Raw genomic sequence first — 69,590 nt, 5'->3', positions numbered from 1 at the left:
AGTTTGCAATCTGGTCCGTTGTTCTTGTCTGTGCCTGTGTGTGATAAGGTGGGGTGGTGGGAGATGAATGGAACTCTTTTCCAGGTTATAAGCTATTTTTGGATCCTCATCCTATTATAACAAAATTTGTGCCATGAGACAGAAAGAAGGTTTGGGATAGTATTTAAATTCAGCTATGAACAAATATGACAGGGAATTAGAGGCAGACTTCGCCCAAAGTCCTGACTCTTCACTTCAGCCTGTAGAGGCCCAATGAAAATACAATAGCAACTTGGCATCTTTGCCTTCATTTTGTATCTGTCCCCTTTTCCTTAAAATTTGGGTCAGATTCCTGCTCAGGTCAGCACATAACCATGTTAATCAATTAAGGAGTGATCATGTAAACTGATAATCGGCCCTTGTCAAGGGTGAAGACATCAAGATAAAAGTAACTAAGGTACTTTCAAGATCCACAGGGACATTTAACCTCCAGCTTTTACAAAGTCCTTCTCCAGTGCCCTGGAGTGATGTCTAGAAGTCTCCAGTTTTTAAAAATTTTATAAAAAATTATTTATTTTAATTAGCTATATATGACAGCAGAATGCATTTTGATTCATTGTACACACAATTAATTGTAGCACAACTTTACATTTCTATGGTTGTACACGATGTAGTGATACACCATATGTGCAGTCATACATGTACTTAGGGTAATGATGTTCATCTCATTCCACCATCTTTCCTGCCTCCATGCCTCCTCCCTATCTTCCTTCCCCTTTGCCCAAAGTTCCTCCATTTTTCCCATATCTCCCCCCTCCCCATTATGGATCAGCATCCACTTCTCAGAGAGGACATTCAGCCTTTGTTTTCTTGGGATTGGCTAACTTTGCTTAGCATGATATTCTTCAGCTCCATCCATTTCCCTGCAAATGCCATAATTTTATTCTCTTTTAATGCTGCGTAATATTCCATTGTGTATATATAACACAGTTTCTTTATCCATTCATCTATTGAAGAGCATCTAGGTTGCTTCCACAGTTTAGCTATTGTGAATTGAGCTGCTATGAACATTGATGTGGCTGCGTCACTATAGTATGCTGATTTTAAGTCCTTTGGGTATTGACTGAGGAGTGGGATGACTGGGTCAAATGGTGGTTCCATTCCAAATTTTTTAAGGAATCTCTATACTGCTTTCCAGATTGCTTGCACCAATTTGCAGTCCTACCAGCAGTGTATGAGTGTACCTTACCCCCCCACGTCCTCGCCAACATTTATTGTTGTCTATATTCTTAATAGCTGCCATTCTGACTGGCATGAGATAAAATATTAGTATAGTTTTGATTTGCATTTCTCTAATTGCTAGAGATGTTGAACATTTTTTCATATATTTGTTGATTGAGTGTATATCTTCTGAGAAGTGTCTGCTCAGCTCCTTAGCTCATTTACTGATTTTTTTTTTTTGGTGTTAAGTTTTTTGAGTTCTTCATATATCCTAGAGATAAGTGCTCTATCTGATGTATGTGTGGCAAAAATTTGCTCCCAAAATGTAGGCTCTCACTTCATGTCATTGATTATTATTTTTTTTTTTCTGAGAAGAAGCTTTTTAGTTTGAGTCCATCCCATTTATTAATTCTTGATTTTATTTCTTGTGCTTTAGGAGTCTTGTTAAGGAAGATGGGGCCTAATCTGACATGATGAGGATTTGGGCCCACTTTTTCTTCAATTAGGCACAGGGTCTCTGGACTAATTCCTAGGTCCTTGATCCACTTCGAGTTGAGTTTTGTGCATGGTGAGAGATAGGAGTTTATTTTCATTTTGCTACATATAGATTTCCAGTTCTCCTAGCACCATTCGTTGAAGAGCTATGTTTTCTCTACTTTATGTTTTTGGCACCTTTTTCTAGTATGAGATAACTGTATTTATGTGGGTTTGTCTCTGTGTCTTCTATTCTGTCTGTATGTCTATTTTGGTGCCAATAACCATGTCGTTTTTGTTACTATAGCTTTGTAGTTTAGTTTAAGGTCTGGTATTGTGATGCCTCCTGCTTCACTCTTCTTGCTAAGGATTGCTTTGGCTATTCTGGGTCTCTTATTTTTCCAAATGAATTTCATGATTGCTTTTTCTATTTCTATCAGGAATGATGTTGGGATTTTAGTTGGAATCACATTGAATCTGTATAGCCCTTTGGGTAGTATGGCCATTTTACAATATTAATTTTGCCTATCCAAGAGCATGGGAGATCTTTCCATCTAGAAGGTTCCAGTTTTTGCCCTACACTTTCCAGGTACAGTGAGGCCTGGCAGGAGGATCACCACAGGATGCGACTGCCCTCCATCAAGTAGAAGTGATCATCTTACGGGAACTAAATTATCCCCTTCCAGGATCATGGGTCTGATAGATAAAAATGCTTTGAAGCAAATGCAGATTGGTCCCCCTGAGCAGCAGCAATTTTCTTGACACTGAAAGGACTATGACCAGAACTGAGATAATGACCCGCCACACCATAGTTTGACCAAGATTGTTTAATGGTGCCTACTTCTTGCCCCCTGCTATGTTAGTACTCCAGAAGAAAGGGCTGACTCACTTGATCTCACTTTTCTTCCCAATGCAAACATATTGATTAAATTTCCTTTCCTGCTCTTTGTGATGACTTTTTTTCTATTTGGATTTGGGTGAGTGGCCAGACCTGATGTGTTGGGATCCTTAGAGTTGGGCTCTGGCCTAGGACTCCAGTAACAAAAAAAAGTGACATTTTCAAAACTTGAGCTGCGACCACAGCAGTAAGGATTGCAGAGATATTTAGGGGTTTGGATGGGCATGATTTGTACCTTACTAGGTGTGGCAGGAGAGGGAAAGGGTAAGGCCGGGTCCTGAAACTTACCTCGAGGCACAAGGAGGGACAGGTCTGCTGGTGGCTCAGATAGGGCTGTGTATATTCCAAACTATTGGATCTATCTACCTACCTCAACTCACTCACTCAGTCATTGTCATATAGTAAAATATTCCTGAGAATAAGAAATATGGGCTAGGGGAAACTGAAACACAAATAGAAAGTTAAGATATTGAGAAAAAGGTAAACAGAAGTAAGGCAGGATTTAAGGACTTACAGAGTTGTTAAGGTTTAGTCTTTCCTTTCACTCTGAGATTCCTGGAAGCTACAGAGAAAAGTGAATTATGGAATGCTTGTAAGAGGAAAGAAATGTTCTGGTTTTATTCAGGGTTCTTGCAGAATGCAGGGTGTAAATGTTCTGAGAGAGCTGGTAGAGCTCAGAGCACAGGAGACTTCTAATATTGATTATTTAGATTCATGTGCAAATGAATAAATGTATTGGGCTACATTTGCTTCAGAAATTAAAGACTAATTATAGATGAACCCATGGCAACAGGAGACAAAGGCCTTATAGTTGGGGCAATGTTTTTTCTTAGGTAATTGTTTCTCTATCATTTCCTACTTATTTTCTATTATTCTTATATGTGTTTCAGATGAGCCAGCTTTAGCTTACATGATTTTATTTTTTCTTATATTTTCATCTTTTTTTTTTTTTTTTTGGCAGTGCTGGGGTTTAGAGCCAGGGCCTTGCACATGCCAGACAAATGCTCCCCCACTGAGCTAGACCTCCACTCCTTTATATTTCCATCCTTTCTATGATATTTTCATTGTTTCACATGAATTTATCTGTAATTGAGATGTCTTACAACTGCTTCTGTCCAGGTGCTGGTTGTGACATGGATGTTGCTACCTTGCACACTTGAACTTGCTTACTATTCCTGAAGGCTGCGACCAACCGCCACAATTCCTTCATATTTCAGACAACCAGCCGGATCACTTATGCAAAGAATGTGAGTCCTGAAAACCTTGTCTGAAAACCTTCCATTGACATCTCTTGGCAAGGTAAAGGAAGCATGCAGAATGGATATCAGTTGCTTGAAGAAAATCCCAGAGACAATATGGAGCATTCTCAAAACTCACTGTCCCAGTGCACTCCTGATGGCAGAGGGGACATCTTTGGGCAGAAACACGGCTGTTGATGGTTCGGTCTAAAGTGGTTCAGAAGATTTGAACTCTGAAAAAAACAAGTTTTAGGAATATTTTAACCAGTTTCCCTTACTTACATTTATTTTACATTATTATTAAACTATTTTTATTTAAATTTACATGTGGGAATATTTTAACTAATTTATGTATGTGCATAAGTGATGTAAAATAAATTATGTGTAAGTCAAACGATTTTTTTTTAGTATGCAGTAGAAATTCAAAGACCTAAGAAATATAATTTTTGTCATTGTATATCCTTAGTGGCACAAAAACACTTTATATTTTATAATTGATAGAATCTTAAATTTGTTGAAATATAGTAATTTACTTTTCTTTATCCATCTTCCCCCACAGGCTTTTGGTTCGATAAATATTCATAGCATTAAATCTGCCATTTGTCTGCTCTGCAGCCCAGATGTGCCAGGGCAGAGGCCAAAAAAAGTGACTGATTGCCGGGTTTCAATTAGAGACTAAAAGGCTCAGGGGTCACTCCAGTTGAACTGGGCTAACTGGGCTGCGCAAAATAACCACAAAAGAGACACAAATACTTTCTTCTTTGGGGTCACTGTGACGGCTCCTCTGACCTTAAGGGTCCACAGAAAGAGAGAGAGAGAGCACACGCTGACCCCTTTTATTGAGGAGAAGCTATTCAAATGAGGCAAGGGGTCAAGTTTCAGGGGACTGAGTCTATCTTCATGATGTCCACTGTCAGCAGGTTGACTGACACCTGGGTACGCCACACCCAAGGGCCCAGTAAGAGAAGGGGACACACACAAGGCACTTCTATGGAAGATTCTATCCTAAACAGGGTAAGGGGTAATATTACAAAGGAACAGGGGAGCATAGCTTCACCCATGGGGCTGTAGCAAGACACACTCATGCACGAGACACCGACCCTCGAACCCAAGAAGGGTGGGGAAAGCTCTGCCACATTTCTGCGAATGAGCGCCTCAGCACCCAGCTGGGGAGTGTAATTCAGTCACGTGTTAGGTTGGTCTCCCACAACTGGTGACAACATGGGAGACGTAGGATTAATTGGGGAAAGCTTACCAGAGATCAGTGGCTGTTCCAAGTAGAGTTCAGTGGTGACATGCTGATAGCACCTCTGTCCCTCCTGTGCTATGGCAAGCAGCGCCTCCTCTCCCTCACAGCATTTTCTCCAGTGGTGACTGGCTGGATGAGTGACTCATATCCTTCCTGCAGTGCCCTCAGTTCCATGAAGGTCCCAACTCAGGGATGAATTTTACATTTTAGGTTGCAAAAGCATCATTAGCTTGCTTAGTTTACTAGTAGGACCAGCCTACCCAGGAGCAACTGTCGCAATGTGCTTGTGAGAAAGTAGCTTACTGCTGATAGCACTGGTCTGCCCTAATTCTCAGCATGCATAAGAGAAAGTCAGCATCCTTCAATAATAATATGTGCTTGGACTTTCCAGTTTAGGCTTGCTCTCCTTGTTCCTTTAACTTGGTGAGGCTTCTTGGAACAGAAAGAAGGTATTTAGTGACTTAGTTTTTTTTCCTACCACCCCACTTTCCTTTAGGAATGGTTCACCATTTACACCATGTTCAAGTGTATAGTTTGGTGGTTTCAGTATATTCACACCATTGTGTAGCCATCCATCACCATCCATCTCCAGAACTTTTTCATGTGGCAAAATTGAAACTCTCTACCCATTTGTGTTAGCTTTTTATCCCTATGACTAAAACACCTGAAGATAGCAACTTAGAGGAATAAGTTTATTTGGTTTCAGAAATTCAGTCCATGGTCAACCAACTCCCTTGCTCTGGGTCTGAGATAAGGCAGAACATCATGGCAGAAGGGCAGGGCTGAGGAAAGCTGCTCAACTCCTGGGAGTGTGGACAAGATACATAATCCCCAAGAGCACACCCCCAGTGACCTACTTCCTACAGTCATGCCCTACCTGCTCTCAGTTACCACCCAGTAATCCATTCAAATCATTAATCCATTAAATAGATGGATCCACTGATTAGGTTACCTCTCTTATAATCTGATCATTTCACCTCTGATTATTCCTTCATTGTCTCACACATGAGTTTCTGGGGGATACCTCATATCCAAACCATAACACCATTCAACAACAACTCCATTCTTCCCTCTGTCTTTCCCCTGGCAACTACCGTCCTTTCTGTCTCTGTGAATTTGACTACTCCAAGTGCCCCCATGTAAGTGGAATTGTACAGTGTTTGTCTTTCTGTGACTGGCTTGTTTTACTCAGCATAATGTTTCCATGGTTCATTCATGTAACAGCATGTCATTTCTTTTTATGATTAAATAATATATCATTGTATGGCTAATATCATATTGCTTATCCATTTACCAGGGGTTGGTTGGATACATGTGTTGCTTCCATCTTTTGACTATTGTGAAGAGAACTGCTCTGAACATAAGTATATGAATCTCTTTTCTTTAGCTGAGTTCTGGAAAAATTTATCATTTTTGTCCTGTAAGTCACAGATGCAATTTCCTGTTATTACCAACTGGCTCTTCACACCTCCATTGTGTTTCAAAATTGTCCTTCACTAGCTGGACATGGCAGTGCCTACCTATAATCCCAGCTCTTTGGGATGATGAGGCAGGAAGTTTGCAAGACGAAGGCCAGCCTTAGCAACTCAACAAGACTCTGTCTCAAGATAAAAATAAATAAATATATAGGGCTAGGGATGTAGCTTAGTGGTAAAGCATCCCTGGGTTCAATCCCTAGTGCTCCCCTCCCCCAGAAAATGTCAATCACCTTGCTAGTCCTCTGAACTTATTTTTCTCTTGTCAATTGTTCTTTTTTTGAGACTTCCTGCTCTTGTTTTATAGAAGTAAGATTAATTCATTTACCATATAAACTATAGATTTAAAAAACTCTTTCCTGTTAACTACCATTGAGTCTATCTTGTTTATTTTTTTTTAATTGATACATAGCAATTGCACTTATTTATGGGTACAGTGTAACGAACGTCTCAGTACATGTATCCAATGTGTAATGATTAGATCAGGGTAATTAGCATTTCCATTGTTTCAAACATTTATCATTTCTTTGTGTTGGGAAGTATAAAAAATCAACTTTTACAGTTATTTTGAAATATACTGTAAATTGTTCTACACCTTACAGGGCTGTAGAACAGTAGAATTTATTCTTCCAATCTAACTGTATTTTGGTATCTCTTATCTGTCCCCTCTCTATGCCACCTCCTCCTGTTAGGTCTATGTTAAGAAGATCATTTCTTGCAAGTAAATGGATGGAACTAGAGAATATCATGCTAAGTGAAATAAGCCAATCCACCAAAACCAAAGGCCGAGTGTTTTCTCTGATAAGCGGATGCCCATCCATAGTGGGACAGGGAGGCAGGGAAGATAGAGAAAGATGAAGGAATTTTGGATTATGTAAAGGGGAGTGAGTGGAGGGGTGGGGCATTGGAGATAGCCTTTATTACCCTATATACATGTATGGTTACAAGACTGGTGTGACTCTGCACCATATACAGCCAGGGGGAAGGAGACCTTGTGCTCCATTTGTGTACAATGTGTCAAAATGCATCCCACCGCCATGTATAACTAATTAGAACATATTGAACAAAGTAGGAAGGAGACAAGTAGAATAGAAGAGCAACAGTGGGAAGGAGGAGAGGGAAATAGGAGGAACTGGGGAATGAAACTGATCAAATTATAGTGTTTTATTGTGTGAATGTATGAATTTATTATAACAAATAAAAAAGTCTTGGGGCTGGGGTTGTGGCTCAGTGGTAGAGCACTTGTCTCGCATGTGAGAGACCCTGGGTTCGATCCTCAGCACCACATAAAAATAAATAAACAAAATAAAGATATTGTGTCCATGTATAACTAAAAAAAAAAAAAATTAAAAGAAAATTAAAAAAAGTCTTCACCTGCCAAAAAAAAGAGAGATCATTTCTGCTATTTTCTTTTTTTAACTGATGAATCCTTTCCCCCTCTTCTTCCTTCTTCCTCCCTCCTTCCCCCTGCCTCCCCTACTCCCTCCGTTCCTTTTTACTTTCCTTCCTTCCTTCCTTCCTTTTGTACTGGAAATTGAATCCAGAGTGCTCTACCACTGAGCTGTATCCATCGCCCTTTTTATTTTTTACTTTGAGACCGGGCCTTGCTGAGTTGCTGAGATTGGTCTTCAACTTGTGCTTGTCCTGCCTCAACCTCTCAAATTGCTGGGATTATAGGCCTGGCCATGGTGCCAGGCGTATGTCCACTTGCATTTTTTGTCCATTATTTAGACTGTTTGGGCCGCCATAAGAGAACACCACAGACTGGGTGACTTAAACCAAGAGAAATTTATTTATTTTGACTGTTCTGGAAGATAGATTTCCAAGATCAAGTTGTTGGCAGCTGGCTGTCTGGTGAGGGCTCTCTTCCTGACTTGGAGACTGTCCCCTTCTGTTAGTGTCCTCACACATGGCTTTTTTTCTCTGTGTTTTTTTTGTGGTATTTCTTCTTCTTCTTATAAGGTCACCACTTCTATTGGACTAGTGTCCCATCATAATGACCTTATTTAACTGAAATTATCTCTCCAAAGGCTCCATCTTCCAATACAGTCATTAAGCCTAGCACATAAGCCATTGGAAATGTTCCAGATCTAAACTAAAAAACCTCCCACCTGAAGCAAGGCACTTAACCTCTCTGAGGCTCCATTAACCTCCCCTGTGAATTGGGAATAATAACAAATGTGTCAGTCTCATGGGGGCGATGTGCAGGGTGGATGAGTTAACACCTATAGATAACTTAGAGCAGTGGTTGTGCGTGGAGACAAATGTTTGTGTTCCTGGGCTTGATACAGTGCTGGGCCACCGAAGGTACTTACTGAGGTTGAATTCCTCCTGCCCCAAAGAGAGTGCTTTCTGTCATGCTCCTTCCTCCGACTTCTGTGGTTTCCACATCTTTAACTTCACTAATCCTGGAGAGTGAGTGGGTCAGGACAGGGCTGGTGAGCCTGGGGCCTGGGGCTTGAATGCCAGGGTCACTGGCTGGATTGGGCAAGAGCAGGGAAGGGTGCTTGACCTGGTCAGAGATATTTGGAGACACCAACAGTTCTGGGAAATTCAGAAGTAGGAAGTGAAAAGAGGAGGGACAAAGGGGGAACTGCCATTGTGCCCCTGTTTCTACAGGTCTGGTTCCCCCTCCCAAATGGTGTAATGGGGTGACTGGAATGTGAAGGTGGGAGGTTGGACCAGGAGACCCTCTTCTCTGGGTAGGAGAACAGAGATGGTTGTGTCCCTCTGCCCCCCACCACTCGTTGTCTGAGTTCCAACTGTTTCCTCTTCTATTTACTGTCCAAAGTCCCAGGGGAGGAGATGCCAGGTTAGAATCTTTTGGACACTCAGACACACACAGGGCTCAAGGCCCTTGCCTGGGCCAGGCCCCTCCTTCCCTTTCATCTAGAACCGCTTGTTCTAGTTCTCCTTGCTTTAACCCCTCTTTCTCCCTGGGGCCTGGGCTGCCTGCAGGAGCCAGTTAGTTCTCCCTTCTTTCAACAGGTAACCAAGGTGGGGGAGGCAGGTGGGGCTGGGCTTTTTGGGATTAAGGAGACTCTAGTGCAGGAACAGTGGGGGTTGATGAGAAGATGTAGGGTGCCTTGGTCCTTGAGAATATGAAGGAAAGGTTCATGGCCATGTCAAGGGCCAAGCGGTCCCCTGAGAATGGGGACAGGATCCTTCAGTATTTCAAACCTTTGCCCCTGACTTGTCTCTAACCTCTGACCCAACCCAAGCTATCAGCTTGACCTATTCAGGCCCTATTTCAATTACCACCATCAGCCTCTACACAAATTGGTATCTTAGCCCCAGCCTGGCCCCAGCTCTAACCCATAATAGCAACCTCAACTCCAGGTCCAGCTCCAGCACCAGCCCTAGGTACATCATGGAGAAGGAATTTCAAGACATCCAGCAGCTGGACTCTGAAGAAAATGACCATGAGCTCAGTGGCGGTGAGGGGCCAGGCACTCAAGGGCAGAATCCCAGGAGAGAAAATCCATTTTGGAAAGGCAAGTGTTCAGTTTCTGGGGCTTCACCTGCATCCCATTTCAGCTGCCAATTGTTCTCTGTCTCCATGAGGTCTCTGTCGCATTTGCTCCAGGGACTGAGTGATCCTTCTAGGTGTGAGCTGCTGGTACCTCTGTTTGCAGAAAGCCATAGGCAAGGGTATGTGCCCAGAGGTGTGGGGATCCCTGGAGATGGCTCCCTCCCTCCCCTCTCACCCAAGCGCATGTGTGTGAGTGTGTGTGTGTGTGTGTGTGTGTGTGTGTGTATACAAGTAATGCAGAGCCTGCCAGAACTGTGGGGGTGGGGGTGGGGGTGGGGGTGAGTTGGGGTGGATTGAGAAACCAGTATGAAGAGATCCTGGGAGATTCCTGCTATCTGCAGGCCTCCTGCCTGGATCCTCCTCTAGCAAAAAAAAAAAAAAAAAAAAAAAAAAAAAAAAAAATTAAATTAAATATATTTTTAGTTGTCAATGGACCTTTATTTTACTTATTTGTATGCAGTGCTTAGAATTGAACCCAGTGCCTCACACATGCTAGGCAAGCACTCTACTACTGAGCTACAATCCCCATCCTCCTCTAGCAAATTTTGAACACAGTCACCAAGTGATTGAGAAGATGTTTTAAAGCAAGACAGATTTCAGGGGTTCTACGCAAAAAGGCAGGATCCAGGGACAGAGGAAAATGTCCTGGGTGAATGCTGGTGATGAAGCTGGGTTCTGTGGAGACAAGAGGGGGTTGGAACTCAAAGCTCAGGGAGAGGATTGGCCAGCCTGTACTGGGAGGAGACCCTACATTGTTGAAGCTGGGAGGGAAGGATTGGTGCTGGGCAGGGCAGAAGTGGGCAGAAGGGGTAGGTGTCCCACCCATGCCTTCTCTTTCCCCTGGACCTGTGTTGGCCGGCCTTTCCACTGGGTAATAGACTCCATGAGGACAGAGTTCCAGGGCCCACACAATGCCTGGAGTGAGAGGACATGCAACAACAACTTTGGGTATTGTTGAATCTTCTGAGGGGGAGAGGATTCAGAGTTTGAGCAGGAGGCTTGGAGAAAGTCCAGAGAGGGAGCTCGTCCAAATAGACCAAGGGACAATGAGGAGGGGGAAGTGAAGGTGGCGAGCCCCTGCTGCCTGGGAGAGGGTTCCTCACCAGAGGTCGTGTTTTACTGTTGACAGCTTCCCACTCTTCCTGGCAGTTTTCATGTGTACAGTTTTCAACAAATTTGAAAATTTACAATTTCTTTTTTATTATACTGGGGATTGAACCTTGTCTCAAAATAAAAATATAGGGCTAGGGTTATAGCTCAGTGGTAGAGAACTTGCCTGGCAGGTGTGAGGCACTGGGTTTAGTCCTTAGTATCACATAAAAATAAATTAATTAAATAAAGGTATTGGGTCCATCTACAACTAAAAATATTAAAAATATATATATATATATATAAAAGGGTTGGAATGTGGTTCAGTGATTAAGTGCCCTGGGTTCAATCTCTGGTACAACTCCCACCCTAACAAAACAAAATAAAACCAAATTAGAGGTGCATGCCTGTAATCCCAGTGTCTTGGGAGGCTGAGGCAGGAGGATCAAGAGTTCAAAACCAGCCTCAGCAATGGCGAGATGCTAAGCAACTCAGTGAAACCCTGTCTCTAAGTAAAATACAGAATAGAGCTGGGGATGTGGCTCAGTGTTTGAGTGCCCCTGAATTCAATCCCTTTTACCCCCCTTCAAACAAACAAAACAAAACAAAACAAAACAAATATAAACTGAGTAATTTAAAGTGAAGAGATTTATTGGCTTATGGTTCTGGAGGCTAGAAAGTCCAAGATTGAGGGGCTGCACCTGATGAGGGGCCTTCTTATTGCCTTATCTCATGGTGTAAGGGCAAAGGGAGGGTGAGAAAGAGAGAGAGCAGGAGAGAAGCTTTAATAAAGAATCTGGTTCTACAATAATGGCATTAATCTATTTCCCATTAGGCTCCATCTCACAACACTCCTGCATTGAGGATCAAGTTTCCATCACTTGGGGGGGCATATTCTTTTTTGTATTAATGAAAATAACTTTTTATTGATTAATTCAATTAAACATCTCACAATTGGCAACATTTTTGCTGGTATCTGCATCTCCAATAACATCACTCCCATGACCATCCCACTTATAACTATTTCACCCTACTTAAAATGAACAGTTCTAGTAGTTAATACTATAGGTTTTAACATTTCAATAGAACTCCACCTGCTGACCTTTAAGTTTTTTTTAAAATTTGTTCTACTTAGTTGTACATGACAGCAGAATTCATTTCAATTCATTGTACACAAACGGAGTGCAACATTTCAATTCTACATGGTGTAGAGACGCACCATTGGAGCAGTCATACATGTACCTGGGGCTAATGATGTCCATCTCATTCCACTGTCTTTCGTACTCCTAACCCCTCTCCACCCTCCCCTTTGCCCAATCTAAAGTTCCTCTATTCTTCCCATGCTTCCCTTGCATAGATTATCATCCACTGATCAGAGAAAACATTCGGCTTTTAGTTTTTTGGGATTGGCTTACTTTGCTTAGCATAATATTCTCCAATGCCATCCATTTACCTGCAAATAACTTAATATCTCTCTCCCCCGCCCCCATATCAGAGATTGAACTCAGGGGCACTTGACTGCTGAGCCACATCCCCAGCCCTGTTTTTGTATTTTATTTAGAAACAGGTCTCACTGAGTTACTTAATGCCTCGCTTTTTGCTGAGGCTTTGAACTCATGATCCTCCTGTTTCCGCCTCCTGAGCCGTTGGGATTACAGGTGTGTGCCACTGTGCCCAACTTTTTATTTTCTTTTAATGCTGAGTAATATTCCGTTGTGTACATATACCATAGTTTCTTTATCCATTCATCTATTGATGGGCATCTAGATTGCTTCCACAGTTTACTATTGTGAATTCAGCTGCTATAAACATTGGTGTAGCTATGTCACTATAGTATGCTGATTTTAAGTCTTTTGGGTATAGACCAAGGAGTGGGATAGCTGGGTCATATGGTGGTTCCATTCCAAGTTGTCGAGGAATCTCTACAATACTTTCCAAAGTGGTTGCACCAATTTTTTTTTTTTTTTTAAGAAAGAGTGAGAGAGAGTGAGAAAGAGGGAGAGAGAGAGAGAGAATTTTAATATTTATTTTTTAGTATTTGGCGGACACAACATCTTTGTCTGTATGTGGTGCTGAGGATCGAACCCGGGCTGCACGCATGCCAGGCGAGCGCGCTACCACTTGAGCCACATCTCCAGCCCCATGGTTGCACCAATTTTCAGTCTCATCAGCAATGTATGAGTGTATCTTTTTCTTGGGGGGACACATTCTAACCATAGCAGAAGAGAAAGCAAAAGCATCAGGGAGGATGTGGGGGCGGGGAGGTAAGAGGCAGGAGAGGTTGTGCTGAGGGGATGTGGGCAGTGGAGGCCTCAAAGGCACAGCTTCTCCTGGCCAAGATGGCTCTGAGTGTGCTGCAGTGGAGGAAGGTGACATTCATTAGTGTGAGAAGGTCTTGAGTACTGGATGGTCCCTCACAGGATCAGTGTCCAACTCAGGATGGTGATAAGAGATGACCTGAAAAGGAAGATTCTGGGCTTCTGACTGAGCCTCCCCAGCATGTGGGGGTGCTAAGGAGAGAAGGAGGTCCAAGGAGAGGCAGGGTCCAAGGCAGAAAAGAGGAAGTGTGTGAGTGCAGGTGGATGGTGCAAAAGCAGGAGCTCAGGGCTGGGAGGACCATCATCCTCTGGACCTGGAGAGACAGCAGTGGTGCAGGCCAGTTTGTGCACATGAAGATGTAGGGGTGTGAATACATGCGTGTCAGTGTCCATATGTGTGTGAGGAGGTGTAAGAATGTGTGTATCAATAGGTGAGTATGTAAAAGTATGTGAGAATGTGTGTTAATGAGTGTGTGTGTGTGCGCATGTGAGAGTGTAATGAAAAATGTGTGTGTGTGTGTGTGTGTGCACGCGTGTGTGTGAGTGAGTGTGCGGTCAGGTGCAGACTGATCAAGGGGTGGGAGAGGTTACTGTGGGATGATGGGGGCTCAGGAGAGAGTGTTTACAATAGAACTTGGGTTTCAGCGGGAACAAAGGCAGTGGGAATTGGGGGAAGAGGATCTGAGTCTGAGAAGATGAGGAATGGCCCTTGGGGAGTGGAATGATCTGGACTGAAGGATCCTAGTGGAATTTTGGGAAGGAAGGGATTATTCCAGGTTTGGACTCGTATGAGGGATGCAGTCATTGAATTTAAGGAGAACACAGGCCCCAGCCTCTAGGGAAACAGTCTGAAGGGACAGGGGCTATGGAAGGGCAGAGACTAAGGCCAGAGGTGATCTGCAGGTCATTCCAGCAGGTGGGCAGGAGGGGAAACCATTCGTAGACCTACTTTCTTAGAGTGTGTGTCTAATAAAGGCCAGATCTTTCCCCCGGATGCCTGTGTGTCTCCCTATTCCAAGTCCAAGATCTCAGCTTTGCACACAGCTGATGTGTGTACTGTGTCATGTGCATGAGTGTTGTGTGCACCTGTGTAGGGGCATGTGTATGCCACACACTTTCACAGGGGTGCAAGTGTGTGTGCAATGCCCCAATGCTAGTGTCGAAACCTGCTGAATGTCCCACAGTCCCCCACCTGGTTTCTTCCCCAACCAGGTTGTGTCTCCTCAGACTTCTGTGCCCTTGGATGCCTGGCTCATGACACTCTCTCTCTCACACAGGGTCACGTCTTCCCCAGCCCCTTCCACAGCGCCTCGGTTCCAGGCTCTATCTCAATCTGCTTGCCCTGGGTTTCAATATCCTGCTGCTGGTGGCTGTTTGTGTAATTGGGTCCCAAAGTGAGAGTCACAGGGCTGGCAGGGATAAGGCAGGGGTGGGGAAAAGTGATGGGCAGTGTCGGGGGCAGTGATGGGGTCAATGAGAGGGGAAGAGGTGGAGGCAGCATGGGGACTGTACAGGGTGCGAATGGGGGCTGATGATGGGGGAACAATGGGACCAATCATGGTGCAGTGACAGGTGAAGAAGAGGGCAATCATGCGGATAATGATGGCAGACATAGCCCACACTCTATCTTGTTCCCACTGTCTCCTGACAAGACACACAGCTGCAAGCAGAGTTGCGGACCCTGAAAGAATCTTTCAGCAATTTCTCCTCCAGCACCCTGATGGAGATCCAGGCTCTGGGCTCCCATGGTGAGTGGGCTGGCTGGTTGATGATAATTTATCCAGAGAAGTTTGCCAGGCTCTGTGCTGAGTCTGCAATAAGGACATGGTTAGGGACTGTGCAGATTCAGACTGAGGTAGGTAACCCAGCCCAAGAAGTTGGCAAGGCTTCCAAGGATGTTGGCCCCTGACCTGAAGGGGCCCTGAGGATGAATCAGATCATGTAGGTGAAGAAGAGAGAGGTTAGTGATGGAGAGAAGAATCTGGGACAGCACGGAGATGAGGAAGAACAATGCACATTTTGGGACTTATGGACAATTCTAGCATGAGGTGAGCTAATTGGTGGGGCAGGGGCTATCAGGCAGAGAATGGTATGGGGCCAGTCTTTGCAGCAAGATGTGCTTGCTGAGTGGGGCTTGGTTGCAAGAACATGGGGATCCAGTGAAAGAACTTATACAGTGCAGTGTCCTGAGTCTCTCTGGTGGTGTGGGGAGCCTGGGTGGCCTGAGGGGTTCAGGTGGTAGACCACATAACATCCTGGACAAGGTGATGATCCCCAACTGATTCCCAGGCATGTGAGGCTGGAGGCGTGGTCAGCAGGCGGAACAGAGGAGAAACCACTTAGCTTCTCCCTTTTCAGGGGACATTGCAGGTGACAAGGTGACATCCCTGGGAGCCACACTGGAGAAACACCAGCAGGACCTAAAAGCAGGTCAGAGGCCCTCCCTGAGTATGTGGATGGTGTGGTGTGTACGCACTGGGTGTGATGTGTGTGTGGATTGTGGTATGTGTTTGTATGTATGTGTGCTATGTGTGAGCTTTATGTGTATGTGTGGTAGGCTGTGTGTGTGTTAGGTGTGTATGTGGTGTGGTGTGTCTGGTGTGTGTGTTTGTGGTGTGGTGTGCTTCTATGTGTGGTGTGTGTATAGTGTGGTGGGTTGTGTGGTATGTGTGTTTGTTTGTGTGTGTGTGTGTGTGTATGTGTGTGTGTGTATGCATCCCTAGCCAACAGCTGGATTCTTGTGCCTGGTGCTGGCAGGTGGGGACCCATATGTTTACAGCATTGCTGTCTGTCCATCTGTCCCCCTAGATCATGCCTCCTTGCTCCTTCACCTGAAGCACTTCCCACTAGATCTGCGTATCCTGACATGTCAGATGGCATTTTTCCAGAGCAACGGTAAGGACAGGGCATGCCCGGTCTCACTGTGTTTGTCCCCTCTGGCTAGATCTCATCTCCCTCTGCCCCTGTCCTCTCAGGCACGGAATGCTGTCCTGTTAACTGGGTGGAACATGAAGGCAGCTGCTACTGGTTCTCTCGTGCTGGGAAGACCTGGTCTGAGGCCGACGAGTACTGCCAGCTAGAGAATGCCCACCTGGTGGTCATCAACTCCAGAGAGGAGCAGGTGAGGCCAAGCTTCCCAAAGGCAGGAGGAAACCTTGAACTCAGGCTCAGTCAGGAGCTTCCATCATCAGGTTTCTTTTTGTCTTTTTAACCTAAGGAAGAGTCTAGAAGTGTGGTAGAGCCCTGGGGTGTTCATCAAGCAGCCATTGATGCTAAGAGGTGGGAGATTGCAGGCAGAAACAAGTAAGGGCATTTAAACCTGAGAGGCAAGTGAAATCAAGATCCTTAATGGGTTTGGGGGTCTTGGCGGAGAGCAGGAATAGGAATTCCATGAGTATGAGGCTGAGGGAAGAAGACAGGGAGCAAACCAGAGTCAGAATAGCAGATATAATGGGAATGGAGTGGGACCCAGAGGACAGTGGTCACAAACTAGATCCTGGATTGGCTCTCTGGGCTCTAACAACTTACTTTGCAATGTGTGAGTTGTCATGGCACCCAACTTAGAGAGCTTCTGAAGATTAAATGAGATAGTCCCTGGAAAGCACTTAGCACAAAGTTTAGCCCAGTGAGTGTTCACTGACGATAGCTCCGATGACAGAGGGGAAACCAAGGGAACGGTTGTGTCGGGAACTGATGCTTCAGTGGGGACAGATCGGCTGGAGAAGGCTGAGGGAGGCACACGGATGCCTGCAGGGATGAAGGAAAAAGGTCCAAGGAACAAGGAACTAGCAGCCTCACCCCCCTGTTTTTCCAGAAATTCATTTTACAACACACAGGCGCCTTTCATATCTGGATAGGCCTCACTGACAGCGATGGCTCCTGGAAATGGGTGGATGGAACTGACTACAGGCACAGCTATAGGTTAAGTGGCCTCTATCTATCCTCTTGTTAGTTTGCCTTGGGGACAGCCACAGGGCTTTTGGCCCTAACAGACTCCCTGAGGTCCTTTTGGGGACCGAATTCCTCAACCCTCTCCTTTCCCACTGGCTGCCTCTAAGGCTGCATCTTCTTGCCCTGAACCTGCCCCAAGGCTGTGTTTTTCTGGAGTTGGGGGTGGGGGCAGGGTTGCTGGGATGTGGCCTGGTCAGATCTTGGGCTTTGTCTTGTCTTCTTAGGAACTGGGCTATCACTCAGCCAGACAACTGGCACGGCCATGAGCCGGGCAGAAGTGAAGACTGTGTTGAGCTCTTGACAGATGGACGCTGGAACGACAACTTCTGCCTAGAGGTGAACCGCTGGGCGTGTGAGATGAAGCGGAATATCACTGACTGAGCCCGGCCCCAGCACATCTCTAACGTGCACCCCATCCCCGCACCAACCCTGGCTTCTCTACTGGGAATTCTACAGAAAGGAGGAAAAAGCGAGTCTGGGTTATGGGGAGAGGTTGAAGAAAAGTAGAAAAGGGGGTGGTTTGTTTCAGATCCTGGGAAGGCTGAGGGCCTGCCTCTTTCGACAGTTCTTTGTTGTAGTTATTACAATTTTTAGTGGCCTCAATGGAGTAGAAATAAATACCTGAAACTCTTTGCGGCCTGGTTATTTGGGGATTGGGGCATGCAGAGTGCAAGGAAACAGGACAGAGGAGATTCTGGAGGAGTAGAGTGTAAGTTCCCCCAGCTTCTTAGAGTTCCTGAAGGAGAAACTTTTTCTGCATTTGGGATCTCCCCAAATTGGGTTTTGCAGAGAACACCCCTGCTCCAACCTCAGCTTCCAGGGGAAATGTTTGCCAGGGGGAGAAGGCTCAGTAAGACTCCTGCCCACCCCTTTCAGCATGGCTACTTCTTTGGGGCCTCAAACAGATTTAGACATGTATCCAACACAAGGTGTCTCCAACCATTTCCACAGTTGATACATGTCCCTTTCCAAGATCATTTGGAACCTGACCTTAAACATATCTTTAAGGACTGCATTTTACTTGTATTCATGGTGCTATGGATGGAACCCAGGACCTTGAGCATACAAGGCAAGTACTGTACCCCTGTGCTACATCCCCATCAGCATCCCCCTATTTTAAAATGACAAAGTAATATATACTGTTACACACACACACACACACACACACACACACACACACACACACTGTCCTCTCTCCCTCCTGCTTCTCCCCAGAGTTAACTAGTTCTGAGTGCTCTGTCAGAACATTTTCTGTGTACACCCATGTATGCTACACCAAATAATAACATAGCTTAATTTTTCACTCTGCAACGTCCTATGAACATTGTTTATTACCTTTAAGGTTTTATCTCATTGAATTTAGCGACTGAAGAGAATGCCAAGGTATGGATATGCCAGATATTATTTAACTATTCTCTGTGTAAGTAGTTGCCGTATTTGTTTATTTTCACGTATAATGTTTGTGATTGCATCCACCCTCACTTCTACCCTCTCTTGCCACCCCTCCCCCTTGTCCTCCTTTCCCTTCCCTAAAAATTCCCTTTCTATTTTCACATCTCTCTCTATTTTAGATTCCACATATGAGCGAAAACATGCTATACTTGTCTTTCTGAATTTGGCTTATTTCATTTAACATGATGATCTCAGTTCCATCCATCTTCTTGCAAATGACATGATTTTTGCTTTTATGGCTGAATAGTACTCCACGGTGTGTGTGTATACCACATTTCCTTTATTCATCGGTCTATTCATGGGTATCTAGGCTGATTCTATAACGTAGCTATTGTGAATAGTGCTTTGATAAACGTGAGTGTGCAAGTATCTCTTTTGTAGGTTGAGTTTCATTTCTTTGGTTTATACCCAGGAATGGTACAATTGGATCATATGGTAACTCTATCTTTAGTTTTGTGGGGAACCTCCATACTGTTTTCTGTAACAGCTGTTTTAATATACATTCCCCACCAACAGTGGATTAAGGTTCCTTTTCTCCCACACCCTCACCAGCATGTAATATACTTTCTCTTTTCTTGATAGTAGCTGTTCTGACTAGGGAAGATGAAATCTTATTGTAGTTTTGATTTGCATTTCTCTGATGGCTAAAGATATTGAACATTTTCCATACATTTTTCCATATATCATTGGTCATTTGTACTTTTTTTGAGAAGATTCTGTTCAGCTCATATGCCCATTTATTGGTTGGATTACTTGTTCTTTGGTTAAAATCCATTTTAAACAGTAAACTTTAGATAATTTAGTAAAATTTTAGATAATTGGAGACTCATATGCAGGTCTAAGAAATAATACAGAGAGATCCTATGTGACCTTTACCTAATTTCCCCCAATGGCCTTGAAATATATATTGTACATCTTAAAAATATATTTCACAATACCACAACCATAATATAAACATTGATATAAGATACAGATCATTTCCATCACCATAGGATCCTTTATCTTGACTTTTATATCCACACCTATAGCCACCCCCTGCTCCATACCCTACCTAGTTCCTAAACCCTAGTGGCCACAAACCTGTTCTCGCTTTCTATAATTTTGTAGTTTTAAGAATTTTATATATATGGAGTCATATAGTATGTCACCCTTTCGAATTGGCTTATTTTCATTCAACGTTAATTCCCTGGAGATTTGCCTAAGTTGGTGCACATGTCTGTAGTTCACTCCTTTTTATCACTGGGTAGTATTCCAAGGCATGGAGTATTTGTGTCTTTTAATGTTTGCCTATTGAAGGACCTCTGAGGGGATTTCTAATTTTTGGCTAATTTTGCAAATAAATCAGTTATGAAAACTTATGTACAAGGTTTTGTGTGAACATAAAATTTCATTTATCTGGGATAAATGCTCAAGAGTTCAATTGCTGGGTCAGATAGTCATTGCATGTTTAGTTGTAGAAGAAATTGCCAAACTGTTTTCCAGAGTTGTGGTACCATTTTATACTACTTCTCCCCTGCCTTTGGTTGTTGTCAATATTGCTTAAAATCTTATTTGTTTTGATAGGCATGTAGTGATGTATGATTGCGGTTTTGATATGAGCTTCCCTGATGGCTAATGATCTCCTCCTCCTCCTCCTCCTTTTGTATTTGGGATTGAATCTAGGGTCTCCTACATGGTAGGCAAATGCTCTACCAGTGAGGTACATCCTCAGCTCATTTAATTTTTTTTTTTTTAAATTTTGGGACAGGGTCTCACTAAGTGGCCCATGCTGGTCTCGAACTTGCAATCCTCCTGCCTCAGTCTCTGGTATAGCTGAGATTACAGGCACGAGCTGCTATATCTCTTTTTTTGTGCATCTTTCCTGTGATTATTGTCCATCTCTGTATCCTCTTCAGTAGAATGTCTCTTCATGCCTTTTGCCCATTTTCTATTTTTAATAACTTTATTTATTTATTTATTTATTTTTATATGGTGCTGAGGATTGAACTCTGGGCCTTGCACGTGCAAGACGAGTGCTCTATAGCTGAGCCATAACCCCAGCCCCTCTAATTTTTTTTTTTAACTGTTGAGTTTTCATAATTCTTTGTGTATACTAGATACTGTTCCTTTGTTGGATTTGTGTTCTGCAAATATTTTCTCCAAGTCCATAACTCATCTTTTCATCCTCTAAACAGAAACACATTTCCAAAACATATTAGTCTGATTAAAATCTTGGCAGGACCAATTAGGAACTGAGAAAAATGATGGATGAAATAGAAGGTTAAATGATACTATTCCTGTTTTTATAAAAATTTGGCTGAATTCCCCAAACTGAGAAAGACTGTTGGTAGTGGCCATGTGTTTAAAAATCAAGAGTTACTGTTTTACAAATAAAAGTTATTTTAAAAACCTTAAAACGTGAAACAAAACAGAACAAAAAATAGAGTTGCTGGGTTCTGGATTCATCTAGGCAGGCCTAAAAGGGGGCAAAACAATCACCAATGGAGAGTTTTTAAACTCTCTAAACTAATTTTATTGGTACATACATTATAATTATACATAACATCGGGATTCATTGTGATATTTTCATATAAGTGCATAACAATTTGGTCAGTTTCATTCCCCAGAACCTCTCCTTCCCTCTTTTCCCATCTTCCTTGATCCCCATTCTCGAATTTTCTCCTCTGTTGGTCTCTGATGGAGATGACTTTAAGAGAGTTCTTAGATGCAATGAGGGATTCAACTTGTTTTCTCTCCAAATGAGAAAGGGGATACTTCTTCATATCCTCACGAGCCAGGTGACAGAGTCCCAAGGGAACCATTTGCAGAGACTAGTTGTATCCGAGAGGCTGAGACAGGCATCTCCCTACCAGGCAGGATGGTAAAGCTGAGCTGTTGCTGGGATCCCCGTGGACTGGCACGTGAGAGGATCAGGAAGGGTTTTAGGGAAGTCTGTGGCTCTGTGTTCAGGAGGATTGTAGTAATCATGAAGAAAGAGACTTATCTCTTCCTCCTCCTCCTCTCCTTCTCCTTCTTCCTCTCCTTTCCCTTCCCCTTCCTTTTCCTGTTCTTTTTCCTCCTCCTTCTCCTCCTCAGTCACTTCCTCCTCCTCCTCCTCTTCCTCCCCCTCCCAATCCACTTCCTCTTCCCCTTTCTCTCCTTCTCTTTCTCCTTTTGTACGAGGGCTTGAACCTAGGGACTGGCACGGCACCAGTCTCACCTCTGTTTTTTGAGAGGAGAATTGGATGGCTAACACCTGTCCCATTTATTAGTTGATCAAACTATGCTTAGTGGCCTGGCAGGGCAAGAGTGTCAGGGAACTTGTGAGACGGATGTCAGGCTTGAGCCATTTAGGAAGGACCCTCCCCAAGGGACTGCATGGCAGAGAGAGGTGAAAGAGGCTGTGGGTGCACAGCTGCAGTCAGAGCACAAACTGATGTGAACCACAGTGCGCCATCTTTGTGGAGGAGGCACTGCCATGGAGCAGAGGGATTCCAAAGGCTTCTCTGAGGCACCACTATTAGGCCTCATGAAAGGCCAGTGTCGGATGCTTGCTGTGAAGAGCACCTTGACGGCCACAGTAGCACCAGCCTGTGCCCTTGAATTCTTCTCTACCTTGCAATAGAGGAAGGCAGAGCAGAAGTCTTTGATGCCTGTCCCAGGTTTATAGGAACAGACCTCGAAATGAGGATCCTTGTGAAAATTATTCACTAGGAAACGTTTGCAGGCAATTTCAAAGTCCAGTGGTGATAGAATAATTTTTTTTTAGGCCAGTTCCTCAGGGGAGCAATGAAGACAACATAGGGCACATCTCAGAGTCATTTTCATCAGGAATAAGGGAGCTGTCACCCCTCCAGTCATGGGTTAACGGCAGTTTGTGTTTGGCAAAAATGCAAACCCCAAGATACTTCTGCCCTCCATGTGCCCAGTTGATGCACGAAGACAGTCCTCTGACAGAGACACTGGTGCTGGCTGTTTAAATATATAATCATACTGGGGACCAGGTGCAGTGAAAAGGGTGAAGGGACCCAAACAAAACCCTGATAGTGTCTGCTATAGCCCTGTCCATGGCAGATCCCCAGTTAATGCTGTGTAAAGCACTTTTTTAATTAATTATTTTTAAGTTGTTGATAGACCTTTATTTTATTTATTTATATGTGATGCTGAGAACCAAACCCAGTGCCTCACACATGCCAGTCAAGTGTGCTACCGCTGAGCCCCAGCCCCAGCCCTAAAACACTTATTTTTTTTTTCAGGGCTAGGTATCAAGCCCTGTCAACTGAGTTAATGCCCAGCCCTGAATGAGGAAGTGATGGGTTACAAGAGCAAAGTTTTGTTTTAGTCTGGACTGGACTTTAGACTTGAAGTTAAGATTGTTGTTATAGCTTTGCACACACCTGTAATCCCTTGTAATCCCTTGGAAGGCTGAGGCAGGAGGATCACAAGTTCAAGGCCAGCCTCAGAAAATTAGTGAGGCCCTAAGCAACTTAGGGAGACCCTGTCTCAAAACAAAACAAAACAAAAAAATAGAGTTAGAAATGTAACCTGGTAGTAAATATGCTTGGGTTCAATTCCTAGTACTAAAAAGTAAAAATGAAAAAAAATTAAAGATTGTTTTATAGCTGAATGTGTAGGAAAGAAAAATGAAAAAAATCTACTTAATAATAATTCAATAATTAATTTTAGGCTGAGGCAGGAGGAAAAATTTTAAAATTTCAGCCTAAAATTATTTAAAAAATATTAGTGTTAAAATTATTCTATCACCACTACCACCTTCACCATCACCGGACTTTGAAATTGCCTGCAAACATTTCCTATGAATGATTTATTAGTATATGATGCATTTTATCAGATTGAAAAGTTGCTTTCTATTCCTAGTATATGTAGAACTTTTTTTTGATTCATAAATGGGTATTGATTTTTTTTTTTTTTTTTTGGTACTAGGAATTGAACTTAGGGGCACTTGATCACTGAGCCACATCCCCAGCCCCATTTTACATTTTATTTAGAGACAGGATCTCACTGAGTTGCTTAGTGCCTCACTTTTACTGAGCTGGCTTTGAATTCACCATCCTCCTGCCTCAGCCTCCTGAGCTGCTGGGAATACAGGTTGTGCCACGCGTAGCACACAGCACACAGCGGGTATTGAATTTTGTTGAGTGTCTTTTGTGCATGATTTGATACAAATGTGCAATTTTTCCTTGTTGATTGTTAATATAGTGGATTATGTTGATTGGTTTCTGAATATTGAACCAGGCTTGCAGTGCTGGGATAAGCCCCACTTAATTGTAGTGTGTTGTCCTTTTTATATTTGCTAGATTCAAATTGCTAATATTTTGTTGAGTATTTTTAGGTCTGTGTTCATGGGAGATAGTGGTCTATAGTTTTCTTTTCTCATATTATCTTTGGTTGTGTATCAGGGAAAATGCTAACCTAATAAAGTGAGTTGGGAAGTGTTCCTCCCTCCTCTGTTTCCTGAAGAGGATTGTTTAGAATTGGTGTTATTGCTTCTGTAAGTGTCTGGTAGAATTCTCTAGTTAGAGTCATCTGGGTCTGGAGAGTTTTTTGTTTTGAAGGGGAAGATTTTAAACTATGAATTTGCTTTCTTTATAGTTACAGAACTGTTTGGATTACTCATTTAATCTTGGGTCAGTTTTATAGATGTGTGTGTGTGTGTGTGTGTGTGTGTGTGTGTGTGTGTGTGTGTGTGTTTGGTACTAGGAATTGAACCCAGGGGTGTATTACCACTGAGCTACATCCCCGGCCCTTTTAATTCTTTTATTTGAGACAGGGTCCTGCTGAATTGCCCAGACTGGCCTGAAACTTGTGGTCCTTCTACCTCAGACTCCCAAGTAGCTGAGATGACAGACATGTGCCACTGTGCTCAGCTGGTTTGTGATTTTTGAGGCGTTGTTCCAATTCATTTAAATTTTTGAAATTTTTTGCATGGAGTTATTCCTAATCTTCTTTTCATTCTCTTCAGTATTGGTAGTGAAATACCATTTTTTTCTTTTTGGTTTTAGTGATTTGATTTCTGCCTTTTTCCTTTGTCAGTCTTGTTGGTGGTTTATCTACTGGACTGGTCTCAGACAACTACCTTTTGGCTTCATTGATCGTCTCCATTATTGTTCTATTTTCAGTTTCATTGATTGTTTCTCTTATTTTTATTATTTCCTTTCTTGTTTTGGATTTATTTTGATCTTTTTTTTTGGGGGGGAGGTTATTTTGATCTTCTTTTTCTAGTTTCTTAAGCTGGGAGCTCCAGTACTGACTTATAACAGTTATAAAAAAAAATAAATAGTGTTAAGAATTTCTTTAGCTGCATCTGCAAATTTTGTTTAATTGCAGTTCAGTTCAAAATAATTTCTGATTTCTCTTGAGCTGTCCTCTTTGACCCTTGAATTGGTTAGAAGAGTATCATTTAACTTTCAAGTGTTGGGGATTTAAAATTCTCTTTTTGTTTTTGATTTCTAGCTTAACATCATTATTATCCGAGGATTGCTTTGTGTAATTTCAGTTTTTAAAAATTTGTTAAGGTTTGTTTTATACTGTACTATATATAGGATGCAGCTTGGTGAAAGTTTCACGTGTGCTTAAAATAGTGTGTACTGTGTCGAGTTAGGCAGAGTTTTCTATAATGTTAATAAGATCTAGTTGTTGATGGGGCATTGTTCAGTTCTGCTGTATTTCACTTTTTTTTTTTTTTTTTTTGAGACCAGGGATTGGACCCAGGGATGTTTAGCACAGAGCCACATCCCCGTCCCTTTTAATTTTTTAGTTTGAAACAGGGTCTTGCTAAGTTGCTTAGCAAGCAATAAGTTGCTGAGACTGGCTTTGAACTTGTGATACTCCTGCCTCAGCCTTCTGAGCTGCTGGGATTACAGGTATGTGCCACCTCACCTGGCTATATTTTTGCACATTTTAATGTTTATATGATCTATTACTTAGAAAGGAGTGTTGAAGTTTTTCAACTATAATCGTAGAGTTTTCTTATTCATTGTTCAGGTCTGTCACCTTTTGTATCATGTATTTTGAAATTCTGTTGTTAGGTGCATCATGTCTTGCTGGTGAATTGACCCTTCTATCATTATGTGCTATCTATCTTTTTTCTCTAGCAATTATATTTCCTCTGAATTTTACTTTGATATTAATATAGCCACTCCAGCTTTCTTTCTATTGGTGTTTGCCTAGTTACGTTTTTTTCCTATTTTTAATTTTCACCCAGTTACAGCATTATATTTGAAGTGAGCTTCTTATAGACAGCATGTAGTATTTGTGCTTATAAAAAGAGGAAATTTGGGTGCAGGAGAAGAGACCCCAGGGATATGCATGCATAAAAGAAAGACCCCAGGAGGACACACAGCAAAGGCAGCTGCATGCCAGCCAAGGAGAGGTGATTTAGAAGAAGTCAGGTCTGTCAACACCTCCAGAACTGTGGGAAAATAAATTTATTGTGTAAGGCACCAGTCTGTGGTATTTGGTTGTGGCAGCCCTAGCAAACTAATATACTCACTTTATGCTGTAGTTGTCTTGTATTTTATATCTACATAAACTGAAAATTTCAGTACACAGTTACTTTGTTTTTAATTTTATCTTATCTGCATGTTTACCATTTCTGCTGTTCTTCCTTCATTCCTGATGTTCTATATTTGCTTCTGGTCTTTTCTCTCTTGTATAAAGAGGTCCCATTAGTCATTTCTTTTAAAGCGGTTCTGCTTACAACAAATTCTCTCTCTCTCTCATCTGATGATGCTTTTTTTTTTTTTTTTCCCAGTTTCATTTCTGAAGGATGTTTCACTGGATGTAAACTCTTAGGTGGATAATTCTTTTCTTTGTGTGTTTGAAAAGTGTCGTGACTCCTTTTGGCTTCAAGGACTCTGATGAGAAGTCAGTTGTCACTGGAGTCCTTCTTTGCTTCCAGGGGATTGACTTTTATTTTCAACAGTGAATGTCTCTGGGCTTATTTTGTATGGGGATTGTTCAGCTTCTTGATTCTGTAGGTTTAGATGTTTGACCAAGCTAGAGATGTTTTTAGTCATTATTATGGCAAATAATTTCTTTCACATCACTTTCTTTGTCCTGTTCTTCTGGGAACTACAGTGACACAAATATCTCATCATTTGTGGTTGTGCAACAAATCTTTGAGGCTCTACAATTTTTCCCTACTTTTCCCCCACTCTATTGTTCAGATTGGTTCCTTCTATTGACTTGTCTTCAAATTCACTTTCTTTTGTCATTTCCATGCTGCTCTGAGTTCAACCTTGAGGTTTTATTTTATTTTTTAGTATTAAGAAAGTAAGGATTGAACCTAGGACACTTTACTATGAACTACATCCCCAGCCCTTTATAAATTTTTTATTTGGGGGCAGGCTCTTGCAAAATTACTTAGGGCCTCACTAACTTGCTGAAGCTGGCCTTGAACTTGTGATCCTCCTGCTTCAGTCCCCAAGTTGCTGAGATGACAGGTATGCATCGATGCCTGGTATAACTGGTACCCTATACACTGTTGGTGGGAGTTTGAGTTTAAATTGTTAAAACCACTTTGGAAAACTATTGGGCAGTATGTACTAAGTCATATCCTATGACTCACCAATTTCATTCCTGGTTATATAAAAAAGGAATGTATACATGTATTATTCACCAATAGCAGGGTCAGAAATGTTTATGTTAGTATGTAATGTCTGCAGCTTAGTTGTGCCCAGGAAGTGGGGTATGTTGCTGAGTGACTAAGGAAGACACCTAGAGATGGGGGTGGGGTTGAGACATCAGGTTTATTGGGAAATGCTCACGGGGTGGTCAAAGTGTGAAGAGCTAGATAGGAGACTTTACCAGAGAATCCAGTGGCAATGGCTAGACAGGAGCACCTCCATCCCCCATGATGCTTTGCCAAGTAGCATCTCCTCACTTGATGACACTACACCGGAAAATAACATCTCTCCCTCAGAGCATTTTGTCCTGCGGTGGCCAGCTAGCTGAGGGACATACATTCTTTCCACAGTGCTCTCAGTTCTGTACTGGTTACCACAGAGAGAGGGATTTTATAAGTTAATCTACAGAAGCAGTCACATCATCAGCATCAGCTTGCTTAGCATGCTTTGTCCTTTGTATGACCAGCATGCCAAGGAGCAGCTATCTTGGTATACATGCAAAGAGTAGCAGTCTATGGATAGCTCTATGTACATATATCTCATCATACATGAGAGAAAGTAGTGTCCTTCTAGTTGATCTAGACATTCCGGGCCTGGGTTTGCTCTTTTTAATTCCCTTGCCTTGGCTAGGTTCCCGAGGACTTATGAGGTATTCCAGGGACATGGTGTGTTATTGTCCTAAGGATGATACATAGTACTGCTCCAATTAATGAAGAACTGAAGATAAGCCAAATGTTCATCTATGTTTGGTTAGATAGATGTGTCATGGTCATTAAATGAAAAAAACCATGCAGCAAAAATATGCAACGTGGATGGGTTTATAAATATGAGGGTTAGTGAAAGAAGTCAAGAGCTATTTTATGATCGCTCTCATATATGGTTCAAAAGTCAAATTATTTTGTAGAGTTGTAGCAGCAAAGTGGTTGCCCTTAGAAGGAAATTAGTTACTAGAAGGTGGTCTGAATGGCTTCCGAGGTGCTGGTAACATTCTGTTTCTTAAACTTCATGCCAGTTATATGGGTTTGTTGTGTGAAAACTCACGAAGTTCAGTAAACTTATTATGTGCACACCTTTCTGTGTATGCTACACTTGAATAAAATTTACAATAAATAAATATAACACAGCTAAAATGATATAAAAAATTAAATACAAGAAAAGGATGCCTGAGGGAGAGGGAGGTACTGGGAAATAAGTCCATCAAATTATGTTATGTGTACGTATAAATAAGTCGATTAAATGATATTATGTGTATGTATGAATGTGGCATAATGAATCCCACTATTATGTATAATTATAATGTTCCAATTTTAAAAAACAACAACTGGTGCACTCTGTAATCCCAGTGACTCTTGAGGGTAAGGCAGGAGGATCACAAGTTCAAGGCCAGCCTCAGCAACTTAGTGAGGCCCTAAGCAACTTAGTGAGACCCTATCTCAGGATAAAAAATAAAAATGGCTAGGAATGTGGCTCAGTGGTAAAATGCCTGTAGGTTCAATCTGTGGTACTAAACCAAACCAAACCAAACCAAACAATAACAACAAAAACACAACCATTGCCCCTGCCCCCCCCCCAAAAAAAAAGAAAAAAGAAAAATAATGCTTGCTTTTATTGGTACAATCAACACTGTTTTGAGCTTTTAGTTACAGTCGTTAAGACAAAATATAATTTAAAAATGTAAGAATTAATGAGAATTAATAAGAACATGTGTTGTGGAAGGAAGGATAAAAGATAAACATTATGAAGTACTTTATATTAGCAAAAAACAGCTAAATATGGAAGAAACATCTTTTGAAAATTCTGACAGCTTTGCTTATATACTACTCCTTGAATATAAGGTTGGACAGGCTGGGCTAACAGTTGGGCAACGAGAGACTGACCAAAATCTTTAAAGTGCTGTTTCCATAATGGCTTTGAAAACCTCCAATGTATTCTTGGGAATCTAGAAGGCCAGGTACATGCACAGGGATGGACACATGCCCAAAAACCTGAGAAAGGGACGATTTTTAACTTCTGGCTGAACTTCAGGTTTTGCACAGCAGGAAGTGAAGGCTAAAAGCAGTGTTTTCATGGCTGTGGCACTGAAGGCATGACCCAACATACACATGGAGTTCCCTGGCAAAGATTGGGAGATGTATTGCAAGGCATTTAAGAATATTCTTGTCTAGACATTAGATGTCAAGTAAGCTAAAGAATCAGAGACCTTGGAGGTCACACAGGACAATGAATACAGGTTTTATGGAATTACTTGAGGAAAGTCACTAAGCTAAAGAACAGCAGCATCAGCACAAGAAAACAGCATTAACAAAAATCCTGGGGGAGAGAGAAATATGATTTCCAGAATTTTCACATTATAGGACCTAGCAGGCATAGCTCTTTACAAAAAAGTATTAGACATATAGAGAATCAGAAAAATATGACTCACACACAGAAAAAAGTTTACTTAGTAGAAACTTCCTGAGGACATTTTGGTATGGATTTACAAAGACTTTAAATCAACTATTACAAATATGTTCAAAGAAGCAAAGAAACTATATAAAAAGCCTAAGAAAAGTATGAGAACAATGCCTAATAGAAGGTATCAATAAAGAGAAATTATAAAAAGAACAAGTAGAAATTTTGGAATTGAGAAGTTCAATAACTGAAATAAAAAAAAATAGATTAAAGTATCTCAACAGCAGATTTGAGCTGGAAGAAGTAAGAATTACCTAATCTAAAGATAGGTTAATTAAGATAATCTAGGCTGAGGAACAGAAAAAAAGAATGAAGAAAAATCACAGGGCCACAGAAATCTGTGGGACACTGTCAAGTTTAACAACATACACATAATGAAGAAGATGAAGAATAAGGGGCAGAAAGAATATTTGAAGAAATAATGCCTGAAAATTTACCAAACTTGATTAAATAAATAAATCCATATAACTAAGAAGTTAAACGACTACCAAGTAGGATAAATTCAAAGAGATCCACACAAAGACACATCATAATCAATGGCCAAAGACAAAGACAAAGAATCTTAAAAACAACAAGACAGGGGTGACTCATGATGGACCAAGTAGTCTCAGTAAGATTGACAGCTGATTTCACATCAGAAACTAGGGAGGCCAGAGGCAGTGGGACACTGTACTTGAGGTTCTGAAAAAAAAAAAAAAGAAAAAAAAAAGCCAATAACCATGTTTCATGAAGCTATTCTTCAAAAATGAAGGGATAGTGAGGTGCAGGGGTGTGTAACTGTAATGCCAGTTATTCAGGAGGCTAAGGCAGGAGGCTGGTTCAGCTCAGGAGTTCAAGACCAGCTTGGGCAATACAGTGAGCACCCAGTATCTCTCTCTCTCTCTCTCACACACACACACACACACACACACACACATACACACACACAAACACATGAACAAATACACACACAAAGAAAGAAAAAGAAAGAAGAGGAAAATTAAAACATTCCTAGATTTAAAAAACTGAGAGAAATTGTTGATGGTAGTTTTGTCCTCTGAGAAATATTAAAGAGATTCCTTTAGGCTTAAGTGTAAGAATACTAGATGGTGCCTCAAGTACTCACAAAGAAATAAAGAGCCCGGGTAAAAATAGCAAAGTAACTTGAAAAAAGACAGTATAAATGTTTTTTGTTTTGTTTTTAATTCTTTTCTTCTATGTGATTTAAATGACAACTGTATAAACTACATGATTATAGGATTGGGGGGTGGAGGTCAGTGGTAGAGTGCTTGCCTAGTATGCATAAAACCCTGGGTTTGATTCGCAGCAATAACAACAATAACAAAAAGCAATAATTATAAAACTGTCTTGATGGGCTCAAATATATATAAAGATGTAATTTTCATGGCTATGATAACATTAAAAAAAAGACTTCAAGAAAGTCATTGAGGTCAAATCAAAAATAAGAGCATGAAAAGCGTTCACTGTTGAACTATAGGGTTGGGATTTTGGCAACTGGAACAGGTGTATTTAGGAGAGAGAAGTTGCCATATTCAAAGTTTGTGTTCATGGCTCTGTGTATTGATAATGGTGAGTCATTTGGGAAAATAAAAGAAAGAATAAGCTTAGGCAATTACATACTGATGCAAGTCCTTAAAGTGGTGTTGAAAGAATTAACAAGATTTAGATGGGGGGAGGGGTGCCCCCTAAATCAGCCATTTTGCAAAGCAGATCTCTTAAACTATTTGCATATGAATCAATAAATTTTGTTAACTTTTGTCTCTGGTTCCCGGCACAGAGTTCCCTAAAATTCTTGGAATTCCTTGAGTAACAGGAGTGTCTTTTGCTATTCAGAAGGAACCCTTTTTGTCTTTGTGTATAGCAGTGAAAAAAACTCAAGTTGGGTTCCTAGATAGCTTCAGAATGGGGCTGGTCATCAGACAGTACACATGATTAAAGGATTGGAACTTAAAAAAAAAAAAAAAAATATATATATATATATATATATATATATATATATATATATAAATAAAATTTAGTGGTTAATGGACCTTTATTTATTTATTTATATGTGGTGCTGAGAATCGAACCCAGTGCCTAACACATATTAGGTAAACGTTCTACCACTGTGCCACAACCTCAGCCCCAAAGGGTTAAAACTTTAAATCTCATTCACTGATCTCTGGGGATGGTGGCTGGAGATTAATTTGTGTGAAAACTCTTGAACAATGAGATATCATGAGCTTCCAGGTTGGTGAATATATCCACATGCCAGGAGAGTGTGCCCTAATTCCACAATTAGGCTCTGTCCTCAGAGCCCTTCTGGACTTCACCCTATGAATGTACTTCTTCATCTGGTTGTTCATCTGCATCCTTGATAATATCCATTTTAATAAATTGGTGAATGTTTCTCTGAGTTTTGCTAGCTGTTCTAGCAAGTTATGAATCCCAAGGATGGGGTTTTAGCAACTCCTAATTTATAGTCATTTGGTTAGAAGTATGAGTAGCCCAGACTTGTGACTAGCATCTGAAGGAGGGTGCAGTCATGTGGGGCTGAGCTCTTAGACTGTTGGGTTTGTTCTGTTAGGTCGTTAGTGTCAGAAGTGAATTAAATTACAGAACGTCCAACTGGTGTTTGCAGAGAATTAGTTGTTGATGTTAGGAAACACCCAAGAGTATAATATTAGCACAAGAAGAGTAATTAAATCAATAGAACAGACTTTAAGTTTAAAAGTACATATAGATATAGTTAGGAACTTCACCTGTGACAAAAGTCTTATTGTAATTCATTGGCTGAAAACATGTCATAATATATTTTATAAATCTAGTATTAATTTGGGATAAAACAGTCAAGACTGCTGTTTATACTCAATGCAGAGATAAAAGACCCTAGATGGATTAACTAAATAAACATTACTCAGTAACAAATATTCAAAAGAAATTTAGGAGAGGGCTGGGGATGTGGCTCAAGCGGCGTGCGGCCCGGGTTCGATCCTCAGCACCACATACAAACAAAGATGTTGGGTCCTCCGAAAACTAAAAAATAAATATTAAGAATTCTCTCTCTCTCTCTCTCTCTCTTTAAAAAAAAAAAAAAAGAAATTTAGGAGAAACTATGAAGTTGGTATGGGGAGGTCTTTTAAGCCAGATTAGAAATTCAGGACAAAAGAAATTATGGTATTTTTTGATTACACAAAATTTAAAAAATAGTATTTTAAATGACATTGTGTCCTGTTTTTAATATTCTAGTGGTACTTTCTGGGAAATAAGGTGGGATGAGGCACAATCACACAATCTTAACTTTCCTAATACTCAGTGAAATGAACAAACCCATTACAATTCCTGCCATTAGAATCAGTCGAAATTATTCTAGCAATATCCAGACTTGAAAGGCAATCAAACATCTGACATAACTTTGAAGGAAGTAGAGATTTGAAAATAAAGGATATATGCTGGGCTATGGTGGTGTGTTCCTGTAATCTCAGTGATTTGAAATGCTGAGACAGGGGGATTGCCAGTTAAAGGCAAGCCTTGCCAATTTAGGGACATCCTGACTTGAAATAAAAAATAAAAAGGGCTGGGCATGTAACTCAGGGGTAAAGGGCCTCTGGGTTCAATCCCCAGTGCCAGTAAATAATAAATAAACAAACAAATTTAAATATTTATTAGGTTTAATAATTTGTGTGCTCATTCTCTTGAATTGTTAAAGAAGACAATCACATCACTTGCCAATAATGACGGTCTTCTTTCTCATTCAACCCTGTTGTTTCACTCTTGTTAGGTAAAATCTCACCAGAATTGGTGACACAAGCACCCTTTATTTTGTTCCTGGCTTTAAAGAGATGCTTCTTTTTTTGGGGGAAAATTTCCTCGAACTTTCATCTCCCACTTCTTCTAATTTATTTATTCTGGTTATAAAAAATTTTAGACTCTAATGTATTTATGTGTACATATTTTTATTTATTTTTTTCTCTCTCTTGTTCCTCCCCTGCCACTCCCCCCACCCTTTTTCTTTCATCTTTCTGTGGTATTGGGGATGGAAATGAACCTGGGAGCCCCTCTCTGAACTGGGAGCAATTTCCTCCTGCTGAGAAAAAAGCAAAAGAACAGCATCTCTGACAGGTGCCAAAGAAGCTGGGAGTGGTGACTGCTGGCTCCTCAGGCCTGTCTAGCACCACACAGGCAAATACTCTGCCTATGTGCATTTCCTGTTTCTCTCCTTGAAAAGTTCTGCTTATCCTCAGGGACTTCAAAGATAGAATATTTGGAAACAGTTAGGTTTCTTCTATCTTCTTTCAAAGATGATTTTGACTGCAACCTGTATTCCTACCAATATGACTCTGAATAGTTCTCCAGTAGTGAGCATTGTAGCCTAGCCTCTTTGACCCTCAGGTGGTTTAGAGTTGCTGGGTAACAGAACCCAGTGTCTTGCACATGCTAGACAAGTGCTCTGCCTTTGAGCTACATCTCCAGCTCATGTGCACATATTTTAACAATTAAAAAAAATAAAGAGAAATAATAAAAATTAAAGAGAATTCCTTAAAGCTGAATGACATAGATCCCAGCAAATTCCCTGCATGATGAATCACAAAGGGACCATAAATAGTCCCAATTATAATGAATTTCAGAGAATAATGATTTCCAGAGAGAAAAATTTAAAGGTAATCACCAAAAGAATAGAAACCAGATGTATACTTTCTAAATCATTACAAAAAAGAAAATACCAGAAAGAAAACAATAAATCATCCAATGTCAGGAGGTAGCGCTGCCGGTGTTGCTTGGTGGTAGAGACTCTAACATGTGCGAGGCCCTGGGTTCCATCCATTCCTAGCACTGGAGAAAAACAAAAACAAAACAAAAAACCCAAACCAACTAACCAACCAAACAAGCAAAAAGCAAAAACAAAAACAAAAAATCAAAGAAAGAAAGAAAAAAAATATGATAAATCCAAAATATCAAGTTATATGACAGAAAAATTTAAAATGCAGAAATAATTATAATTGAAGTTTTTGAGTTTAATTCCAATAATAAATGATAGGAACTCAAGTTGGCTTTAAGAAAATTCCGTTCTATGTTATTTGTAATGTACGTATACATATATTTTAAATAAAACAACACAAATGTGTTAATATGGGGAAACATATTCTAGACAAATGTTACTGTAAATAGTACAAACAAAACATTATATTTAGAAAGAGACCACCTAAGGACAGAGGATTTTGTTTTTCCCATATGGGTAATTAGGTAAGTACTCAATGAAATGATGAGATAGAGGATATTTCTTCAACATCAGTTTGGAAAGAATTTAAAATTTGTTGGATAAGGTATAGATAAATGAGTGTCCTACATGATTGTGGAGAGGATAAATTGATAAATTCTTTTTGGAACAATCTGACAGGCCAGGTTATATATAGTTTCTAGTTTTAAGATAGATGTCTCTACTCAGCAATTGTATTTCTAGATATACAGCTAAGAGAAATATTTGCTTCTTAATATACAAATAGGCAGATATAAATCTATTCACTTCAGCATTATTTATGTAAGCAAAAGATGCAAATGTCTTACAAGTGCATCCATAGGGAGTCATTAAATAAGATTTGATGTATCTGTGCAACGGAGTACCATGCAACCTTTAATAAGGAGGTGGGCAGTAAGTTTGATCAATGAATACTAAGTTACAGTGAGACAGGACCAAGAAGTGCTGGTGTATCCTTGCATGGCAAGGTGACTATAAGGAACAATCATGCACTAGAAATTTCAAAAAGTTAGAAGAAAATATTTGAAAGTTTTCACCATAAAGAAATGATAAACATTTGAGGAGATAGATATGTTTAAGCATTATGCAATATGTACATATATCAAAATACTATATGGTACCCCATTAATAAATGCAATTTTATGTTAAAGGAAAAAGAGGTAGGCAGTGTTGTGAAAATGTCCTCAATACCCATTTTTAGGCAGAAGTATGTTACAGTGAAAAGTTTGTGAAAAAATACCCCCCAACCTACCATGTATGTTTTTGTACCGTTATCCCTCAGAATCCTCAGAAGATTGGGAGCAGGAAGCAACGGATATCAAAATTCATGGATTCTCAAGTCTCCGATATAAAATGGTGAAGTATTTTCATGTAACCTGTGTACATTCCATATGTATTAATAAACCTCTAGATTACTTGTGGGATCTATATATATATGCTATATAAATGCTATGTAAATAGTTGTTATACTGTTATTTAGGGAATAATGACAAGATAAAAAGTTGGTACATTTTTTCCTTAAATATCTTCAATACACAGTTGAATCTGTGAGTACGGAGGCCCAATTGTATGCTTCTAGGTATATAAATATTCACAGAAATCTATCTGAAAAGATACTGGTCCAGTTGTTATCTCTGGATTTGGGGCCCAGAAATGGAGTATGCTTCTTATTTTACTGCCCAAGCTATTTGTGAATATGTGCCTTAAGTTAGTGGTCAATAGAGTGCCCTCTCTCCTATGACCACGTGTATAGCCAAGGGATGTAGCATCTCCCTTCACCATGACACCTAGTAATCACCTATTAAGGAGTTATAGTCTTTTACCTGTATAATCTGGGCTCACTGAATGATTCTATGGCCCAAAGAAGGAATCCATCTATTAGGGGAGATAGCTTTGGAACTGTTTAAATTGGAAGCTGAAACTGACTTGCTTTAGGTTTCTCAGAAAAGTGAACCACTAGGCAGGGGATGAGGGTAATTGTATACTTATTGGAGGGAGGAGATTGGTTTTGATTAAGAAGGGAAATTGCTTTGCCACTTCCTAGTAGGGGAAAAGAAGACTGAGTCTGCCATCCACAAGACTCTGGGTTTCATATAATATTCCCATGTTTGGTAACAATACAGTCAATGGCAAACTTGTGGTAACTTATTAAAGACAAGACTCTTCAGGATCTGCACACTGTGTTTTGAGTCACTTCACTAGTAAAAAGAATCCTGACTCCACTGAGGTGCTGGGAGACAGGAAGGAACCATGACAAACTTGGTGGAAAAAGGAAACTATGATTGTCAATGTGAAAGAAGTCATGGAGAGATAAGCATATAGCAAAGGAAAGAAGGTTGCCTGCAAAGAGGCTGAAAGGGAACCAGCCTTTAGAAGGACAAGCTTATCATGCAAAAACTACACAGGTATTCCAAGGGAAACCTTGCAAGATTACCAGTGTTAATGAGTTTTGATCAGTATCCTCAGGCTGGCAAAACTCAGCACTTTCTGTTTTCATGAGATTTTCAGATTCATAGAAAGTCATGACAAGTCTTTAGGCATCAGCATTGTAAAATTCAGAGATAAGTTGTTTTTCTTAGGAAGTCAGCAATTTATGGGAAATACTCAAAGTTTATTTTGGGGACCAGAAAGAGAACTATGTTTTTTTTTTTTTTTTTTGTAAATCCTCATGCAATTTATCAGCAAGATTTTCTCCCTTTGACTTTGTAAGGATGGCCTTAGGCCTTAGCTTAAGCAACTCCATTTTAAAACTCCAGTTTGAAACCTGCAGTCTCACCAGGCACACCTAAGGGAGCCCTCCAGTATGGCCCTCAGGCACCAAACAAGTCACTTCTCCCCACCCTGACAAGCTCAGAGTGAAGTCTCTGTCATGTTGTCCTTGCCCTGATGAGGGGGAGAGGCAAGAAAATCAGGGTGGGACCACCAGACCCCATGCTTTAATCCTAGGGCAAATGATGTCACTGAGAAATCCGGTGTCTGCTGATAGGGATTGAAAAGGTGGTCAGAAGCCCCCAATTTTAGTATAAATGATGGAGAAAATGAACAGACATTCAGCCAGCCAACACTGATGCCCTCACAGTGGAGAGCCTGACAAGGACCTAGACTGACATCCCAACTCTTCTCATCCTGCCTGATCTTCTGCGTTGTTCTCAACACTCTCAAACTCTACAGCAGCCTCTTGACTCTAGTGAGAAAAGGACTTCTCCCTATGACCACCTCCTCAGCCAGCCGTCAGCTTCACCCCAGGAGAAGCCTGCCTTGGTTCCTGACCAGATCACTGCGGTCTGAATGAGTGTGCATCTGCTGGACTTAGAGCCTAAGGCTTGAGACTTTTGATCTGACACTTGAACCCAGCATGCAGAGGGAATGTCTGTCATGAGCCTGTCATGATTAAGTGTGTTTGCAGTGCTTAGAATTAATCTAGAATTGTTTGCTGTGAATTGATTATGTCTATTGCAGTGCCTAGCATTAAGGATTATCGTTTTCTTGATTAAGAACCTATAGAGTGAAATTGTATTGAGTGATTTGAGTGAATAAAGCATTGCAAAGGGCAGAAGCACGTGGACATTCTTTATTTCTCCTCCTCGACTGCATAAGTCGCACCTTTGCCCATCGCGACAGACTTTCACTGTATATCCAGAATTTGAATGCTCCATCGTCTACATGTGCACACGAACATTAGTTCTCACCTAAACCTTACAGTACCTCCTTACCTGTTGAGGCCATCTGTCTTCAGTGACAGCACAGTGAGGCATTAAAGTGCCCCTTCCCAGCCCAATGCTGAATGACAACACTGTTCCAACTGCCAGAACTTCCTGTGTCATTTCACATAACATAATGCTCTTTAGTTCTATCCATTTTCCTTCAAATGACATAATTTAATTCTTTAGAGTTGAACAGAACTCCATGGTAGATATATACCACATTTTCTTGATCCGTTTGTATGTTGACAGGTACCTAGGCTGATTCCATAATTTGGCTATTGTGAGTTGTTTTGTTATAAACATGGGCATGCATGTATCACTAAAGTATGTTGACTTTAATTCTTTTGGATAAATACTAAGGAGTGATACACATTTGGGTCACATGGTGGTTTCATTCCTAATCTTTTGAGGAACCTCCATAGAAGTTCCTCTATTTCCATAGAGGTTGTACTAATTTACAATCCTACCAACAGTGTAAAAGTGTTCCTTTTTTCCTCCATATCCTCTTATTTATTTATTATTTGTATTCTTTAAGACTGACATTCTAATTTGGAATGAGATGAAATCTCAGCGTAGTTTGGATTTGCATTTCCCTAATTTCTAAAGATGTTGAACTTTTTTTTTTCATATATTCTTTTGGCCATTTGTATTTCTTCTTTTGAGACATGTCTTTTTAGCTCATTTTAGACCTAACTTCTTAAGGATCCCACCACTTTCCAATAATGTCAAGCTGGAAATCTAATCTCTAACACATGGCCTTTTGGGGAAATTCCAGATTCAAACTATAACACCAACCTGAAACATATGTTAATCAACTTTTCCAAGAATAAATAAAAGCAAATACAGAAAGCCAAACTGGAAACACCTGATGTGTTTATCAAAAGGAAAATGCTTCACAAAGGCATGATGAATATATGATGAAATGAGATGCAGGTGAACAAAGCACATTTTATGAGCTGATGTGCAGAAATGTCTCTGTTACATTGTCAATTCATTTAAAAAAAACGCAAGTAGCAGAAGATATTTCAATTTAAATAGAAAAAAATAATCTTCAAGGTGTTTGCTTTGCTTCTCCACACACTGGATCCTTCCTCCTCCTTCTCTTCCTCTTCTTCTTCTTCTTTTTTTTTTGTACTGGGGATTGAACTCAGGGGTGCTTTATGACTGAGCCGCATATACAGTCCTTTTTTATTTTTTATTTTGAGACAGGTCTTGCAAAGTTGCTGAGGGTTTGTCCTCAAACTTGCCATTGTTTTGACTCGGTGCCCCTGAGTTGCTGCGATTACAGGTGTGCACTACCATTCCCATCAGGTTTCTTCCTCTTGAAAGAGATGTGTGCATGGACTCAGAGCACACTCCTTGGGGAGTTTGGTGGGGCTCCTGGGATGACATGCAAGCCTATCTGTGAATAGTACCTGTGCAGAGAGTGAGGTCAAGATGTTGGGCAGCAATGTTGGTTTAATTCCTGGGTGTCACCTCTACCCGGGAGACACAGAGATGTGATCTTGAACATGTCACAAAGTGACTCTCAACCTTGGCCCATCATCCAAAATACCTCCCAAGGTGCTTCCGCCAATCAATTGGTTGTTTAAGACAGTGTCTTGAACAATTCCCAACACAGATTTGATGTTCAATAGAAGTTTTCTCCTTTTACTAATTCCTTCTCTCCCATTTGAGCCAGATAGCCTAGTCTCCATCATCTCTTTCCTCCTGAGTAAAGTGAGAAGAGTGAGGCTGGAACTGGGGAGCTTGATGGCAGACGCCCCACAGGAGGCTCAGACACTGAATATTGGGGGCAGGACTGCACAAGACTAGAAAATGGGCTCCTCTAGTCCTGGGCGACAAGATGGAAATACCAACATTCTGGGAAATTTAGAGATAGGAAGTGAAGGGAGATGTAAGGAACAGGAGCAAAAATAACAGACTGTCCCTTCTGATCCAGCTCCACCTCTCACATGATAAAAATGAAGAAGTCAGGGGAGCTCTACTAAAGAGGAAAGAAAGGGAGTAGACACACCCTGTAGAATGAGACCAAAGCTGGCCCATGCCCAACTCCCCCACATGCAATCTCTGCCTGTGTTCCAGTTGAGATTTATTCGAAGTATTATTTACTGTCCAAAGTTGAGGAAGAGGAACATCCCCAAAAACAGAATACTGGGCTTTGGGGCACAAAGACCAATAAGAGCCCATCATCTATACGGCTCCTCCTATAGTCCCTCCCACCCCAACTCTCTAGGATTTAGTTCTGGCTGCTCTGACTGACTTCCCACCTCATAGTCATTGCTGTACAACGAGGCCACGAACCCAGACTCCAGACTTCCTACAGGTAACTGGGCTGGGGATGCCAGTGGGACCAAGGAGACAGGGAATGGGTTAGAGGAAACAGGGAGAGGGGGCTTTGGGTCTTAGGTGGGAGAAAAGGGGAAGAATATGATGGGGGCAGTATGGGATTTAACAACCAAGTGGAGCCTTGAGACTCTATTCCTGTCCCTGGATTCTAGATTGTATCATGCAGCCATAATCCCCAGTGACTGTTCCCATCTCTGGCCCAATTCCAGTCTGATCCTCAGCCCCAACTCCATCCTCAGCCCCAAACCCAGCTCCTCCTGTAATGTCAACCTCGGCATCAACCCCAGATCCAACTTGAATCTCAACCCTGAGCCCAACCCCAGACTGAACCTCAGGCCTATTCTATTTCCAGGTTCAGTGCCAAGCTCAGGTCCAGTTCCATCCATGGCTCCAATGTGACTTCTGATGCCAAATTCTGGCATGTGCCACAGCCTCAAGTCCAGTCCAATTTTAGGCCCAGTCAAAGCAACAGATTTAGCTTCAAGTTCACTTCCAATGTTAAACCCACTGAACTTGATTCTGGCCCAAAGTCAATTCTGACTCCGATTGTAACCTCAACTCCAAACTCAGGCCCTAATCCAGGGCTCATTCTCCTGAGGAACCTCATTTAGTACCTCAGGTCCTCTCTGGTTTCAGCCTCCTCCTTGGCCATAGCACCCAGCCAGCCTGGACCCAGGTCTCTTAGTTTCATCTCTCACAGCCACGGAGGCTACGTAGTTCCAAGCATGGTAATGAAGTATGAAGATCTCCAGCACTTGGGGAGTGAGGAGGAAAACCAGGAGATCAGAAAAGGTAAGATGAAAAGAGAAGTGTCCTCTACTAAGATGCACTCTTCTTATGTCTAGCAGGATTTCTACTGTCACATCACATCTCACCTCTACCATGTCCAATGTTGGATCCCCCACTTTGAGGGGGTCAGTCCTAGGACTCTGAGAGCCCATGTGAAGAGGACTCAAGGTCTTTAGAAAAACAGGGATAGGGAAGACCTCTGTGGACCTGGTTTCCTGTGCTCTATGGGAAGGGGAAGAGAGGTATCCTTTGAAGGTAGTTGGACATTTGTTCACCTGATCATACAGATGCAGGTGAATCTGCTATTGGTCTATCTGACTCCAACACTGTCAGGGTCCTTGTGCTACCCTCCCTAGCTCTGATGATAAGACTCAACTTTTCTCCATTGTCCATGTCTAAGTCTGCTTATGTGCACGCTGGTTTCTAGGGGTGGGTATATATATGGGTATCTCAGGGTATGAAAGGTTCATGTCACTGGAGACTTGGTGCTCTTTGTGAGGGTTCAAAGGCTTGGTCTGTCCTCACCCCATAGTCTTCCTCCTGCTCTCCCCAGCATTATCAGGGCCCAAGTCTCATCCCCAGACAGGTCCCTGAGCCCCCTCCTCTGTCTCTGGTATATCGTAGATATCCCTTTTCCTGATACCCTCTTCTCTTTCAGCACCTCCACCCCAGGTTGGCCTCTGGTATATCCTCTCTGAGCATCGCCTCATTCTGTTATCATTGGGCTTCAACCTCCTGCTGTTGGTGGCTGTCTGTGTGATTGGATCCCAAAGTGGGTACTCCAGGGGTACATAGAAATCAAGGGGGTATAGTGGTGGAGGAGGGATGGGGGTAATGGCAAGAACCCCAGCAGAAGCGATGATGGGCACAGTGGGACAGTGTGAGGCACCATTGAGGGGTCGTAATTGGGTGGTTGATGAGAACAGTGGTAGTGAAGGAGCCATGATTGGAATGGCTGCTGGCTGTGTCACTTACTGGTTGGGTTTTGTAGTTGAATTACTTCTCCTTCTTGTGTGATATTGGATAACCACAGTGCCTGCCCCTCTGGCTTGCTGTGAGGACTAAATGAGACAACGTGTGTAAAGTGTCCTGCTCTGTGCTGGCAGAGAGGACCTGATCAATCTTAGTTCTGATCATCTCATCCTCTTCATCAGATTCCAAGTTACAGAGGGACCTGGGCACCCTGAGGACAACTTTCAGCAATTTCAGTGTAGACACAGGGGCCAATGTCCAGGCACTGACCTCTCATGGTGAGTTGGGCTTGGGTGGGGTCTGGGATGGGTGTATGTGTGTGTGGGCTGACTCCTGATCTCAAGTCCCTGTTTCCTCCAGGTCAGAGCTTGCAAGAAACCATAACCTCTCTGAAAGCTGAGGTGGAGGATCACAGGCAGGAACTGCTGGCAGGTGAGAGACCTTGTTCTCCAAAAGCATATGGAAGGGTGTGCATGGGAGAAGCATCCTGGTGCTGAACCCTCTCCCGTCTAGCCCACAGCTTGAACCAGAAGGTGGTTTCAGTGGAGAGCAGCCTGCAGAAACAGGAGCAGGACTTCAAAGCAGGTCAGATGGCTGTTCCAGTGTACCTTGGCATGATGTATTTGTGGGAGCACAGGAAGATCCTAGTGGGGTGCCTGAGTAGAGTTTATACCCAAAGTACTCTCATCAGTCCCCCTGTGTCTGTGTTTCAGGTCAATCTGAGGTGGTCCTGCAAGTACAACGATTGACAAAGAACCTAGTAATCCTTAATTGCCAGCTGGCCAACCTCAAGAACAATGGTGAGGAGCTGGGCAGGCATGGCTGGCTCCACTTCACCATTGATGGTGCACTAGGCCATTCCTTAGTTCCTTCCCCCCCTTTTTTTCCCCTCAGGCTCTGAAAAGACCTGCTGCCCCCTTGACTGGTTGGAACATGAAAGCAGCTGCTATTGGTTCTCTCAATCTGACAAGTCCTGGCCTGAGGCTGACCAGAACTGCCAGTTGCAGAACTCCCACCTGGTGGTGGTCACCTCCTTAGAAGAGCAGGTAAGCCTGGTAGCTCCTCTTATTGGCTGTCTGATGTAAGGGAAAGGTCATCAACTCCTTGTTTTCTCCACAGAAATTCATTGAGAAGCACATGAGCTCTGTGCCCTCCTGGATGGGCCTCACTGACCAAAATGGACCTTGGAGATGGGTGGATGGGACCGACTATGAGAGAGGCTTTAAGTGAGTTTGTGTCCTCTCCTAATCGGGCTTCTTAGCCTGTGTCTCGAAGGTGGGAGGGCCTCATGGCTGAATCTGACCTCCCTGGGTACACAGCTATCTCTTGTCCGCAGGTACTGGAGTCCAAATCAGCCTGATGACTGGACTGGGCATGGGCTGGGAGGAGGCGAGGACTGTGCCCACTTTACCCATGATGGTCGCTGGAATGATGATGTCTGCCGGAAGCCCTACCACTGGATCTGTGAGATAGAGCTGGGCAAGACCAGCTAGGAGTCTCCCTCACCTTAATTTATTTCCTCAATGAGTTGAGCTGCCAAAGTCTGGATTGGAAATCATTCTATGTGGGAGTCTCCACCATTTTGTAGATTTTCATCTAGGATTTTAAGGGTATGGTGATTTTGGAAGGAAGGGGAAGTTGAAACGCATGACACTTTCTGCAGTGTGTGAAGCTTATTGTTGACTTCTCTCTCTGTTTTTTAAGAATAAAAGGAAAAGGAATATATTTAAACATTCTGTTTAACAGTTGTCTGGTTAGTGGGCATTAGGAACTGGGAGGGGCCTGGTTGGCATTGGGAAGACTTGGGCTGGTAGAGGCATCATGAGAACTGAATGGGTTTGGGGCCAGATGGTCTGGTTAGGAGCCCAGTTTTGTTATTCACAGGTTTTGAGCTTGGGCAAGTTATTCTGTTCTATGAAACTCAGCTACAAGATAGGCTTGTTAATGGAGACCCCCCACTTCAGCAGAAACCCCAGGGTTGAATCCCCTCATTTGTTGAGTGCTTCAAAATACTATGAAACTGACTGGTGTCTGCTGCTTCCATGATAGTAACCACAAGTTGCATTCAGAGACAGGTGTTGAATACCATGAGTAGATACAACCCAGAGTCCCTAAACACATGAGGACAACCAGGACCATGAAAGAGAAGTGACAACATTAATAGAATCAATAACCAAGTCTGAGAGTGAGGACAAACCAATTAGGACTTTCGAGACACATACAGAATTATTAACAAAAATGGACAAAGATTTTGTCCATAAATAAGACCTATACTAATTCCAAAAAGAAGCAGTGCTCTGACCATAATAGAACAGTTAGAAATGAACTCAAAAGTACATTCTAAAAAGGATGTATCAACGTGTAATTTTCTTACCACCTTTCTAAATAATTTTGGATTTTAGAGAAAAGTCAGAATGAAAAAGTCAAGTGGTCAGAAATGAATGAGAGCACCACTTGCTGACATTGTGGGATGGTCTAGGCAGTTCTCAGGAGGAGGTACATGAAGCCATCACATTTATTAAAAATTGAGCATGGCTGAATTGGAATAAGCTATGTTTTAACTCAAGAAGTCTGGAAAAGAATAGCCAAATAAATCCCCTCAAATAGAAGAAAGAAATTTATGAAATATGAGCAAAAATTAATGAACTAGAAAGTTAAAATATAGATATGATCAAGAGAAGAAAAATCTGATTCTTGGAAAAAGTGCCTAAAATAAATATGAAGAAGAAAAAAAAGGAGCCACAGACACTAGTTTAGAAAGCTGAGAGGTTGCATAAGTACAGATGTAGTGGATATGATAATAAAACACTAAAAAGAGCAAGGTGGCTGGGTGCAGTGTCTCACACCTGTAATTCCAGCAACTCAGGAGGCTGAGGCAGGGAGATTGCAAGTTCTGGGCCAGTGTCAGTGACTTAGTGAGGCTCTGTGTCAAAATAAAATATTGGAAAAGGACTGGAGATGTATCTCAGTGGTAAGCCCCTGGGGTTCAATCCTCAGTAGCAAAACAAAAACAAAAGAAAAATCAACCCCCAAGAAACAAACAAACAAGTTCATCTCCTCTTTATGATAAAATCTTTCAGGACTTTGGGGGCTTCTATCTTGTTGCTTCACTGTTGCTTTCACCACCCATTCCTAGATACCTGCCCCAGTCATGACACACTCCAGACCAGGGAAAAGAGAAGGACAGTGGCACATTCTCTCTCTATGTCCACAGACAATTCTGAAAGTTGTATGCACCACTTCAGCTTATATCTCTTGGATCATAAGTAGTGTCAGGGCCACAGTTGGTTGAAATAAGGAGGTACTCTTATTTCACGAGGTCAAATTCCAGTTAAAATCTAGGAGATTCTGTCATTGTAGAGCAGGAGTCAATTACTTTTTATCTTATTCATTGATCCTTTTTAAAAAACCTTTGATGATGCCAATAATTCATTTCTGATGTGCTGTCTTTCTCCATTCTGAATGCCTGAAATTATACTTCTCAAAATCTCGGGTACACAGGTTTCATTTCATACTAACTAGATAAAGAAATAGAATTGGTGCAAAGAATTGGGTCCTTTTCTATGAAGTAAGAATCTGAGAACTCCTTCCCTCCCCACCTAAAGTCACTGGCTTTATTATAAATAAATCCTGTGGAACAGTCACTGGATGCATAGTCTGTGGGGTTGGAGAACAGCCTGTGGGACAAAACCTAGTGTTCCTGATTTGCTAAGTGCAGCCATTCAGTGATGTATTTCTTCCAGTTGTTTCCCTTGTGATCTTTTTGTCAAATACAATAACTTCAGCATAACTCATGCCTTCAGCATACTTCATTGTGTATGCAGGGTTTTCAATTATAGTGCTTATGCTGTCATTTTTGACAGGATAATAATCACAGGTATAAATAGCTTTTTTTCTGTAATGGAACACCAACTAAAAAAGAAAGTAGATACCAAGCTACCAAAATATTTGATATTATTACAGTTTGGAGAAGTGTTCCAGGAAGGCCCATCTGTTAAATGCTTGGTCCCCAGCCTGTGGAGCTATTGGCAAGTGGTTGAGATGGAGCCTTGTGGAAGGTGTTCTGGTCACTGGAGGTGTGCCCTTGAAGAGGATATTTGGATGCCAGCCTCTTCCTTTTCTTCTCTCTTGCCTCTAGCCATGAGATAAGGGCTGCTTCTGCCACATGCTCCCATCATGATATACTTTTGTGACTTGCCACAGGCCCCAAAACAATAGAGCCAAACAACCCTGGTCTGAAATCTCTAGGACTGTGAGCTAAAACAAATCTTTTCTCTTTTCAAGTTTATTATCTCTGATATTCGTGATGATAACAGAAGCTGACCAACATACTTAAAACCAAACACAATTAGTTCTTTTCCATGCAGCAGGTAATAATAATAATAATAATAATAATAATAATAATAATAATAATAAAAGTATCTATGTACTTGCTATTTCTTTTCCAAATCAATGGTGTGGGACAACCAGTGAGAAACCACTGTCCTCCATGCTGAGTCATCTTGCAACATGTTTGGACAAGTATCTTATGCAGAGGAGAAGAATTGTCCTTTTCTTTTCTTTTGTTTTCTTTTCTCTTTTTTTCCTTTAGTACTAGGGAATCAAGCCAAGGGCCTCATGCATACAGCTTTAAGGCCAGATTCTTTAGGACCCAACCCAGTTCTTGCTGAACTCCAGATTAGCCAAGTGAAGAATGTTGATAAATGTAGACCAAGGTCATGTTAGGGCCACATTAGTTGTGCCAACAGATGGTTCTAGCAAGTCTCTCATAATTATAGCAAGTCTCTCATATTTATTACTACAAGGAGGAAATAGAGGAGGTAGGGAGGAGGGGGAAGGGGAAGGAAGAGTCTCAGTGCCTCTGGTGGAGAGTAGAGGCTGCAGGAGGTGGGGAAAAGAGAGAGAGAAAACCCAATTAAACAAACCAAGCAAATGGAAGGGAAATTGTCCTCCTCAGGGTGCCGTGCCAAGCAGAAAGCCTTCCAAAAAAAAAAAATCCTCCAATCACTGGAACATTCTTCCTTTCCAATAATACCACCTCTTCAGTTTGGCTTTTGAGCTCAGCAGGTGTCTGGTTGCTCTGAGGGATTCTCGGTGGTACCTTGGCTTTCTTTCTTTTCTTTTTAAATTTAATTTTAATATATTTTTTTAGTTGTAGATGGGCACAATATTTTATTTATTTTTATGTGGTGCTGAGGATAGAACCCAGTGCCTCACACATGCCAGGCAAGCACTCTACCCCTGAGCCCCAGCCCCAGCTCATTTCTTCCCAGCCTTCTCTGCTCACTGCCAGTCAGCTCTGATGTACCTGGTATGGTTTGCAAACTGATGGAGAAAAATAAAACCTACCTCCCACAGTTGTTGCAGCCAACTTTCCAACCTCCTGGAATACAAAACCGCGTGCTCCCTCCAGGGACGCCTCCAATTGACAGTGGGGTGACCATGCTAGACTTTTGGGTGGAGAGCCCAGATTTCTGCCTGAACATGGCTGTTTTGTAGAAAGACCTGCAAAGTGTAGGGAACTCAAAACTTCCTCAGTGTTCCTGCGACTGGATACAGCCAGTTATTCTGGTTATCTGGTCTCCCAAGGACGCAGCAGGAGCTCTGTGCTGTCCTTTCCCACTGTGCTACCCCTGTGTGGGAAAAGACCTCTCACTCTTCGGTCAGTGACTCCCCTCATGAGTGATCTTAACCTCTTTGATTCAGCATTGTAATCACTCCTTCCACACCCCCAATTCCCTTGCTCCTCTTTCCCAATTTCTCGCCAGGCAAAACTCCAACTTCGGTTAAATTCTTCTTTTCTCTTACTCTATTCCTGTACCAAGTGGCCGAATATGGATGTAGGAAAGAACAACAATCAATAACAAAACCATCCTGACATGAGTGCTAGCCTGACTCTAAAATCTGGACCAATTTCAAGTGAACCATCAATGCTGCTTGGCCAAATCATCTTACTGAATCCATTCTCAATCTCTCCAAAATCATTGTTTCCTTGATTTGATTCTTCTCACATTCAGGTAATGACTTTGCTTCTGATTTCATTGGGAAAAGGCAGCAACTAGCTGAAAACAACCCCCTTGTCCCTGTGGTGAACATTGCTAGATAGTCACTGATCCATCTCCTGTTATGGATGCAGGGACCCTCCATTTCCTGGCCTCCCAGGTTGGCTGGGGCAATGTAACTGGGGTTCTGGACTACACTACTTCTGAAGTGGACTGTAATGTGTTATGCTTGATCCTTCTCACTCTTTCTCTTTGCTCCTCAGCTGGCCAGATGGAAGGAATCCCAAGAGTGCCTATGAGGAGGGCCCGAGGGACAACAGAGCCATGGATGAGGAGTTGGATCCCTGAGTCACTCCAGGGGGGGAAATTTGATCTGCAGTTGATGGTACTGTGAGAACAACAAGGAAAACACTTGTGCTAAACCACTGAGATTTGTTCTTTCTTTAGCAACTAAGTCAATTTATTTACTTTCTTACTTTCAAATATATCAAACCGCCCTGGGGCATAATCTCTGCCTCTCAAAGGCCATGAAGCCAGCACCCACTCACTTTTTCCAGGGCTTACCTCTTCTCTGCAGCCAGTTTTCCCTTGATGCTGAATCATTCCCGTGAGCTTACAAATAAGTTCTCATCACTCCCATGGTGTGGAGGGCATGTACCCCTTCAGCATCCCATTTCTTTGCTTCCCCTTAGAGTAACTCTTTAGGACTCACTGTGACAATATAGCTGAGAAAATCAACTTAAGGGAGGAAAGATTTATATTGGTTCATGGTTTCAGAGCTTGCAGCCCATAGTTGCTTGGTCCCCATCACAGTGGGTTTATGGTGAGGCTGGATATCATGGCAGGGATGGTGTGGGGAAGCAGAGCTGCTCACTTCACAACTGGCAAGAAAGAGACTGAGAGAGAGAGAGAGAGAGAGAGAGAGAGAGAGAGAAGTCATACTCTTCAAGGACATGCCCCCCAGTGACCCACCTCCTCTAGTTATGCCCCACATCATAGTTTCTACCACCTCCCAACAGTGCTACCAGCTAGGGGCCAATCCTTCAACACATGAACCTTCAGGGGATCTTCCTGTCCAAACCATGACATTGGTTATGTTAGTCTTAATAAACAATATACTCTCTTCATGTTATAATTGACTTACACCTCACCTGAATTGAAAACTGTAGCATACCACGCATGCTATGTGTGTTCCCCTCTCAACCATTAAGTATATTTTAAATATTTCAAGAAGAGAACGAAAGTCCATTATTCTGCGTACACATTTACCATTTCTATTGTTCTTCCTTCATTCTTGATGTTTCATCTTTCCTTCCAGTCTCTTCCCTGTTCTGTGAGGGGCTTGCATCACTCGTGTGTGTGTGTGTGTGTGTGTGTGTGTGTGTGTGTGTGTGTGGCTGGGGATCAATCCCAGATCCTTGCACATTCTAGACAAGTGTTCTATGACTGAGCTATATACCCAGCCCCTTATGCATCATTCTTTAAAGCAGGTCTGCTGGCAATGAATTCTCTTGTTTTTCTCATTCTGATAATGCCTTTTATTTCATCTTCATTCCTGAAGGATATTTTCTCTGGCTATAGACTCTTAAGTTGATAGTTTTTTTTTTTTTTTTTTTGTAAATGTTATGATTCCTTCTTTTTGGCTTTATGGTCTCTGAGGAGAAATCAGTTGTCTCTGGAATCTAGTTTTGCTTCCAGGGGATGCTCTGAAGACCTCTTCTCTGACTTTTATTTTTAAGTGGATTTTTCTGGACTTATCTTATTTGGGTTTGCTCAATTTCTTGAATCTCCTCAAAAGCACCAGAGGAGTGTTCTGCCACCAGAATTTCAGCCTTTTTTTTTTTTTTTTTTTTTTTTTTTTTTACTTTCTTTGTCGTCTTCTTGTGAGCTGCAATAACACATTTAACAGTGTTTTCAAGGTCAAAAGCTGCATTAGGAGCTGACCATTGTATATTTTCATGAGTTGGATTAAGACAGTCTTGAGCCTGGACCTAAATGTTTTCTGGGCCTTATGCCTTGCATGTAGATGTTTGCCAATTTTCCTCCCATAAATCTAAACTAACTGTTCCCTCTTCAGGAAACCCAGGACAAGTTTCAGTAATATATTCTATAAATTGCAACAGCTGTGATCTTCTAACAGAACTACCTCTTTTCTTTTTTTTTTAACTTTTTTTTTTTAAAGAGAGAGTTGAGGGTGAGAGAGAGAGAATTTTTTTAATATTTATTTTATTTTAGTTATTGGCGGACACAACATCTTTGTTTGTATGTGGTGCTGAGGATCGAACCCGGGCCGCACGCATGCCAGGCGAGTGCGCTACCGCTTGAGCCACATCCCCAGCCCCTACCTCTTTTCTTAAGCACATCTTTAAGGATAGAAACATAACGATGCCTTTCTTTGGAGCCTATATGTCCCATATTTTACACCTGACTCAGAATCTCTCCCCGACCCCACCTCCTTACCTTGAGGATTTGTTATCTTAAATGGCATCTAATGACTGAAAAAGTTCCCCTGTGTCTGGATCTGGATTTGTATGGGCCACCAACTGCCACAACCAGCACAGCTAAACTCATGGTTCTGGGCGAGGGGCAAAAGGGGATAAGAAAAATAAAGACTCACACATGAAGATGATTTTAAAGATAAAGCTGGGATCAAGTGGGGGTGCTGCACCTGATGGAGAAGCAGATCTAAAGAGTTATGCCAGCAATCTTTATTAACATGTTTAATTATGGGGTTAAAGACTATGCAAGCATGATTCTTTGTATTCAGGAAAGTTACAGAAACTAGAAACATCTATGCAGCTTTTCCACAGTTGCAATGTGCAATGTTAGGAGCTTTGTATAGTGCTCAGGAAGGTCCATTGTCTAAAGTCACTGCTAAGCAGGCAGGCTCAGGAGTAGCAGAGCTGGTAACATATTGTGGTTGTCCTCTTCTTCTGGGAACCGCAATAACACAAACATTAGATCTTTTGTGGTTGTGCAATAGGCCCTTGAGTCTCTACATTTCCCCACTACTGTTTTCTCTCTGTTGTTCAGATTGGAGACTTTCTATTGATTTGTCTTCAAATTCACTGGCTTTCCTTTGTTATCTCCATTCTGCTCCAAGTTCAACCACTGGGCATTTAATTTCACTTATTGTACTTTTCAGTCATAACATTTTTATTGTTTTTTTTTAATAGTTTCTATTTCATTTCTAAGGCTTTCTGTTTTAACGTCTGTTTCAAGAATGTCATCAATTCTGAGATTGGGACTGTGGCTCAGTGGTAGAGTGCTTGACTACCATGAGTGAGGCACTGGGTTTGATCCTTAGCACTACATAAAAATAAATAAAAATAAAAGCCCATCAACAACTAAAAAAAATTAAAAAATAACAAGGATGTCATCAATTGCTTGCTCAAGCATTTTATTAATATCTAATTTAAAATCTTTGTTGGAAAATTCCAACATCTTTGTCATCTTGGAATTGGTGTTTATTGTGTCTTATAATCCAGGTTAAACTTTTAGTGATTCTTCATATGCCAACTCATTTTGGATTGTATTTTTTTTTAAATGTTGTAGCTGTAGATGGACATCATGCCTTTATTTTACTTATTTATTTTTTATGTGGTGCTAAGGATTGAACTCAGTGCCTCGTACATGTTAGGCAAGCGCTTTGCCACTGAGCTATAGCTCCAGCACCCCTGCCCCATCGTTTTTTTTGGGGGGGGTGCTGGGGATAGAACCCAGGAACTCTTAACTTCTGAGCCACACCCCCAGCACCTTTTTGTATTTTATTTATTTGCTTAGCGCCTAGCTAAATTGCTGAGGCTGGCTTTGAACTCATGATCCACCTGCCTCTGCCTCCCAAGATGCTGGGATTAGAAGCATGCACCACTGTGCCTGGCCCTTGAATTGTATTCTTGATATGTTAAATGTTAAGTTATGAAATTCTGGGTCTTATTTAAATTTTACAGAGAATGCTGATTTTGTTGTTGTTTAGCAGGCAACAGACCAAGTTAGGATTACAATTTCCAACCTACCTCTACAGGTTAAGTTCCAGCATCAGTTCCCATCTAAGCCCTGTTAGTACATTTTGTTATCTTGGGGACTTGGGGGCTCTTCAGGTCTGTCCTGGCTGTGTGCCACTGGGTGGTTAGTCTACAACATGGCAATTAGTTAAATTCTAGTCTTCAGGATGCTAAGTAGGATTAGAATATTACATGTCTGGCCTACGTGTTAGTCCTGGAGTTCATAAACAACTTTTTGGTATAGTTTTCATAGCACACATCTCTTCATGAGTGTCTGGTATTTTCCTTTTCCCTGCAGCTTCCCTTATAGGTCTTGCAATGACAAAAGAAGAGAGACATAGAAGAAGCAACGGTCTCCCATGCTATTGGAACTGCAACTCCACCAAATAGGAAGGAAGGTTTGGTAACCCCACTGCTGCCATTACTGCTGTTGGATTGCCTTTGGGCTTAAGTATAAGGGAGTGGGGTGGGGGGCACAGATTTTCATATTTCCCTGAGTGTTAGGAGTTACTATTTCTAGTCATCAAGCAAGAGCTAGAGTGTCTCCTGGAGCCACCTCTGTCCACAACAAATGCTCATTTCCAGATTTTGAGCTATGTTAGACTGAGTGATACTGAAAGAATAAAATTATAAACTCATTGCCAATTCAGTGGCACTACAAATTCTGATTTTTTTCTCCAGTGAACCCATTGTAATTTATTTTTTAGAGTCTTCAAAAAGTTGATGCATGTGTTCCATTCAAATTTTATAGTTGTTTTTAGTTGCAGAGAAAAAGTGGACTGTGTTTGCTTTGTGTCACCTGGAGCTGGAAGCCCTCAATAAATGTTTAATGACTTAAAGTAATAAATGTTCTGTCATCAAAATGAAATTCAGTTGTAAAAATATTAAATCAATAACAAAAAGATATGTGGGAAAATCTCCAAATGTTTTGAAATTAAACAATATAGTTGTAATCTTCTAAGATCAAGAGAAATTAAAAGATAAATTAGGGCAATATTTTTAATTGAATGAAATTTTCACTTTACAACATTAAATGCTTATACAGTCATCTTGGGTATCAAGGGGGATTGGTTTCAGGACCTTCCTGAGGATACCAAAATCCATGAATTGGGAAGACTCTTATATAAAATAGTGTACTATTTGCATATAAGCTCTGCACATCCTCCTATGCATTTTAAATCTTTACTTGTGATAACTAATAGAATGTAAATCCTATGAAAAGACTTTTGTACTGTATTGATTAGGGAATAATGGCAAGAAAAAAGTCTGTACATAGTCCATACAGACATTTATTTATTTATTTTTTGCGGTGTTGAGGGTCACACTTCAGGCTTCATGCAAGCTATGCAAGTGCTCCCTCACTAAGCAACATCTCCAGCCCTTACAGTGTTTTTAATCTACTTGAATCCATGGGTGTGGAACCCTGGGGTACAGAGTGATGACTGTACTTGGAAAGAAGTAAGGTCAAAATCAAAGAATTTAAGTTTCTAACTCAATAGATCAGATGAAGAACAGTTTATACTTAAAGGAGGAAATCAGAGAACATAATGAAGAGCAGAAATCAATACAGTAAAAAGAAACAAAGTGAGAAAAAAATACTAAGACCTTAGATCCCAGGAGAATTTGTGGAAACACCAGAGGGCAGTATTCCAATTGCATGATTGTTACACCATTTCCTATAGGTACTCAGTTACTAAAATTATAGATTTTATATAATTATAGGATTGGCACAGCATTTGCTAGTGTTTGCCAGAGAGTTATATTAGGAAAAGAAATTTGTCTGTTGTTATGACATACTATGATTATGTTGGTTATTTGTATGGATACATATATTTAAACTTACAGAACTGGACACTCAAAATGGATGTATTTCACTTTATGTAAATTATACATCAAAAAGTTGATTATTAAAAAGTTGATTATAAATAAATAAATAAAAATAAAAGACAAAGCAATAGAGAAAGTAAGTGAATGGGGTGGGAATTGGGCTGGCATGGAAACAAGGATTAAATGTAAGTTAGAATAAGCAATCTTATTTGGATGACTAAAATGTTCTAAAAATGGATTTTGTTGATAGTCACACAACTCCACAAATTTACTGAAAAAAATTTAATTGTATATTTAATATAGGTAAGTTTAATTGTGTATAAATTACATTTCAATAAAGATGTTAAAATAAAAAAGTTGATTAAAAAAACACAGGGTGATACCATTTGACACTCCAAAGTGTCAAAAATGGAAAAGATAAAATCAATTATTTCACAGTATGAGTAATAACTTTTACAATTTTGATGAAAGTTTAAATTGTTATAACCACCTAGAAAGTATTGGGCAGTATGTATTATGTATATCCAATGACTCAGCAATTTCATTTCTGGATAAATAAAAGAGAAATGTATACATGAATTCACCAAAAGACAGGTACAAAAATGTTTATGATTGTATTATTTTATTTTATTTTTTAAATTTTTTTCCTTTTTTTTATTGGTTGCTTAAAACATTACAAAGCTCTTGACATATCATATATCATACATTAGATTCAAGTGGGTTATGAATTCCCATTTTTACCCCAAATACAGATTGCAGAATCACATTGGTTACACATCCACATTTTTACATAATGCCATATTAGTAACTGTTGTATTCTGCTACCTTTCCTGTCCTCTGCTGTCCCCCCTCCCCTCCCCTCCCATCTTCTCTCTCTACCCCATCTACTACAATTCATTTCTCTCCTTGTTTTTTTTTCTCATTCCCCTCACAACCTCTTATATGTAATTTTGTATAACAATGAGGGTCTCCTTCCATTTCCATGCAATTTCCCTTTTCTCTCCCTTTCCCACTCACCTCATGTCTCTGTTTAATGTTAATCTTTTCCTCCCCCTCTTCCTCCCTGCTCTGTTCTTAGTTGCTCTCATTATATCAAAGAAGACATTTGGCATTTGTTTTTTTAGGGATTGGCTAGCTTCACTTAGCATAATCTGCTCTAATGCCATCCATTTCCCTGCAAATTCCATGATTTTGTCATTTTTTAGTGCAGAGTAATACTCCATTGAGTATAAATGCCACTTTTTTTTTTTTTTATCCATTCATCTATTGAAGGGCATCTGGGTTGGTTCCACAGTCTAGCTATTGTGAATTGTGCTGCTATGAACATCAATGTGGCAGTATCCCTGTAGTACGCTCTTTTAAGGTATTCAGGGAATAGTCCGAGAAGGGCAATAGCTGAGTCAAATGGTGGTTCCATTCCCAGCTTTCCCAGGAATTTCCATACTTCTTTCCAAATTGGCTGCACCAATTTGCAGTCCCACCAGCAATGTACAAGAGTACCCTTTTCCCCACATCCTCGCCAGCACTTGTTGTTTGACTTCATAATGGCTGCCAATCTTACTGGAGTGAGATGGTATCTTAGGGTGGTTTTGATTTGCATTTCTCTGACTGCTAGAGATGGTGAGCATTTTTTCATGTACTTGTTGATTGATTGTATGTCCTCCTCTGAGAAGTGTCTGTTCAGGTCCTTGGCCCATTTGTTGATTGGGTTATTTGTTATCTTATTGTTTGATTTTTTTGAGTTCTTTGTATACTCTGGATATTACGGCTCTATCTGAAGTGTGAGGAGTAAAAATTTGTTCCCATGATGTAGGCTCTCTTATTGTTTCTTTTGCTGAGAAAAAACTTTTTAGTTTAAGTAAGTCCCATTTGTTGATTCTTGTTATTAACTCTTGTGCTATGGGTGTCCTATTAAGGAATTTGGAGCCCGACCCCACAATATGTAGATCGGAGCCAACTTTTCCTTCTATCAGACACAGAGTCTCTGATTTGATATCAAGCTCCTTGATCCATTTTGAGTTAACTTTTGTGCATGGTGAGAGAAGGGGATTCAATTTCATTTTGTTGCATATGGATTTCCAGTTTTCCCAGCACCATTTGTTGAAGATGCTATCCTTCCTCCATTGCATGCTTTTAGCCCCTTTATCAAATATAAGATAGTGGTAACTTTGTGGATTAGTCTCTGTGTCCTCTATTCTGTACCATTGGTCCACCTGCCTGTTTTGGTACCAGTACCATGCTGTTTTTGATACTATTGCTCTGTAGTATACTTTGAAATCTGGTATCGCTATGCCGCCTGATTCACACTTCCTGCTTAGAGTTGCTTTTGCTATTCTGGGTCTTTTATTTTTCCATATGAATTTCATGATTGCTTTATCTATTTCTACAAGAAATGCCATTGGGATTTTGATGGCATTGCATTAAACCTATAGAGAACTTTTGGTAATATTGCCATTTTGATGATGTTAGTTCTGCCTATCCATGAGCAGGGTATATTTTTCCATCTTCTAAGATCTTCTTCTATTTCTCTCTTTAGGGTTCTGTAGTTTTCATTGTATAAATCTTTCACCTCTTTTGTTAGGTTGATTCCCAAGTATTTTTTTTTTTTTTGAGGATATTGTGAATGGGGTGTTTTTCCTCATTTCCGTTTCAGAAGTTTTGTCGCTGATAAACAGAAATGCCTTTGATTTATGCGTGTTGATTTTATATCCTGCCACTTTGCTGAATTCATTTATTAGTTCTAGTAGTTTCTTTGTAGACCCTTTTGGGTCTGTTAGATATAATATCATATCATCTGCAAATAGTGATAAATTTAAGTTCTTCTTTTCCTATTTTTATGCCTTTAATTTCTTTCGTCTGTCTAATTGCTCTGGCCAGTGTTTCGAGAACTATATTGAATAGAAGTGGTGATAGAGGGCATCCCTATCTTGTTCCAGATTTTAGAGGGAATGCCTTCAATTTTTCTCCATTCAGAATGATGCTAGCCTGAGGCTTAGCATAGATAGCTTTTACAATGTTGAGGTAAGTTCCTGTTATCCCTAGTTTTTCTAATGTTTTGAACTTTGGGATGCTGTACTTTGTCGAATGCTTTTTCTGCATCTATCGAGATGATCATATGGTTCTTATCTTTGAGTCTATTGATGTGGTGAATAACATTTATTGATTTTCATATATTGAACCATCCTTGCATCCCAGGGATGAATCCTACTTGATCATGGTGCACAATTTTTTTGATGTGTTTTTGTATCCGATTCACCAGAATTTTATTGAGGATTTTTGCATCTAGGTTCATTAGAGATATTGGTCTGTAGTTTTCTTTCTTTGAGGTGTCTTTGTCTGGTTTCGGAATCAGGGTGATGTTGGCCTCATAGAATGAATTTGGAAGAGCTCCCTCTTTTTCTATTTCCTGAAATAACTTGAAAAGTATTGGTATTAATTATTCTTTAAAGATTTTGTAAAATTCCGCTGTATACCCATCCGGTCCTGGGCTTTTCTTGGTTGGTAGTCTTTTGATTGCTTCTTCTATTTCATCCATTGATATTGGTCTGTTCAAATTGTGTGTATCCTCCTGACTCAGTCTGGGCAAATCATATGACTTAAGAAATTTATCGATGTCTTCACTATCTTCTATTTTATTGGAATATAGGTTTTCAAAATAATTTCTAATTGTCTTCTGTATTTCTGTAGCTTCTGTTGTGATATTGCCTTTTTCATCCCATATGTTAGTAATTTGAGTTCTCTCTCTTCTTCTCTTCGTTAGCATGGCTAAGGGTCTGTTGATCTTATTTATTTTTTCAAAGAACTAACTTTAAATTTTGTCAATGTTTTCAATAGTTTCTTTTGTTTCAATTTCGTTGATTTCTGCTCTGATTTTAATTATTTCTTGCCTTCTGCTACATTTGCTGTTGTTTTGCTCTTCCTTTTCTAGGGCTTTGAGATGAAGTGTGAGCTCATTTATTTGTTGGTTTTTTCTTTTTTTGAGGAATGACCTCAAAGTGATGAATTTCCCTCTTAAAACTGCTTTCATTGTGTCTCATAGATTCCGATATGTTGTGTCTGTATTTTCATTTATCTCTAAGAATTTTTTGATTTCCTCCTTTATGTCTTCTGTAACCCATTGATCATTCAGTAACATATTGTTCATTTTCCATGTGATGTAGGATTTTTCCTTCCTTCTTTTATCATTGATTCCCAGTTTCATTTCATTATGATCAGATAAAATGCATGGTATTATCTCCACCCCTTTATATTTACTGAGGGTTGCCCTATGGCATAATATAAGGTCTATTTTTGAGAAGGATCCATGTGCTACTGAGAAAAAAGTATATCCACTTGATGATGGTTGATATATTCTATATATGTCAGTTAAGTCTAGGTTATTGATTGTGATATTGAGTTCTATAGTTTCTTTATTCAACTTTTGTTTGGAGGATCTGTCCAATGGTGAGAGAGGTATGTTGAAGTCACCCATAATTATTGTGTTGTGGTCTATTTGATTCTTGAATGTGAGGAGAGTTTGTTTTATGAACGGATAAAAGATAATTACAATGAAGTACTTTACATTAGCAACTTGTTAATTGTGGAAGAAACATCTATTAAATGTTTTGACATTGTCCATTCAATGAAAAGTCACAGGCTATGAGAATATATTTGTAAATCATGTGCCTAATAAAGGACTTGCATCTAGAGTATACAAACAACTCCTAAAACTCATATGATAAGAGGCAACACTTCTGGAGAGGTAGAGTGAGGATTTCCAAAAATCAGCTCCTCCATAAAAGCAATGAGAATACTAGGTAAAAAAATATCAAAATATGATTTTTTTCAGAACTCCAGAAATTAGTCAAAGGCTTGAAAAATTTGAACTAACTAATTGCAAAAAGCATCTGAATTTTGATAGAAATAGTGAGTTTCATAGTAGTTTTCACTTCTCCTATTTCTGTTCTTATTTTTTTCCCCCAAATCTATGGAAGCCCTGAAAACCAACAGCCAAGCAGCTATGGTGGTTGTGAAAACCAGCAACCTACTAACAACTGGAGGAGAAGAATAGGTTTGGAGCTATCCAAACATCTCCTTTCCTGGAGAATTATTATTTGACCTGTTGGGAAGCTCCCTGGAAACCCCCACTTGCAGCATTCATCTTTGTTGTACTGCACTCAGAGCTTGTTCGCTGTAAAGAGCTTTTGCCAGGGTATTTTTCAAAAACATTCTGACAATTGTTAAACACTAAAGCAGCTCACCACTGGGATCACAGCTGGGATAAGTGAGAGGCTAACCAAAAAATTAAAAAGAAAAGTTGGGAAGTGCTATTTCCATAGTGGCTTTGAAAAACTCTAGTGTTTTCTTGGGAATCTAGAAGGCCAGGCCCATGTGCAGGGCTGTATACATGCTGCAAGATCTGAGAAAATGACCATTTCTCACTTGTGGCTGACCTGAGGCTTTGCATAAGCAGGAAGTGAAAGCTAAAGGAGAGTTTTCACAGCTGAGTCCCTGAAGGCATGCTCAACATGTACACGGAGCTCTCTGGCAAGGACTAGGAGACCTACTCCAAGGCGTTTAAGAATATGTTTGTGTAGTCATTAGGTATCTACTAAGCTAAAGAATCAGAGATCTCAGTGGTCACCCAGGACAAATACTGATTTTATAGAATTATTTCAGGAAAGTCACTAAGCCAAAAGACAGCAGCATCAGCCAAAGCAAATAGCAGTAGAAAACAACCCTGGGGAAGAGGAAATCTGATTTCCAAAACTGTCCCCCTGTCTCCTCAGTGCTGGACCACTCCCGAGGCAATACTGTCTGAGCTTCCAGAACTCCCTATATGGCTGGCTAACACCATGTGGGGTCTCCCTCGGCCCAACTTTGCATGTCCCCCAAGCTTTCCCAGGTGTTGATCCCTAGTTAATAGCTCACTCCAGTTTCATCTTGGCATGAGCTTCCAAAACCCCACTGTGTGAGTCAGCTTCCTTTCACTATAGAAAATCCCCTGATATATAAACTCATAAGAGAAAAGATTTATTCCAGCTCACAGTTTTAGGAGTTTCAGTTCATGATTAATTGCCCCACTGCTTTGCACCTGTGGGGAGGCAGCTTTTCAAGACTACAAAGTGATTAAATGTGGCAAAATGAAATGGTCACCTCAGAACTGGAGGAAAAAAGAGAAAGAGGAAGGTATTGGGGTCTCTCTTAGAGGACATGCCCCACCCCCCACCCTGGTGAGCCAAAGCCTTTGTTCTAGGCCTCACCTCTGAAGGGTTCTGCCACCTCCCAATAGCTCCAAGCTGGTGGGGACCAAGTCTCAAGCACATGGGCCTATGGAGGACATGCCAAAACCAAACTGCAAACAACCAATGTTATGGTTTGGATATGAGGTGCCCCCAAAAAGCTCATGTGTGAGACAATGTAAGAAGTTTCAGAGAGAAGTGATTGGATTGTGAGAGTCTTAAACCAATTAGTGAATTAATCCCTGATGGGAATAACTGATTGGTAACTAGAGGCAGGTGGGGTGTGGCTATGGAGTATATATGGGGTATCTGGAGTTGGAGTCTCTCTCTGCTTCATGGTCACTGTGACATGAGCTGCTTCCCTCTGCCACACTCTTCTGCCATGATGTTCTGTCTCACCTTGAACCCCAAGGAATGGAGTCAGTTGTTTATGGACTAAGACCTCTGAAACTGTGAGTCCTCAAATAAACTTTTCCTCCACTACAGTTATGCTGATCAGACCCGTTAGTCACAGCAGCGAAAAAACTGACTAAAACAACCAACATGTTTACTGGTAGGGAAATGCTTCACAAATAAATGATGGTACATATGATGAAATGAAACACATATGAACCCAATGGAGAACGGATATGGAGAAAAATCCCTGATATATTGTGAATTCAATAATAATAAAGACAAGTTCCAGAATGCAATTCAATTGAAATAAAAAATATAATCTCCAAGGTATCTGCTTTGCTTCTCTCCACTCTGGTTTCTTTTTCTTAAAAGGAATGTGTGTTTGGACTCAGGGCAGCCCCCTTAGGGGGACTGGCAGGGTTCATGGGATGAAATAGAAGCATGTTTGTGAGCACAGTGCAGGTGCAGAGAACCAATTCAGGATGTTTGGCAGCACCTCTTTTTCTCTCTCCTGGCTTTGTGATCTTGGATGTGTAACAAAATGTCTCTGACTCTTTGTCTAAAATGCTTCCCAAGGTACTTATGGGAACTGAATGGTTAATAGAAGGGAAGAGTCTAGCATAATACCCTCAGAGATTTGATGCTTAATAAAATTTGCTGCTTTTCCTGACTCCTTCTCTCTCATTCTATCCAGGTCATCCTATTTATTCTCCACCCCCTTCTTTCTTCCCTCTTGGTGGAGTGAGGAGAGTGAGTCTGGAGTTGGGGACCTCCGTGGTGGAGGTCTCAGAGGATGCTCAGATACTAGAGATTCAGGCTAGCATTAAACAAAAGCAAAGAATAAGCTCCTCTGGACCTGGCGCTACAAAGATGGAGACACCAAGAATTCTGGGAAATCCAGAGATAGGGAGAGAAAGGATGGTGGGACAGAGTGAAAGGCAAGCCTGGTCCCTTCTGGTCCAGCTCTTTCTCACACATAAATAAAAATGAAGAAGTTAGGGGAGCTGGAATAATGAAAGGTAGTAGACATACCCTGCAGGATGAGAGCAAGCTGGTCCCCCACCCAACTCCCCCACATGCCATCTGTGCCTGTGTCCCAGTTGAAATTTATTCTAAATATTATGTACTATCCAAATTGAGGAAGTAGATCCCCAAATTCAGAATCCTGGGCTTTGGGGCACAAAGACCAATAGGAGTCATCATGTATATGGCTCCTCCTATAGTCCCTCCCAGCCCAGCTCTCCAGGATTTAGTTCTTGCTGCTCTGAGTGACCTCCCACCTTGTAGTCATTACTGCACAACGAGGCCACGAACCCAGACTCCAGACTTCCCACAGGTAACTGGGTTGGGGATGCCAGTGGGCCCAAGGAGACAGGGAATGGGTTAGAGGAAACAGGGAGAGGGGGCTTTGGGTCTTAGGTGGGAGAAAAGGGGAAGAATATGATGGGGGCAGTATGGGATTTAACAACCAAGTGGAGACTTGAGGCTCTATTCCTGTCCCTGGATTCTAGATTGTATCATGCAGCCATAATCCCCAGTGACTGTTCCCATCTCTGGCCCAATTCTGATCCTCAGCCCTAAGTTCAGCCTCAGCCCCAAACCCAGCTCCTTTTGTAATGTTAACCTCGGCATCAACCCCAGATCCAACTTGAATCTCAACCCTGAGCCCAACCCCAAACTGAACCTCAGCCCTAGTCTATTTCCAGGTTCAGTGCCAAGCTCAGGTCCAGTTCCATCCATGGCTCCAATGTGACATCTCATGCCTAATTCTGGCATGTGTCACAGCCTCAAGTCCAGTCCAATTTTAGGCCCAGTCAAAGCAACAGATTTAGCTTCAAGTTCACTTCCAATGGTAAACCCAACTGAACTTGATTCTGGCCCAAAGCTCAATTCTGACTCCACTTGTAACCTCAACTCCAAACTCAGGCCCTAATCCAGGGCTCATTCTCTTGAGGAACCTCATTTCTTACCTCAAGTCCTCCCTGGTTTCAGCCTCCTCCTTGGCCATAGCACCCAGCCAGCCTGGGCCCAGGTCTCTTAGTTTCATCTCTCACAGCCACGGAGGCTACGTAGTTCCAAGCATGGCAATGAAGTATGAAGATCTCCAGCACTTGGGGAGTGAGGAGGAAAACCAGGAGATCAGAAAAGGTAAGAGGAAAAGATAAGTGTCCTCTACTAAGTGCACTCTTCGTATGTCTAGCAGGATTGCTACTGTCACATCACGTCTCACCTCTACCATGTGCAATGTTGGGTCTCCCACTTTGAGGGAGTCAGTCCTAGGACTCTGAGAGCCCAATGTGAAGAGGACTCAAGGTCTTCAGAAAAACAGGGATAGGGAAGACCTCTGTGGACCTGGTTTCCTGTGCTCTATGGGGAGGGGAAGAGAGGTAACCTTTGAAGGTAGTTGGACATTTGTTCACCTGATCATATAGATGCAGGTGAACCTGCTATGGGCCTAGCTGACTCCAACACTGTCAGGGTCCTTGTGCTACCCTCCCTAGCTCTGATGATAAGACTTAACTTTTCTCCATTGTCCATGTCTAAGTCTGCTTATGTGCACGCTGGTTTCTAGAGGTGGGTATATGGGTCTCTCAGGGAATGAATGGTCCTTGTACTGGAGATTTGGTGCTGGTTGTGAGGGATCAAAAGCTTGGTCTGTCCTCACCCCATAGTCTTCCTCCTGCTCTCCCCCAGCATAACCCCAGAGAGTTCCCTGGGCCCCCTCCTCTGTCTCTGGTATGTCCTAGATCTCCCTTTTCCTGATACCCTTTTGTCTTTCAGCACATCCACCCCAGGTTGGCCTCTGGTATATCCTCTCTGAGCATCGCCTCATCTTGTTATCATTGGGCCTCAACTTCCTGCTATTGGTGGCGGTCTGTGTGATTGGATCCCAAAGTGGGTACTCCAGGGGTACACAGAAATCATGGGGTACAGTGGTAGAACAGGGATGAGGGTAATGGCAAGAACGCCAGCAGAAGCAATGATGGGCACAGTGGGACAGTGTGAGGCACCATTGAGGGGTCGTAATTGGGTGGTTGATGAGAACAGTGGTAGTGAAGGAGCCATGATTGGAATGGCTGCTGGCTGTGTCACTTACTGGTTGGGTTTTGTAGTTGAATTACTTCTCCTTCTTGTGTGATATTGGATAACCACAGTGCCTGCCCCTCTGGCTTGCTGTGAGGACTAAATGAGACAACGTGTGTAAAGTGTCCTGCTCTGTGCTGGCAGAGAGGACCTGATCAATCTTAGTTCTAATCATCTCATCCTCCTCACCAGATTCCAAGTTACACAGGGACCTGGGCACCCTGAGGACAACTTTCAGCAATTTCAGTGTAGACACAGGGGCCAATGTCCAGGCACTGACCTCCCATGGTGAGCTGGGCTTGGGTGGGGTCTGGGCTGGGTGTATGTGTGTGTGGGACTGACTCCTGATCTCAAGTCCCTGTTTCCTCCAGGTCAGAGCTTGCAAGAAACCATAACCTCTCTGAAAGCTGAGGTGGAGGATCACAGGCAGGAACTGCTGGCAGGTGAGAGACCTTGTTCTCCAAAAGCATATGGAAGGGTGTGCATGGGAGAAGCATCCTGGTGCTGAACCCTCTGCCGTCTAGCCCACAGTTTGAACCAGAAGGTGGTTTCTGTGGAGAGCAGCCTGCAGAAACAGGAGCAGGACTTCAAAGCAGGTCAGATGGCTGTCCCAGTGTACCTTGGCATGATGTATTTGTGGGAGCACAGGAAGATCCTAGTGGGGTGCCTGAGTAGTAGTCACACCCGAAGTACTCTCATCCGTCCCCCTATGTCTGTGTTTCAGGTCAATCTGAGGTGGTCCTGCAAGTACAACGATTGGCAAAGAACATAATATCCCTTAATTACCAGCTGGCCATCCTCAAGAACAATGGTGAGGAGCTGGGCAGGCATGGCTGACTCCACTTCACCATTGATGGTGCACTAGGCCATTCCTCAGCTCCTCCACCCCGTTTTTTTCCCCTCAGGCTCTGGAAAAACCTGTTGCCCCCTTGACTGGTTGGAGCATGAATGCAGCTGCTACTGGTTCTCTCAATCTGGCAATTCCTGGCCTGAGGCTGACAAGTACTGCCAGTTGCAGAACTCCCACCTGGTGGTGGTCACCTCCTTAGAAGAGCAGGTAAGCCTGGTAGCTCCTCTTATTGGCTGTCTGATGTAAGGGAAAGGTCATCAACCTTTTGTTTTCTTCACAGAAATTCATTGAGAAGCACATGGGCTCTGAGCCCTCCTGGATGGGCCTCACTGACCAAAATGGACCTTGGAGATGGGTGGATGGGACTGACTATGAGAGAGGCTTCAAGTGAGTGTGTGTCCTCTCCTTGGGATTGATCTGGCTTCCTAGCCTGTTTCTTGGAAGGTGGGAGGGGCTCATGGGAATGTGGCTGAATCTGACCTCCCTGGGTACACTGCTATCTCTGGTCTGCAGGTACTGGAGTCCAAATCAGCCTGATGATTGGACGGAGCATGGGCTGGGAGGAGGTGAGGACTGTGCCAGCTTTTCCAATGATGGTCGCTGGAATGATGATGTCTGCCGGAGGCCCTTCTCCTGGATCTGTGAGATAGAGCTGGGCAAGACCAACTAGGAGTCTCCCTCACCTTAAGCTGCCAAAGTCTGGGATTGGAAATCCTCCTACGTGGGAGTGTCCACCATCTTGGAGATTTTCATCTAGGATTTTAAGGGTACAGTGATTTTGAAGGAGGGGGAAGTTGTGACCCATGATACTTTCTGCAGTGTGTGAAGCTTATTGTTGACTTCTCTCTCTTTTTTTTAAGAATAAAAAAATATATATATATATATATATATATATATATATATATATATATATATATATTTAAACATTCTGTTTAACAGCTGTCTGGTTAGTGGGCATTAGGAACTGGGAGGGGCCTGGTTGGCATTGGGAAGACTTGGGTTGGTGCAGGCATCATGAGAACTGAATGGGTTTGGGGCCAGATGGTCTGGTTAGGAGCCCAGTTTTGTTATTCTCAGGTTTTGAGCTTGGGCAGGTTATTCTGTTCTATGAAACTCAGCTACAAGACAGGCTTGTTAATGGAGACCACCCACTTCAGCAGAAACCCCAGTGTTGAACCCCCTCATTTGTTGAGTGCTTCAAAATACTTTAAAACTGACTGGTGTCTGCTGCTTCCATGATAGTAACCACAAGTTGCATTCAGAGACAGGTGACAAATACCATGTGTACATACAACCCAGAGTCCCTAAACACATGAGGACAACCTGGACCATGAAAGAGAAGTGACAACATTAATAGAATCAATAACCAAGTCTTAGAGTGAGGACAAACCAATTAGGACTTTCGAGACACATACAGAATTATTAACAAAAACGGACAAAAATTTTGTCCATAAATAAGACCTATACTAATTCCCAAAAGAAGCAGTGCTCTGACTATAATAGAACAGTTAGAAATGAACTCAAAAGTACATTCTAAAAAGTATGTATCAACGTATAATTTTCTTACCACCTTTCTAAATAATTTTGGTTTCTGGAGAAAAGTCAGAATGAAAAAGTCAAGTGGTCAGAAATGAATGAGAGTACTACTTGCTGACATTGTGGGATGGTCTAGGCAGTTCTCAGGAGGAGGTACATGAAGTCATCACATTTACTAAAAATTGAGAATGGCTGAATTGGAATAAGCTATGTTTTAACTCAAGAATTCTGGAAAAGAATAGCCAAATAAATCCCCTCAAATAGAAGAAAGAAATTTATGAAATATGCGCCAAAATTAATGAACTAGAAAATAAAAATATAGATATGATCAAGAGAAGAAAAATCTGATTCTTGGAAAAGGTGCATAAAATAAATATGAAGAAGAAAAAAAGGAGTCACAGACACTAGTTTAGAAAGCTTAGAGGTTGCATATGTATAGATGTAGTGGATATGATAATAAAACAGTAAAAAGATGTTAAAATTTAAAAACTTGATTAAAACACACAATATGATACCATTACATATTCTCAAAAGTGTCAAAAATAGAAAAGATAAAATCAATTTTTTTCAGTATGAGGAGTAACTTTTACACTTTTGATGAAAGTTTAAAGTGTTGTAACCACCTCAGAAAGTATTGGGCAGTATGTACTATGTATATCCTATGATTCAGCAATTTCATTTGTGGATAAATAAAAGAGAAATGTATACATGAATTCACCAAAAGACAGGTACAAAAATGTTTATGATAGTATTATTTTAAATAGTGAAAAACTGGCTGGGCTTGGTAGCGCATGCCTGTGTTCCATCCCAGTGGCTCGGGAGGCTGAGACAGGAGGATCTAGAGTTCAAAGCCAACCTCAGCAAAAGTGAGGCACTAAGCAACTCAGTAAGATCCTGCCTATCAATAAAATACAAAATAGGACTGGGGATGTGGCTCAATGGCCGAGTGCCCCTGAGTTCAATACCAAGTACCCCCAAAACAAAATTGAAAAACTGAAAATAAACGAAATGCTCATATATGGCTGGTTAGATTAATTAATTGTGCCATGCTTGTGAAATGGAAAATCATGCAGCAATGGGATTGAATAAACTGTGAATATGCAACGACAAGGATGAGTTTAGAAACATCATGTTACCTGAAAGAAACCAAACAAAAAGTGTGCTATTATATGATAGTTTTCATATATATATATATTTCAAAACAGTCAAAATTGTTGTATAGTGCTATAAATCATCATGGTGGCTACCCTTGGGAAGGTATTTATCACTGCAAGTTAGTTGAGAGGCTTCTGAGATGCTGGCAACATTGTTTCTTGAACTTGATATTGGTTGCAAGACTTCATTTGGTGCAAATTCATTGAATAGTAAATTTATTATCTCTGTACTTTTAAGTGGACACTACATTTGAATAAAATTTATAATAAAATGAATATAATATAAATAAAATGATATAAAAATTAAGTACAATGTATGGATGCCTGCTTTAATTGGTAGTATTTAAAGTTTTTTTGGAGCTAAAGCCCTAAGATAAAAAATGCTGTATATAAATGCAGGAATCAGTAAGAATAAGAGCATATGTTTTTGTTGCTGGATAAAAGATAAATACAATGAAGTACTTTACATTAGCAACTTGTTAATTGTGGAAGAAACATCTATTAAATGTTTTGACATTGTCCAGAGAATGAAGAGTCACAGGCTATGAGAATATATTTGTAAATCACATGCCTAATAAAGGACTTGCATCTAGAGTATACAACAACTCCTAAAACTCATATGATAAGAGGCAACACTTCTGGAGAGGTAGAGTGAGGATTTCCAAAAAAGCAATGAGAATACTAGGTAAAAAAATATCAAAATATAATTTTTTTCAGAACTCCAGAAATTAGACAAAGCCTTAGAAAAATCTGAATTAATTGAAAAAAAGCATCTGAATTTTGATAGAAATAGTGAGTTTCATAGTAGTTTTCACTTCTCCTATTTCTGTTCTTTTTTCCCCCCCACAAATCTATGGAAGCCCTGAAAACCAATAGCCAAGCAGCTATGGTGGTTGTGAAAACCAGCAGCCTACTAACAACTGGAAGAGAAGAATAGGTTTGGAGCTATCCAAACATCTCCATTACAGGAGAATTATTATTTGACCTGTCTGGAAGGTCCCTGGAAACCCCTCTTGCAACATTCATCTTTATTGTACCGGACTCAGAGCTTGTTCGCTGTAAAGAGCTTTTACCAGGGTATTTGTGAAAAACAATCTGACAATTGTTAAATACTAAAACAGCTCACCACTGGGATAACAGCTGGGATAAACGAGAGGCTAACCAAAAAATTAAAAAGAAAAGTTGGGAAGTGCTATTTCCACAGTGGCTTTGAAAAACTCTAGTGTATTCTTGGGAATCTAGAAGGCCAGGCCCATGTGCAGGGCTGTATACATGCTGCAAGATCTGAGAAAATGACCATTTCTCACTTGTGGCTGACCTGAGGCTTTGCATAAGCAGGAAGTGAAAGCTAAAGGAGAGTTTTCACAGCTGTGGCCCTGAAGGCATGCCCAACGTGTACATGGAGCTCCCTGGCCAAGATTGGGAGACCTACTCCAAGGTATTTGTGTAGTCATTAGGTATCTACTAAGCTAAAGAATCAGAGATCTCAGTGGTCACCCAGGACAAATACTGATTTTATAGAATTATTTCAGGAAAGTCACTAAGCCAAAAGACAGCAGCATCAGCCAAAGCAAATAGCAGTAGAAAACAACCCTGGGGAAGAGGAAATCTGATTTCCAAAACTGTCCCCCTGTCTCCTCAGTGCTGGACCACTCCCGAGGCAATACTGTCTGAGCTTCCAGAACTCCCTATATGGCTGGCTAACACCATGTGGGGTCTCCCTCGGCCCAACTTTGCATGTCCCCCAAGCTTTCCCAGGTGTTGATCCCTAGTTAATAGCTCACTCCAGTTTCATCTTGGCATGAGCTTCCAAAACCCCACTGTGTTAGTCAGCTTCCTTTCACTATAGAAAATCCCCTACTATATAAACTCATAAGAGAAAAGATTTATTCTAGCTCACAGTTTTAGGGGTTTCAGTTCATGATGAATTGTTCCACAGCTTTGCACTGGTGGGGAGGCAGTTTATCAAGACTACAAAGTGATTAAGTGTGGCAAAGTGAAACTGGTCACCTC

At 41.3% G+C, this 69,590-nt stretch overlaps 3 protein-coding genes across 3 annotated transcripts; all 3 read left to right on the top strand.

Annotated features, from left to right (window-relative positions):
• Positions 1-9,904: 9,904 nt before the first annotated feature.
• Asgr2 (asialoglycoprotein receptor 2) lies at positions 9,905-17,805 on the top strand. The gene is made up of 8 exons (XM_076871396.1): positions 9,905-9,971; positions 14,751-14,867; positions 15,126-15,221; positions 15,832-15,903; positions 16,282-16,368; positions 16,449-16,594; positions 17,288-17,394; positions 17,649-17,805. The coding sequence occupies exons 1-8, from the start codon at positions 9,905-9,907 to the stop codon at positions 17,803-17,805; spliced, it is 849 nt and encodes a 282-aa protein (XP_076727511.1).
• A 22,846-nt stretch (positions 17,806-40,651) lies between these two features.
• Positions 40,652-44,208, top strand: LOC143409623 (C-type lectin domain family 10 member A-like). The gene is made up of 10 exons (XM_076870039.1): positions 40,652-40,719; positions 41,379-41,534; positions 42,190-42,303; positions 42,686-42,781; positions 42,864-42,935; positions 43,017-43,088; positions 43,217-43,303; positions 43,398-43,549; positions 43,623-43,729; positions 43,840-44,208. Exons 2-10 carry the CDS (start codon positions 41,468-41,470, stop codon positions 43,994-43,996), a joined length of 924 nt encoding a protein of 307 aa, XP_076726154.1. The 5' UTR covers positions 40,652-40,719; positions 41,379-41,467; the 3' UTR covers positions 43,997-44,208.
• An 18,826-nt stretch (positions 44,209-63,034) lies between these two features.
• On the top strand, positions 63,035-65,557 carry LOC143409809 (C-type lectin domain family 10 member A-like). Its single transcript, XM_076870372.1, has 9 exons — positions 63,035-63,101; positions 63,735-63,848; positions 64,230-64,325; positions 64,409-64,480; positions 64,562-64,633; positions 64,762-64,848; positions 64,943-65,094; positions 65,168-65,274; positions 65,401-65,557. The coding sequence occupies exons 1-9, from the start codon at positions 63,035-63,037 to the stop codon at positions 65,555-65,557; spliced, it is 924 nt and encodes a 307-aa protein (XP_076726487.1).
• The last annotated feature ends 4,033 nt before the right edge of the window (positions 65,558-69,590 follow it).

The sequence above is a fragment of the Callospermophilus lateralis genome, chromosome 11 (genome assembly GCF_048772815.1).
Source record: "Callospermophilus lateralis isolate mCalLat2 chromosome 11, mCalLat2.hap1, whole genome shotgun sequence".
In the NCBI taxonomy this organism is placed as follows: Eukaryota; Metazoa; Chordata; class Mammalia; order Rodentia; family Sciuridae; genus Callospermophilus; species Callospermophilus lateralis.
This window is presented reverse-complemented; position numbering and strand designations above follow the sequence as displayed.

What these genes read in the sequence shown, in the direction of transcription:
- LOC143409809 (XM_076870372.1), top strand. Translation starts at nt 63,035, where the DNA reads ATGGCAATGAAGTATGAAGATCTCCAGCACTTGGGGAGTGAGGAGGAA. An exon ending in GGAGCAGGACTTCAAAGCAG is followed by an intron (nt 64,634 to 64,761) that starts GTCAGATGGCTG and finishes TCTGTGTTTCAG; the next exon opens with GTCAATCTGAGGTGGTCCTG. An exon ending in GACTATGAGAGAGGCTTCAA is followed by an intron (nt 65,275 to 65,400) that starts GTGAGTGTGTGT and finishes TCTGGTCTGCAG; the next exon opens with GTACTGGAGTCCAAATCAGC.
- Asgr2 (XM_076871396.1), top strand. Translation starts at nt 9,905, where the DNA reads ATGGAGAAGGAATTTCAAGACATCCAGCAGCTGGACTCTGAAGAAAAT. An exon ending in TTGTGTAATTGGGTCCCAAA is followed by an intron (nt 14,868 to 15,125) that starts GTGAGAGTCACA and finishes TCTCCTGACAAG; the next exon opens with ACACACAGCTGCAAGCAGAG. An exon ending in GACTACAGGCACAGCTATAG is followed by an intron (nt 17,395 to 17,648) that starts GTTAAGTGGCCT and finishes TTGTCTTCTTAG; the next exon opens with GAACTGGGCTATCACTCAGC.
- LOC143409623 (XM_076870039.1), top strand. Translation starts at nt 41,468, where the DNA reads ATGGTAATGAAGTATGAAGATCTCCAGCACTTGGGGAGTGAGGAGGAA. An exon ending in CCAGGCACTGACCTCTCATG is followed by an intron (nt 42,782 to 42,863) that starts GTGAGTTGGGCT and finishes TGTTTCCTCCAG; the next exon opens with GTCAGAGCTTGCAAGAAACC. An exon ending in GGAGCAGGACTTCAAAGCAG is followed by an intron (nt 43,089 to 43,216) that starts GTCAGATGGCTG and finishes TCTGTGTTTCAG; the next exon opens with GTCAATCTGAGGTGGTCCTG.